The 71206-nt window shown below is 40.4% G+C and overlaps 4 protein-coding genes across 9 annotated transcripts; 2 read left to right on the top strand and 2 right to left on the bottom strand.

Moving 5' to 3' along the window:
* Positions 1 to 45492: 45492 nt before the first annotated feature.
* On the top strand, positions 45493 to 49676 carry LOC117476380 (syntaxin-2-like). 4 transcript variants are annotated; one of them, XM_034122855.1, is made up of 9 exons: positions 45493 to 45723; positions 46064 to 46123; positions 46209 to 46308; positions 46983 to 47057; positions 47490 to 47563; positions 47701 to 47809; positions 48431 to 48504; positions 48617 to 48754; positions 48838 to 49676. In XM_034122855.1, exons 2-9 carry the CDS (start codon positions 46079 to 46081, stop codon positions 49030 to 49032), a joined length of 810 nt encoding a protein of 269 aa, XP_033978746.1. In that variant the 5' UTR covers positions 45493 to 45723; positions 46064 to 46078; the 3' UTR covers positions 49033 to 49676. The 4 variants fall into 4 exon arrangements, with proteins under 4 accessions (XP_033978746.1, XP_033978747.1, XP_033978745.1 ...); XM_034122856.1 differs by having other exon boundaries at positions 45505 to 45620; positions 46061 to 46123; XM_034122854.1 differs by having other exon boundaries at positions 45505 to 45723; positions 46061 to 46123.
* On the top strand, positions 46218 to 58098 carry nefla (neurofilament, light polypeptide a). Of its 2 annotated transcripts, none has more exons than XM_034122850.1 (5): positions 46218 to 46308; positions 55069 to 56309; positions 56437 to 56561; positions 56973 to 57355; positions 57447 to 58098. In XM_034122850.1, the coding sequence occupies exons 2-5, from the start codon at positions 55263 to 55265 to the stop codon at positions 57821 to 57823; spliced, it is 1932 nt and encodes a 643-aa protein (XP_033978741.1). In that variant the 5' UTR covers positions 46218 to 46308; positions 55069 to 55262; the 3' UTR covers positions 57824 to 58098. The 2 variants fall into 2 exon arrangements, with proteins under 2 accessions (XP_033978741.1, XP_033978742.1); XM_034122851.1 differs by lacking the exon at positions 46218 to 46308 and adding an exon at positions 54608 to 54624.
* Positions 50422 to 52500, bottom strand: pgam2 (phosphoglycerate mutase 2 (muscle)). The gene is made up of 3 exons (XM_034122853.1): positions 51999 to 52500; positions 51648 to 51828; positions 50422 to 50863 (listed from the first exon to the last, which is right to left on the bottom strand). Exons 1-3 carry the CDS (start codon positions 52413 to 52415, stop codon positions 50694 to 50696), a joined length of 768 nt encoding a protein of 255 aa, XP_033978744.1. The 5' UTR covers positions 52416 to 52500; the 3' UTR covers positions 50422 to 50693.
* Positions 58099 to 62902: 4804 nt separating the features above from the next.
* On the bottom strand, positions 62903 to 67911 carry nefma (neurofilament, medium polypeptide a). 2 transcript variants are annotated; one of them, XM_034122849.1, is made up of 4 exons: positions 66767 to 67911; positions 65851 to 65975; positions 64884 to 65759; positions 62903 to 64853 (listed from the first exon to the last, which is right to left on the bottom strand). In XM_034122849.1, the coding sequence occupies exons 1-4, from the start codon at positions 67820 to 67822 to the stop codon at positions 63668 to 63670; spliced, it is 3243 nt and encodes a 1080-aa protein (XP_033978740.1). In that variant the 5' UTR covers positions 67823 to 67911; the 3' UTR covers positions 62903 to 63667. The 2 variants fall into 2 exon arrangements, with proteins under 2 accessions (XP_033978740.1, XP_033978739.1); XM_034122848.1 differs by having other exon boundaries at positions 62903 to 65759.
* Positions 67912 to 71206: the final 3295 nt, after the last annotated feature.

The raw sequence follows: 71206 nt of genomic DNA, 5'->3' as shown, positions 1-71206 counted from the left end.
GGTAACGATGAAACGCTGAATGATATGCTACACAGCTCATGATAGCAGATATGTCAGGTTGTGTGAGTGTGTTTTCTGACTGGATCTTCATATTTTGTGTTGTGGGGCTGAATAATAAAGCCAATGCGGAGTACCAAAAAATGCAGTTCTTCAGATAAGCACTTCAACCAGGTGTATCTTTTCTGACATTTTATTAACCGATCTAAGCAAACAGTATACAGTGATTGCTTTAAACAATCTGTAAATAATGCACTAATTGAAATTGCAGTATTGTAATTCACCAGTGAGAGAAAAAAAAAACGTAATCCCCAAAATGTTAAATAAAAGTAATGATAATCGACTTATTATCATTTTGAAGGTTCCCTGAGTGAAACGTTTCACCTTTTGTTTACATCCAGGTACCATTTATTGGTCTGGCTATGATAAACCGTTTAAAGCGTGAACATATGATAGAGTGCGCAAGCAGTAGAAATACTGTAATCACGACTGCCTACAGGGCGTCAATCAGTCAGCAAAAGCTGAGCCGAGCATGAGCAGCTATGGCGGAATTAATCACCTGGAATAAAGTAAGGTCTGCATTTTCCGTTTTTCATTTGTCAAAACGACACAGAGAAAACAAGACTAGAGATGATTAAGCACACAGTATTTGACACATAATAAGTCTGAGATCTGATAGATGGTCTGGAGAGAGGGCAGAAAAGGAAAATGTTTCCAACCATGTTTAGTGCTCAACAAACAGCTGCTAGTGGCAAGTAACAGCCGAATTATGCCAGAGGGCAGTGGAAGTCGTGATCTCTGCTACTGAAGTGTTAAAGCGTGACGGTACATGTGCTTCCTCTGCTGTCTTATTGCTTTTGGTACATTCTGCTCTCTGACTACATGGCAGCTGCCCTTGCCCGAGGAAGAATTTTTGTTATCCCACTGTTACTCATTTGAACGACACACCTCTTACCATCCAAGCTTGAGAGCAGACATTAAATTACTTTTGATCGCGGTGTAATCAAATCTTAAAAAGTGCAGAAGCACTGAACACCATGAGCCTCTGACTCTTCGGTAAATCTTTGTAACAACGTAGGAGGGCAAGTGATCCGCCAACAAATTACAAACCCAAAAAGTTGCAGTGCTAGCATCAGCCAAATGACAGCAGCATCTATCATAAAACTTTTATAAAAACGATCACATGTATTGCACACAAAATGATATATATTTAATGTGCAATAATCATATAAACTCAAAATATACTGTTGAAGACTATAAATGTATTTAGAAGCTAAGGAAATTAAAAGGTTGTAATATAATTGATAACAAATTTGAATAGGTTTTAATAGAATTGATAAATAAAACATTTAATAATATTTACTCTTATGCCACTAAAATATGACTCAAGGCTCTACATGCTCATAGTCCACCCATAAATATGTTTTCACTTATTTTCTGATAAGACCTTCACTCATAAACGATGTGCATGATTCATTTAGTTGTGTCTTAAAGTGCAAGCAAACCCAAAACCTCTATGATTTATCTAAGCTCTTGCAGATGGGCAATCAACCTTTTTAACATTAATTTTGAAGGAACGGATAGGAAAAGCCTAGGTATTATTAATAAGGCTGACATCGGCTCATTATGTGTAATGAGTCACTGTCAAGGTTTACAGCGATGCTAAATGGAACAGAGCATCAATATTGTTAACAGTTCCACCTGTGACTACCCTAATATAACAAGTCAAAATGTCTGCCTCAACCTGAGATGAGGTCAAATCAACAAGAAGAACTGAGAATGTAAAGTGGACACTCAATTCTAGCTCCTCCCGTCTTTTGCAACTCTGTGTTGATGAATCTCGAGACCAGCAAATGAGTCTATCTGGGGATATATATAGGCTGAGGAATTACTCTTTTAGGTTTTCCTTTTTTACCATACAGTATGTGATCTATGTCGTGTATGTATTTGCCCTGGCAAGCTATTCTGTAAGGATTCATTTCTTGGATCCTTTGGTATTCCTGTCAAATTGAGTTAGCATTGTTTATCTAAGACTTGCCTGCTCGAATGTACTATTACCTATTGTTCTCTTTTTTCTTAACCTTTAAGTTACTTGATAGTGAGCCCTGTGTAGAGGAGCTGCCACATTTTGCTGCCTCCCTTTTCTCTTCGTTTTCTCGAGTTGATCAAAAGTTAGGTGTGGGATTTTGTGTTGTTTTTGGCAGTTTAGTCAGTTACGCAGATATACAGTGCATAATTGATATAGTAAAAGGTTAATTGAGTGCACGAATTCACGAAAAGCTGATTTTAGCCAGCTATTTCTTTCCTTCCAAGTGCTGACATCTGAGGATCAATCATGAAGACCGAGTGCTGCAGCTGAGACAGGTTGAAAGCACTGACGCAACACATGTACTTGAATAGTGGAAAATGTTAGTTTATCTTGAATTTGAACTCTGCCTATCTGTCCAAGTCATCAAACATTTTAAATAATAATCAATAAAGGTGATCATTAAAGGTGAAGTACATGCAGAAAGGGAATGTGGTTGCTCTTTAAAGGAGCCAGGGTTGAATCAAGTCGACTTGAGTACCATGATTTCACCTTACATGTATACATCCATACAGTGTGTGGCCCCCACATCACTCAATCTATGTACCTACAAAGATTGCAGAAAATCCAACATGGGGGCAATTGGTTCATGTTGGTCTGATAGCATCACAGTTCCCTTAAGAAATCTCAGTGGTGCATTCATGGTGGTTCATCCTGTTGCACCATACCAAACAGGTGCTATCTGGAAATGCTTGGTGGCAGGGTGCATTATTGCTCTGAGAAAATGTCAGTAATCATTTTAGATGAACTTGCTTTTAGAAGATAATTGGCTAGAAAAAAAATAAAACATCATCCGCCAACCTTAGCCTTCAAGCCAATCGGCTCCAGGTTTCAACAATATGTGTGTCCTGAGATACCCTTTGATATATTCCTGTACTTTGAGCTATCGTAGTGAGCCTACCTTTAAATGCAAGACTCCTTCTTGTTAACAATTCTTTAATGAGAGTTTTAGGATGTGTTTTGTTGCAAGTTCTAATGGTTTCATTAGATTGTTTTGTGTCTGGCATGTGTATTGTTTTTAGCACATACATCTTGTAAAATGTGTGTCTACTAATACTTTCTCTCTCCCTCACACACTTTTTCTTGTTAGATGAGACACTTAAATGTTCTTTAAACGTCCATTAAATGTTCAATTGAATTCCCATCCCCATAAACGCCCATTCACTGATGCCAAATAGCGTCTGACCTCCATTTGATTAACCGCTGACGCACGTTCAACCCATGTCGCTGTCTGCCTGAACAATTTGATGTTGGCTCTTTTTCTCTCAACATTGTTTGCTCTCCTCACATCTTTTCATATCCCTCTGTTCTGAACATCTTAATCATGCTCGGAGTCTTTGAGATGGAAAAGTTGGACAGCGAACAGTTGAGAACAGTGTTACATATAAAACTATTTAAACGGTATAACTATAAAGTGATTTTGTAGTTACATGCTTTGAGTACATGCCACTCATGCCTCTATTTCTACATGTTAAGCTGCACGACTACCATGACATACTATTCAGAAAATGAAGTGGGACAGTCATTATTTCATAGGAGCATTTGTGAGTTTTCCAATTCCTCATTAGTCCTCTCTGGGATCCCTCAGGCAAACCACTAATGGTTTTTCTTTGATAAACATTATTAATATACAGTAGTGGCATACATAATTATTCATAGTGGCCCACTTTCTCTTTGTAGGCTTTGCCCATTTGTGTTTTTAAACTGAATTTCTCTTTACATTTTATATTTATTGTCCAACCACTCTACGGGAGACCTTCCAGAAATGTTTGTTGGTGTGACTTGTGTATAATGTTACCGTTGGGTATTGATGCAGCCAGGATCATTGCACTAGTGACTAGTGTATAATGCCATTGTTGGATTGTGGCCAAGCGACTTGCTCAGCAAAACACATCTGCTAAACTCTGAAGGCTCTTTTTCTCTCAACGTTGTTTGCATTTCTTGCTCTCCCTATGTCTTTGTATTGCTCCCTCTGTCTCTTTCTGTACTTTAAGATTATGTTCTTAAAATATTAATTAAGCTTAGAGTCTTTAAGTTTTAAAAGTTGTCTGTCTCGAGCCAATTAGTTTCACCTGTTCCTGATTGGCTCTGCAGCCACCAGACTTCTTGCTCATCTCATTGTTGGATAGTGGCCATGTGACTTTCACAGCACAACAAATACTCAACTTCTGTAACCCCAGTCTAACGTGTCCCATAACCCTAAAGGCTGGTTAGACTCTAATGCCCCTTTCACACCAACGCGGTTCCAGGGCCGGTTCGGAGCTGGAGCTTGAAAAGCACCGGTTTTTCCTATTCACACCGCAGCGGAGCCGCCTCTAAGCTCTGGAATCCGGTTCGTTTCAAGCACCAAAAAGTTGTCGGTCTAGAAAGCAAGCACCGCATACGTCACGCTTACGTCAGAGGCGGGGGCAGGGGCGGGATCAACCTCTAACAACAACAAAAAGCCAGCGTTTTATCCAGTTTGTACACAACGATGGAAAACCTAAAACTTAACAAGCAGCAGTGGTCCACTGAAGAGACCGGCTACCTACTGGGAATCTGGTCTTCTGAAGAGGTACAGAGGAAGCTGGAGGGGAGCACGCGGTCCAAAGAACTTTTGAATGTAGCATGTAACGACTGTAAAGTTGGTAGTAAAGTCGTCCCATTTCTTCCATTTTTGTTTCGACAGAGCAAAACCAAAACGAGTAGCGCTTCAATACAATCGGCCATTGTTGTTGTTGTCGATGTGAGGGGGTTCCGCGCGGTTTGGCTTTATGAAGCAGGCACGCAAACGGTTACGTCATGACGCAAACGATGACGCAGCACCAGTCGGGCTCTGAGCGGTGTGAACAGAGCGGGAGCTGAACCGAAGAACCGGTTCCGAACCAGAAAAGCTCTAGCACGGAGCTAGAACGGGAAAAGCCTTGGTGTGAAAGGGGCATTACTCTGCCCCTTTCATATTTCCAACCCAATTTAGACTCACTTCAGGACCACTTGAGGAAAGGTTTGCCTTTGAGTTAGTTGAAAGCCCTGTGCTAAAACGTATACATATTTAACTAGTGTTTTCAGTCGCAGTCACAGCTTTATCTTTAACATTTAGTTTTTAACAGTTTTTGAAGGCACTGATAAATGATTCTTGTATTCCTGCCGACACATGTGTAGGTTTTATACGTTATCCCTTGTGTCTACAGAGTGGCAGACAACCTAATTGTTGCAAAAAGGGTTCAATTACTTGCCAATTTCACAGATAAAGTGGAACTCGGGGGTAAGTTTATAAAAGGAGAGATTTTTTTTCAGGGGCTGGTGGGCAGACAGGATTATTATGATTATCCTGAGGAATGCTTAGAGCTGATAAAGTTGCTGGATAGGATTGGTTTGGCAGGACTCGGAATGACGAAGAGTGTTACGATGACAGGCAGTAAATATGAAGCTGTCTCTATCTCAGGAAGGTTTTTGGAGAAGTATAAAAAGGAGGAAACAGGCAAGCAGTTAGCGACATCATTGCCTTGACAGTAGACTTTTCGTTAAACCATTAGTCTGACAACTGCAATAAGAGTCAATTGCTTTTGAACTTTTCTAAAGAATGGTTGTTGTTTCAATTTGAGGGTGTTTCAATCTGAGTAAGATCAAATTGTTAGCAGAACATTGGAGCTGAATCCAGCTGACACGATTGAATTGTGTTGGTTTCTTAATTCTGTCTCACATGGGGTATCCCCCTTACTACGATCACATCACTAACTATGCTGCATTGTGACCAAGTAGAGGCATGAGTATTCATGACGAAACTGAAGTACAACTCCTAATCGTCACCTTCATGCTAGCCATCTGCACACACAAACTTATCTTCTGTAGAAGCAAGATTAACAGAACTTTCTAGGGACAGTTACCGTCCAGCTTTAACTCACAATAATATTTACAGTATGATAATTTTTATGACAAGATATATTCGCTCTTGGTATTGAGGAGTGTTTTTGAAAAAAAAATGATAGCTCTGTTGCCTTGCCTAGCACGGCAGAAAAAAACTCAATTAATTGGACAAATGCTTCTAAAGGTGGTTAAAAATAAGATTACTTTGTGAAAAAGTTTCAGTTATTTGGAAATACACTTTCAGTGTTCTGTTTGTTAGTTAGTAATATCTTGATCAAACACATTCATTCCAGATGGTGTGGCGTACTCCTTTTATAGTGTGCCGAACCCAGCACAGCTAATATTGTCCCCAGACATTTGTGTTCTGAGTATTTTGTCTCTGTTGTTTGTGTGTGTATCATCTTGTGTTGGTATAACTCTTTGACACATCAAACCTTGTATACAATCCAAATGCACGAGGAAAATAACTTGTGTTCCTCACAAGTTTACCTTAAAATGTAATGCAAACAAAATATATGTTGTATCCCTCGTGGAATAGTCAGTGGAGATGAGGCCTGAGTAGAGATCTCAACAACAGTAAATATCTAAAAATAAATATACTGCTCGCTCTGCTTTTGAAAATGTAATGAAAATGTAAACTGCATCTGTGGTGTGGAAGAAGTCAGTGCAAATGAAAAACAGAAACTACTGTAGGAGCACAACAGAAGAATCTTAATCTGAGCTAATGTGGGAAAAGAGATGAGACAAATTAAGACAGAGAGAGGGAAGACTGAGGAATGCAAAGATGTACGAGTGCTGCGTTTCCCAACTTTACTCAGGGGAGCAACTGAATAATTGATAAAGAAAATGATTAATGTGAGGGGGTTGTGGATGTATATTTCCTCAGTTTATAAGTATCCTGAAATTAGATTAAAGTTTAATTTGTATGCCATTATTACAGCCCTCATTAAATTATAACCCTCAGTGTGTGTAAATATTTTCCTCCACACAAAATTAGATGGAGATGTTTTCTTCACAGAGTTTTATTGAACAATTGCTCCATAATTGATTAATTAGTTTATAAACTGATGTTTACTATAGTGTTTACTGTGTTCACCATCTTTGTTGAGTGTTAGCATAATAACATTTGCTATTTAGTACAAAGTACAGCTGAGGTTGATGGAAATGTCCTTGGTTTTGCAGCTTTAAGTATTGTATTAGCAAAGATCAGTGTTCTTGTGTTGTCCAGTTTGGGCGCCCTGTCTTACATAGTGTGTTTTGAGTTCATGAAAATGAATTGTAATAGTTTGGTGTTTGGTAGAACATAACTCAAGCCCCCAGGAAGTGCACCAGACTTTAAAGCTTATTTTATAAGTGTCCTAACAGTGGCATTACAACTTCTGTGTCAGTATGTGACGTCATTGGGCCCAAAAACACCTTTTTCCCACTAACTGAAAGAGACGTCAATAATTAGTGGATAATGTTTTTTAACTGAATCAACAACTGAGCCAAGATTGGCCGTGACACTGCGGATTTGGGGCTAGAGCTCTGATGGGTACTTTTGCTTCTTTGGCTTCATGTGCCACTGAGCAACTTTTGTAGGAATGAACGAGGTCCCGCCTCCAACGCTGTATACAGTTCTCTACATCCTTGACTTAGCTCCACCCTCTTGTGTTACTTACTGTTGCCGAGAAACAACATGGTGACAGAGCAAAACAAGATGGTGAAGGCCAAATTGCCAAAGTCAATGCTTATAAACTGTCAGCCAGAAACCATTTGTTGACGTCACTATGCATAATTAAAATGTTTATATCCTGTCTGAACTAGTTGTTATGGTAATCCACCCATTCACTGTTCAGATATGCAAGTAAAAACCTTAAAAGTCGCCCTTGTGGCGCGTTACCTGGTAGCTCCAAAACTCAAGGAAACTTAAATTCAGCCTGGATAAGATCAGGGTTCATTGTGTTTTGGGTTGAACAGTCCCTTTTATACAGGAGAAGCAGTGGAGTTGAGGTGAAAACATTAAAGTGTAGAATTGGCCATTTTCTGTTGATTATGTGTCCTCATTCACAGAGTGACTGAGTGTCAGGACTGGCTGGGCACCAGTGACAGTGTGTCTGAGAAATGACTCGTAATAGGCTATTACTACACAAGAACTCATCTCCAGAAGTCTGCCTCTCGGATCCTCACTGCCACTGGAGGGAATACAAAACGAGAGGAAAGGCACAGAGGTATTGAAATTGAGATTGATTGACTGGTAGAAAGAGGTACAGATGCCAGGAATCAGAGCTGGACAAAACGTCTCCAGAGAGATGATATGAGTTGAGGGGAGTAAGAGAATCACTTCACCTTTCAAAGGGCAAAAAATAAATGCTGGGGCCAGCACATGACGATAATTCCTGGGCTTATTTACCACCATGTTCTAAGGCAAATTGGATGAATTCACAAGCTTCCATTTACTGGTTATGATTTTGTTTTTTTTATTCTCTATTTAAAAAGAAAAAGAAAGATCTTGGTAAAGAGGAAAGCTGCTTGATAGTCAGTAATATATAAGCAGAGTGGCCAAATATATCCAAATGGAAATCCATAAGGACCGAGGAAGACATCCATCGTCCATACCAATTATCTGGTAGGGCATGCTATTGAGTGGAAATTGTGTGATGTCATTGTACCCTAAGCTAAAGGAGAAGCATTAAGGTAAGAGCATTGAAACATTATTACTTCATGGTCAATTCACTCAGTTAAGAACCTTCCTAAGCAAAAAATACTTCGCCCTGTTAGATATCAGCAAGTTAGCATTGTGTGTTAGTTTTCTAGTGTGAGTATTTAGCTCATTACTCATCGATCTGCTAGCATAGCTATAGCAGTGTATTTTCTCCCAGATTAAATTTGTGTTCGATGAATACATTTCTCATTCAAGTCTGCACACTGTAGGTGTGGATGGATGGGTCAAAAAACATTGGACCACTGTACCACAAAAGGCCCGTCATTATTTAAACCTTAACAATTAACTCTTACTTAACACAAGTTGTTTTAGTTTAGGGAAAGCAATTTGTAGTTTGGTGTGCTCCCTCAAAATGCCAAAAGTGTTATGAGTAGATGAAACCCTGTAACGTGGATATGAACATATTTAGAAAAGTTGATATTAAAACTAAGTTTGCAATGGTCTCGGCTGATGTATATAGCAGTATTATTAAGTATTCTGCAATGCCACAGTTCACATGATTTAATTGAAGGGAAGTCAAATTGAATAAAACTAGTGTTAATAAAATAGGCCTACAGTATTTTGTCATTGTCCAAGGAACTGCTGTGCTTCTGTTTTTAGGAACATCAAGCACATAAAATAGAATACAACTTTTTAAACAGCAATTTACTGTATGAGTAAATGGCACCTGTTCTTCATTGAGAACTTTCTTGAAATCGTAACATAGCAGCTCAGAACTATATGTGGGCAAATTAAATTCTCTGTCCGAAAGATTGCAAACAGAGCCCCAGGTGAATAAAAGAGGGACCACAGTGTCTCCTTTGCTTAGATTGTTTGGAAATTAAGTCCCAAGCAGCACACAGAGGAAAAACAAGAAGAATGTGGTGCTTGAAGTGAGCATCCTCTGTGTGACTGCTCTGTGCAATGTAACTTTAACAGCCATCTAGAAAGTGAACGGTATTTCCCATCTGACTTCTACCTATCTAAAAAGAAAATTGTTTGTGAAGAGAGAGGTGATTTTGCCGAAACAAGTCTGTCTCTATCTGGTATACACAAAAGCGAAGCAATTCCATACTGGGAAATGAAATGGAAATGGTAACAAAAGAGCCCAAACTACAATTGGATCTGGCTTCCTGAAGGTTTTGATGAGAAGCAATTTGTTAATTTTTTTTTTTTGCCTTCCTAAATGTGTTATTTTATACCAAGTTTACTGCATTTAAATGACATTGTACACACGTTTGGTTGTGTAAATGTTTTGATAAATCTGAGACCTGTCCATCTGCATTTCACACAGAGCACTGCTGGGATCGGCTCCAGATCCTCATAGAGAAGAAATGGACAGAAGGGGACCTTTCTGAACCAAATTTGTCAATATTCTTGCTGTTTTCCACTAAAGCTAAAACCATTTCAGGACCATTCACAGTGAGCTGCATTCGCCCTGCTGACCGAGAGCCTGTCCCACAGCGCCTGTAAGAGCCAGCTGTGGTACATGTGAGATACCTAATGGCCGACCATCACAGCAGCCCAGTTTGAGTGAGCATTTGTTTTACTCACAGCATAAGCTCCTTAAAAAAAAATAGGCAAACGGGATAGTCACCACATGCAACATTTGAAAGTTTTATTGTTTTACTCAAAGTGGCAACAACTTTTTTTCAACTTTTGAAGAAATATGTTGATTGCACAATGTAATAGTTGTAGAAATATGACACCATTTGCATTTAGATTGGTTCCCTATGCAATTCTGTCAGCCTCCAGGCACACATCATCAGGGCAAATGTAAGTTTGATTTAAGGCTCACAAAGGAAGAGGATAGCGCTTTAGTTGCACTTACACTAATGAAGGTAATAAACAAATAAAACAGACATATTCATGACAAAAAGGTCTTTATTGCACCCAAATTGCAACACTTTCGGGTATATCTTTCACAATAAAAGCCCTAGACGTGTACACTGCATCACTGCTTACCAAAGAGCTTTTCGCTTAGAGGCAACACAACAAAATAACTAACAACTTAACAAATTATTGTTGTCTGTTGCCACTTGAAAGCAAAAATATAAATGTATCTGATTACATAACTGCGGTTTTAGGGTCATTTGGTATGCATGTCGGTGCTGTATAAATGAATTGTTTATCTAAATGTCATGTTAGAAACTCTTTTTGCTTTAATATACTACAAAGGTTATATCTAGCAACAGACTAGAGGAGGTCATCCTTACACACCATAAGACAGCAGTTGTTGATTAATTAAAACATATTGGCTTATGTCATATATCACCACACCAACAGAAAAAAAACTACAACCATATGGTCAGGAAATTGGCAATATATCTTCACATGTTGCCCTAGGGTAGCAATGGCAATAAATAAAATGGCACATTTTCTACAAGACATAATTACCTGACATCTGAAATGACAAAAATAATTTATGTCACACACATTGCCGTCTCAATATGAATGTGTAAAACAAATGTGTCAAATTGTTAGCAGAGAACATGGAAGCAGCTGTTTCTTTAAAGCCTCGAAGGAAGGCTTTAAGGGGCAGGGATTGATGGGGAGAAATGGCCTGAACCACCATGCATTGATGGACATCTGATGTTCGTTTTCTTTGATATTTGGGTTCATTTTGACTTTGTTTGATTATGGCTGCATACAGTATTAACTTGTTTCTAATGTTGGTGTTCAACCTCAGCTTGTTTAACAAGTTTTCAATAAACTGTATCCAAATTACAGACACTCTTTGGAAGCCAAGCCTTGCCACATATATAGATATTATAGCTAACATAATGCATTGTATTACTTTAGGCTTTTTAAAACCAGACAACAGGATTCCAACTGTAAAGCTTTTATTTTCAACTTTTCCCGTGTCTACAAAGTTTCATGGGTTTTTTTTATTAAATAAACACAAGAATGTATGTGAACAAAAATTAAAAATGTTACCTTTTATGAATATCTGGTAGTGATGATCAGGACTTCAGATGGCTGAAATATTTAAGTTGGGCACAAGGGTTAGAGGTTCGTGTACTGAATCAGTGTACAAAGGTTTATGTATGTCTCTCCTTATAAAATGTACAGTAACATCCATTTTCCATAACCTTATAAACAAAGAACAGAAAAACTGAGACATGATGTGGATCTGTGACTTAAACATGTTTCATAATAACTTTACTTTTCTGTCACAGGCACAAGTTCAGTTCCATAAATCAAGTACTAATGTATTTCCCTGGCGCATCTATCATTCAGACAAATAACACCTTAGCTGATGTTTCTCTTTTACAACCATTTCCAATCATGAAGACACTGTATCTGGTGGGAAGCCTCAAACTCTAGGCTGAGTAGTAAATAAATGCTACAATACTCATCTGACATTTTGCATTGGAGAAACTTATTCAGTTGTGAAAGACTAACTGTGACAAAGCTTGTTATATCGCATCATCTTTCTTCAAGATCATGAGGACAGAGTAGTGACAAGGATGTGTGTGGGAGATAAATGGCAGAGGAATTAGCACTACTCATTGAACTGCCCGGACTAATTGTGATGAATTGTGTGCATGAGGTCTTTAAATAATCCATTTGGAAAGAAAATTCACAGCTGGTTTATAGCAAGCATGACTCCTGAACTTCCTCATCAGTTACTGAGATTGACACCGGTTATGAATTCAGTGGTATTATCATAGTTTGGATACTACATGTTAATTAAAGTGGCAACAGAAGTGTTTGGTTTACCTCATCATTGTGACGTAAAAATTGTGTAGTTGCAAGTCCCTCAGAAAAAGGAAAATATGGTTGTCTTTCTGACAGCTGATGATCACAGCACTTATGCTAAGGGGAGAATTTGACTATTTTCCGTTTTAAGTCCAGTTTGAGCACCACACAAAATGCAAATGATTGCATTTTGCATTTGCCTCTCCCCCCTGCCCCCACTGGACTTTAACACCCCACACACACAGACACTCAAATCCAGCACCAGACACTTTTTTCTACGCTGCTATGGACAGTCTTGCACTAATGTAAATGTTCAAAGATATTGAAGTGACTGTTATTTTTGTATATATTGATTGTTGTGCTTTTATTTAGGTCTTAATGTGTGCATGTGTCTTTGATTGTGTATATATAGGTATATACATATTTGCATACATATTTTTATAAATATATTTGTTTTTGTACTCGGGATTGTGGAAACGGTATTTCGATCTCTCTCTGTACACACAAGTTGAAAGATTGACGATAAAGTTTACTTTGACTTTGTTGCCATGCTCATTGTATCCACTTCAACTGCACGTTTCAACTTGAGCGCTAAATTCTAATTTCTGGTGCTGTATGACTCCGCTTTATTAATGCACATACACACACACGGTTCTGATGCATTAAGATCATATTTTTTTTAAGTTGTTATCATAAACTGACACAAGGAGCCCAATCATACAGCAGCAAAGTTGTAGCTATCATTAATCATAAAATCTGTGAACACATGTATTTTTCTTTCCCCATGCGCATTTCCTTACACTCTGTTAACACCACTTTTAGCAATAGGAAGCGTTACTGCACACGTGATGTTGCTCGCCTCTTTTATTTTCATAATTCCAAGAAAAGAGCTCAACCACATGTTGGTCGTTTATGTTTTCCCCTCTTTCTTGTTACTCTAGTCATGATCTTTCTCCAACCTTAACCAAGTGTTTCAAATGCATAACCTTGAAGTTGTAATCCCTGATTCTATAGCATTTCATGAAAAGCCATTGAATGTATTTGCATTCAGTCATAATATTTCCATCCAACAAGGAGGTAGTGTATTCAGTTCAGTTTGTTTGTTTGGAGCATAGTCCAATGGGAACACATTCAATGTTGGATCTGATCTGAATTACTGATCATCTGACTTGGAGAAGGCGTTGGTGAAGCGATGTGCTCTCCTAAAGCCCTTCTTCTTATTATTATCATCACTGTTGTGGCTAGGAAAGCGTGCTGGCTTGAACGCTGCAAAATGTGACAAACTGCAGTAGGACATCCTTGTATGTCTTTTGACTACTGTATTAAAATTCCTATGATTGGGACACACTAATTATTTATCTGGCATAGTATGGCTATTGGCAGGGACTATCTCAGTATACACAGTGTTTCAGCTAATGCATACTGAACATCCTACTCCTAATGCATCACAATAAAAACATTCAACTGGCAACTGTTTGTTTTTGTATTTGATTCAGCTACAGGGAAGGCAATTTTCACTAAAACCGTGTGTACCAAATGGTCATTTCTGGCATTTTTTTTGTTGAGTGGATCATTTTTTTCTGTTGCCAGAGAGTAAAGGAGCCATGTTGAGTTGTTAGATGAAGAGCTGCAGGCGACAGGCTGTACACCTCAGAAAGGGATAGCTTCTACTGTGCTCTGTTGTGTTTCTCACGCCTTGTGCAGTATGAAATCAGATCTCAGTTGCAATTATTTTTGACTGACTTCTTTTTCTAAACATAAGATTGGTTGGTTGTGCTGTAAACACACACAGCACCTTCTCTTCTGTTGTATTGCTGGCAAAGAAGCTACTGCCGAGTGTTTGCAAGAGTATTAAACCTGACTTACTGTTGCCAAAAGCTATCATCCCGTAATTAATAATTTACTTCTGCTAGATTTGTTGCGTTTACTGTATGTGGTAAGACTATGAAAAACTATTCACTTAATGTCCTTTAAATTACAGTGGATGTTAACTATGGATATAAACGTTAGAAGAGTGAATCAGGCATGCGTAGGGAAAGAGAAACTCTTTACACTGGTATAAAAAGAAACAAAGAAAACCACTGATGCACAAAAGCTGAAATTATGTTCAGCTTCTTGGTACACTATGTCTATGTGAGGGTTCTACTTTAAACTACCTCTTATTAAGACATTATGTGGGCATTAGCTGCATAGCGTAGCACATATGTTGGGTTCATCACACAATTCAAACCACTCCTGTCATTGTCAGTGGGATTGTATTGGAAATATAACAGAAGCTCAAGTATGTAATTTCCAGCCTCATACATTGATTTCCATCTGATTATGTATGGCACTGTGGGGGATGCTGCCATTCTACTGAAAAGAATATGTATTGTGACAGCTTGTCCACCAACTTTTACTTCTTGTAAACAGGTGGTTAAAGAAGGACTCACATGTTTCTGTATTTAACTTTATTACTTGCAAGGCAGTTTCCAAAAGATGCCATATGGAGTCTTTAAAGGGATTGCAGCAGAGGTGGGAGTAAGTCCTACATGTGCAAGTCATGAGCAAGTCTCAAGTCTTGACCTACAAGTATCAAGCAAGTCCCAAGTCACTGTGGTGAGAGTCAAGCAAGTCAAGTCAAGTCATTGCTCAGGTCAAGTCAAGTCAAGTCAAGTCATTGCTCAGGTCAAGTCAAGTCAAGTCAAGTCATTGCTCAGGTCAAGTCAAGTCAAGTCATACGAAATTCTGATGAATAAGCCCAGTTTCCGCATTTAAATCAGTTAAAAAACAGTGGTTATGAAAATGGATTTAACCCACACTATGATCTTCTTTACATACACAGTTAATCATTTGAAATCTAATTTAGACCGATGACAATCATATTAGATTCATATTAACCCTAGAACTGCAGACAATATAGCTAGGATTTAAAACTCAGTTAATTGGGTTAATTTTGAAATGGCTTCAGTTTATCATCAAAACAGATCAAAAAGTTCAGATTCATTTTACAATAAATCAAGGAATGATGCACTTCTACAAACAAAAACAACATAATTAAAACATTTAAACAAACTACTAAAAGTAGATGAACTACATTATTCAACAGTTTACAGTAACTTCTGATAATAACACAGGGGAAATAAACGAGGCATCTCTTTTCCTCTCTCTCTCTCTCCCTCTCCTGACAGCCCGTCAGTATCGGGGTTCTAGTATTCATTTACCGTTTTGTCTTCTCTTTGTAATGCTTAATCGATTTGAAACCAAGTCTAACGTAGCTTAAACTTAACGTTAGCTTTCTAGCTAACACAACACATTCACGCACCTTTCTCTGTGTTTTTTTTTGTAGTGACGAATGAAGTTGGATGTTTTGGTGGTCGTGTCACTGATCTTTATGCTGCCAGACCCTGCATACCGCTGTTCTCTTCTTATTAGCGTCATCGACAACATAATCCTTGAATCCAAACTTCACTATTTTTGGAGTAACGCTAGCCGCTGCCATGTTAACTGACACTCCTGCCGGCGTCTAGTGGGTTGCCAGGTTTGCGCGCATGGCGCTATAATCACCCAATCACGTTTTTCGAAAAAACTATACGCAATATCTCACTACAAAAACAAACGCAAATATTTAATTTTAAACAGTCAAGTCCTTTCAAGTCATCTGTCTCAAGCTTAAGTCAAGTCTCAAGTCATGAATACCAAGTCAAAGTCAAGTCTTTTATCAATGTTAGTCAAGCAAGTCTCAAGTCAAAAAATATGCGACTCGAGTCTGACTCGAGTCAAGTCATGTGACTCGAGTCCCCACCTCTGGATTGCAGTAACCCATGAATCTCAACTCCACAGCACACAAATAGCAAACTGAAGTAACAAAACATTCAGCAAACGGTCCATGTTAGGGAGAAAGTAGAGAAACAAAATAACGCCAGCGCCCTGTCAATTCACGTAATGATGATAAACAAACAAAAAATGGCAGCCAGTCTTCCATCAGAGTATGGAAATCAGACAGCCATCTGTGTGAGTAGTGATGCAGTCAGCCTGGTGTCTGTCTACCTGATATTTACTTCTCTGCACGGTTATTTATATTCTCAATAATGATGAGGGATGTGTTTGTGTGCGCTGGCATGTCTGTGTTTCAACAAGGACTGTTAGAGTAGATTAGATTGAAACTGGACATGATCTTGTGAAATACTGTTAGATGTTTTCTCAAAACATTTTAAAAGGCCTTGATGGTTGTCAATATAAGCTTTATCATTATGATGTTTTTCCTTGTATTTATTATTTAGAGGTCTGTGATAGAGGCAGAAAAAATCTGCATTTCACATTAACTTATTCCCTAGCAAAGTAATTACATTTACCCTTTTGATTGTATGCCATGCCATATGCATTTGATTATATTAAAGTCACTGAGGGTTGCTATTTTTTCCACATACTGTAGATATTTAAAGCTAATTCAAGTCTTTCCTTCAATTACCTCACTCAAAGGCATGTTTTTGGAAAGTTCTCTTTTAAATATTAGTCCGTTCCAATTTCTAGATTTGTTATATAACCGGCAAGTTTCCATCCAGGAGAAGTGCCTATTTAGAAAAAATGTTTTGCAAACAGCCTTGTTCAGTATAGTCATCCGGGTTCAAATAGCATAGTACACCCAGGGTTTAAATAGCCAATGTACCCATATGCACCCTGGCCTGGATACATTTTTTACCCCATTGCAGGAAAATCAATCAAAGAAAATTCTCAACTACTTGCGCTAACTCTCCGATTAGGTGTCATTATGCCAATGCAGAATGCTTAACCAGGTGACATCATCAAAATAAAATAGCACATGTTGACTCCCTTAATAATAGGAACGTTTTAAAAACACCTAAAGGAGTATATTACTTTTTTTCATACATTCATTTGAGGAACATTAAAGTGTACACATTTTACGTTTTTTGTATCTGCATTGTGTTTTTTCAGTGAAGCTTCATGTGTGTGATGACTAATTCTAAACAACTCAGCCAAGAACAAAATAAAATGTTGTGAGTTTTTCGCATCTTCGTTCTATTCCACTTTTATGCATTTCAATTTAAAATATGCATTTAAAGGAGAGGTGTCATGGCCATTTCCACTGATCATAATTCCATTGTTGAGGTCCTACTTAAAGGACAGAAAAAACTTTGTTTCTATAGGTAAATACACATCTGAGTTGACAAATATGACATGTGGGGTACCTCAAGGCTCCATCTTGGGGCCTCTTCTCTTTAACATCTACATGCTACCACTGGCTCAGATAATGAAAAACAACAAAATAAGTTACCATAGCTATGCGGATGACACACAAATTTACGTAACAATTTCACCAGGAGATTATGCTCCAATTCAAACACTGAGTAAGTGCATTGAACAAATCAATGACTGGATGTGTCAGAACTTTCTCCAATTAAACAAAGATAAAACTGAGGTAATGGGTTTTTGGAGCCAAGGCAGAACGTATAAAAGTTAGCGCTGAGCTTCAGTCTGCAATGTTCAAAACAACAGATAAAGCCAGAAATCTAGGTGTAGTCATGGACTCTGACCTGAGTTTCAACAGTCACATTAAAACAGTTACTAAATCAGCCTACTATCACCTAAAGAACATATCTAGGATTAAAAGACTAATGTCACAGCAGGATTTGGAAAAACTTGTCCATGCTTTTATCTTCAGTAGACTCGACTACTGCAATGGTGTCTTTACAGGCCTCACTAAAAAATCTATTAGAAAGCTGCAGCTAATTCAGAACGCCGCTGCTCGAGTCCTCACTAACACTAAGAAAGTGGATCACATCACTCCTGTTCTGAAGTCCTTACACTGGCTTCCTGTGTGTCAAAGAATAGATTTCAAAATATTGTTGCTGGTTTATAAAGCTTTGAATGGTTTAGGCCCAAAATACATGTCTGACCTACTGCTAAATTATGAACCATCCAGAACTCTCAGGTCTTCAGGGACTGGTCAGCTTTCTGTCCCCAGTCAGAACTAAACATGGTAAAGCAGCATTCAGTTATTATGCTCCAAATATCTGGAACAAACTCCCAGAAACCTGCAGGTCCGCTGCAACTCTTACTACTTTTAAATCCAGGCTGAAGACTTTTCTTTTTGCCGCTGCTTTTAATTGAACTATTCACATCTTAAACTGCACTGTAACTTTTAACTTTTATCCATGTATTTTTTTCTTTTAATGTTTATTTTATTATCTTTTCTTTTTAATGACTGATTTTAAATGCCATTTTCATAATGTCTTCCATTTTTGTAAAGCACTTTGAATTGCCTTGTGTTGAAAGGTGCTATATAAATAAACTTGCCTTGCCTTACTAGAATAGATTTATATTGTGCATTTTTCCAAACTCACATTGGTTTCTCATACAGCATCTCTGTAAACGACGTGTATTCATTGAATTTCACTCTCTGCCTTTAACGGCTCGTTGTAGCTCCAAAAGCTCCAGCCCCCACCCTCCCTGTGAGCACAGTGTGCTCTGATTGGTCGGGACGTTGTGAATCGCGCTGAGCTCCATGGAGGTGTTGTTTCCTTGTTTAGGATACATAGCGAAACACAGCCAAACTCATCCTGAGCACACACAAAGTCACAGCCGAAGTAAAAACAATAAGAGTGGCTTGATATTGAGTAAGAAAAAGGTTGATAAACGCTGTGAGAATGGGTCTGCAGAGAGAATTTCGCCGCGATCCCAACTGTCTGTTATCAGCCTGCAGCCAGGGAGGAGAAATCAGCTGAGCTGCCTGCTCCCTGCACACAGATGTGTGTGTGAGGAAGTCCGTGGATTGGACAATTTGGACCAATCAGCGGGGGCGTAACGTAACGGCTCCGCGGACGTAACGTAACGGCTCCACGGATTGGTCCATTTCGTTCCGGGTACGGGTTGACATCATGCCGTACCCGGAACGAAATGGAAGAATCAAATGGACAATGACTATCTCCAATGAGGCGTTTTGGGGAGGTATTTTCTGTGTTAGAGTTTTACTCGCTACAGGGTGTACTTTGAGGGTTTTGACTCTGCACACCGTTTACATGCATAAAAACCTTCATAACACACAAGGGGACGGGTAATAACCGGAAAAGCATGACACCTCTCCTTTAAGACAGGTGAACAAAAGTTATTTATCCTGCAGGTTTCTGTTATTTCACGCAACAGCCAATTTCACGCATCCTTTTTGTCATTCTGTGCTTTAGTTTCACACCATCCAGATCTGTGTGGTGAAATAACAGAGGCAGACTGACAGCTATTGAGAGGAAGAGGGAAGACTCAAGGAGGCAGAAGCAGACCCAGAGAGCGAGAAACCATGCGATAGAGTGCACACACTATTCGTTATTCTCACCTAGAATTTGAACGTTGTGTTTTAGATCACTGTTGTCGATGCTTATAGCCTGCGGGTTTGTGCTGAGCAGATGGAGGTGGGCATTCAGCAACCACCAGCGAGCTGGCCAGGAACATCACAGGGTTTGAAGAGAAGCCTGAATCACCATCAATAAAAGCAGCAACAATAATATGTAAGGAACCGTTCGTCTCTATTGTATGGTTCATGTTTTTTTTAGATCCATATGTTTTTTTTGCCTCTCTTGTTTTAGTATCTCTTGCCAGCTTTTTGGAAAAGCAATGCTTAAATGCTGGAGATCCACTAAAGCAGCGGTTACAAACCTTTTTCAAGTCAGGGCCCACTTAAGAATCTAAAAATGTTTCGCGGCCCACATTCAACCATAAACAATATGGAGGCTAAATAAAGTTCTGATTGGTCAAAGTGACACATTGTTAATCCAGTATACTTCAAACCGCTGTCAAGGACTGCAATGACCGTTGAAATGTTTCCACACATGAAAATGTTTCCACACAAATCATAATATTTTGCGAATTATTTGGCGGCACACTTGCAATGCCCTCACGGCCCACTAGGGCACCGCGGCCCACAGGTTGGGAACCGCTGCCCTAAAGTAATTCCTTTTTTGTTACATCCTAAATATATTTTTATAATTATAAATATATAAGTATAAGAGGGTACAACTATTTGATCATGTTTTGTAACTGTCAATTATTTCTGATAATCAGCCAATTTTCTTTCTCCCATGTGTTGTATTGTATTGTATTCTGTTTTTATTTTATATATAGGTGTATTGATCTCCAGGACACTCATTTTGAAAGTTTGAACAAATAGTTCCCAGCTGATTTTGGTAGCCCTTACAATATCTCGTTGTCCAAATGTCCATCCACTGCCCTAGTTTCAGTTTTTACCAAAAAATTACTGCATTTATACGGAAAATATCTCCGCCATGGAGATTGGTTTGGTCTGTCAGTTTGTCTGGTTTTCAGGAGCATTTCAGAATCCGAATTAGCTCTGATGTTTGTGAAACTTGGTGGGAGGGTGTGTCATGGATCAAGGAAGAACCGATATAATGGTCGATTCGATTTAAAACACAGAAATGATGTGTCACTTTTGTTAACATAGCAAGATTCTTTTGCTCTGAAAACCCTGTTGAGTGGCGAAAAAAAGTCAGCTTAAATAATGTACATATACCTCTCAGGTTGATGTCATATTATGTAGAAGCATAGCGGACAAAAGGCATGAATGTGGGGGTTGATGGCTCTGATTGTGAATATAGCATATTGCCTTTGTAGCAAGTCGGAATTTTTTTTTTTTTAAAACGAGGTTATCTGAGGAAGAGCATGTGAATGCACTTTTGCCCTCATCGAAGTCTAGTTAGGCTACTTATTATTTTTAGGAGACAGGGTTGTTTAAACAAACTGTTCATACTGGGGGACTTTTGTATACAGTAGAGAAACAGAGAGGAGAATTATTTTTGGACTGTTTTACTGCTTTCCGCCCTTAGCAATGGAGCTGTGCTGCAATTTATCTCCATGTGTCTTTTAAGTCCTCCTTTCTTCTTCCCTCTCACTACTAATCGTGATGTTTGCTGTTTATCTGCTTATTTTTTCCCTCAGCACATCCTTGTATAACACATAGGGTGATACAGTATGTCTTCATCCACTGCCCTTTCCTGTTCAATTATTGTAATGGTTGTTATGTTTGTGTATTCTCTTTGTCTCTTTCCTGCTTAGTCTTTCTTCCTGGTGTGTCCCCCCCCCCCCCCCCCCCCCCCCCCCCCCCCAACCCCCCAACCCTTATTCATATCCCATCCTTCCCAATGCCCCAGCTGCACTATTGACAAAAAGAGTAGATAATGAGACATGTTGTGCCAAGGTTGCACACCGTCACTGTCCCCTTCCTGTCTACTCAGCGTTTGGGATTATGTTAATTGCTATTCCGCCCTCCATGTCCGCTACAAATGTAAGACACGAATAAACACACGGTATCCTCTTGTCATTGTGCACATATCGACATGACGTAAAGCATCAGTTGTGACATTTCTACAAAGAAACCGTATTGATTTAGCTTTAGTGAGCAACAACAAACGTGTCTCTCCTGAAAATAAAATACCGAGAGTGGACAGGTGACCTTGCCGGAGTTGGAGTGTTTGTTTGCTGAAAGTACAATCTGTGTGTGTCACAGTCACACTCGTGGGGTCACTAATGCAACAGTTGGAGCTGCTTTCTGCTTTCCATTTCACACAAGGCAAGGGTTTACTCAGTGTTTACAACCCCTTTTCACCTTCACTCTCTGTCTCACTCTCATTTTTTCTCGTCCTTTATTTTTTCGCTCCGTCTCACTTTTCGGCAATCATGTATCAGCTGTCAGCCCTGGCTCAGTGTGTGGGAGGTGAGCGTTTAGTGTCGCCTATCATTGTATCTGTCAGCTTTCCTCGGACTCGCAGCACTCCATATTCAGGACTGGAAATTCCTGTCAACACACATTAGCATTCCCTCATACAGGAAGTAGATGATAAATGATTTGAAAAGCACCTATAGACCGCTTCAACTCATACCGTTCGGTTTACGTGCCCCGTCAAATAAAGCTAGATGAGAATTTCCCCGTCTCCTGGGGACCTCCCTGATTTTCTTTATCTCGGTCTCACTCGCTCTTTCTCTATTTATTTTATTTCTATGCATCAATTTTTAACTTCTCCCTTTTCTGCTCACTTATCACAAGGGAACTGGGGAAATTGTTTCGTGTCCGGGCCAAGTGTGTTGAGTACACAAGCAGTCTATCTCCACTCCTGCAGATAGCAATGGGATACGGAGGCTTTCCAAAGGTATTATCATACATTAGCACATGGACTGCTAGGCTGTGAAGATTACACTGTTTCACCCCAATGGGCCAGCATGAAGGGATGGGTGAGCAGGGAGATGTATATCTTATTCTTCAAGTCCTTTTAGCTATTTGTTTGAGAGTTGTGTTCAACGTCTTCCTGTTTGACTTCAATCAATACTTTGAAATGAATAACTGTTCAGGGGATCGGCGGGTGTTTTACTTTTGAATTGCCTAAAATATGTGCGGTATTAAAGTGTTCCCTATCGATTAAAGCAATAAGAGCCACTCTATTGATCCCCTCAATGGCCCTTCTGTTTGCTGTTAACCATGTCAGGCTGAATTGAAATCAATGAGATCATATTGCATAACCAAATTATTTGTCTCTCTAATACAATCACAAAGATTGAGCACAATTCTCAGGAGAGTATCAAATACAGGTTTGAAAGCTTGCCGCAGCTTGTATTGCTTGTTTAGCCTTGAGCTTTTCATGATATGCTGCACAGTTATTAAATATGAAGTATTACCTATACATAATTTAAAATGTTGTCATGGTTCAATCCAGATGAAATACTTGTTCTTCACTAGATCCCGATCTAAAGACATTTTGATAGATAAACCAAAATATCCAGATTGAGGATATTCAGGTATCACTAAACTCAGTAGGAATCATCCTTTTTGAACTATGAATGCCCATGCAAGATTTCCTGAAAATCCATCCATATTACAGTCTTATTGAAAGTGAGGGACTGACAGACAGATTATGCCATTCCTATGAGCCAGGTAGCTGTCAGTATGACTTAAATACTACTGTATATTGGTCTTGGAGCTCGAGTGGTTTGCATCCAATTTGAAGTACAGGGACAACTGTCGATCTGCACTAACTAACATGTCATCAAACAAGAAAAACAAAATAGGTTGTTGCCAATGACTAATAAAATAACATGAATGACCATTAGAGACCAGCAAATGTTGTCATGAATCACGTCTTAATATCAACAGCTACATTAAGACAATTCCCAAATCGCCTTATTAACCCATACTTCCTCGCAGGCAATGACTTCCAATATGATAAACATGGCAGTTGGATGGTACCCAGTGACAGGTGCACATTGCGAAACGGTAGCTGTTTTAAACACATGGTTAAACGTTGTAAATTGAATCAACTATCTAATGTTTCATCAACAAAGCGACAGGGCTAAGTTTAGGAAAACATAATTGGATAAAATGACTTGACTTTTGCTTTCACATGGGAATTAAACAGTGGTCTCCTGGGAAAGAAACCCTATCAACTATTGGTCTCGACCTTTTTGCCCCACTCCCACCTGTCATAATTTCTAAAACCTGAGTGGTTGCCCATCAACGCCCAACATTAGCCGTAGATATGGGTCTTAATGAGCACTTGGGGGCTTTTTTGCACGGGGAGGATGGTTTAGGCCCAACTAATGTAATGCTTTTTTCCTGTGGGTCAAACATTTATTTCAAAATGCTCCTGCTGGATCCATATGCACTGAAAGATTGTACAAACTAAATGTCTGATATTATCTTTTAAATATTTTTCCTAAACAGAAAATACTGCCACCCTCACAACCAAGAGGGTACACAGGAATCCCATAAATCCACCCAAGAAGTGGTCTTGAAATTAAAGTGTGTTATCTGCACACCTGAACACACACACACACACACATGCACGCACACGCACATGCAGAGCACTTCACAGACCTACATCATTGAGAAGCAAATGCACTGAGGCAGAAAATTGCCAGGAATGTGAGGGGTTTGTTCCGATATGATCTATGAGATGAAGCAGTGAAGCTTGTCACTCCATATAATCTAACATGACAGCACCGTCTCTAACTGCCTTTAATCCATTAATCACACAAATCCACTGTCACACAAACACACATTGTTTTAGACCTCAGCTTGCACTTCCACGAAAAACAAAGAGACACACATAAAGTTGCTCAAGTGAGACATCATATCAACTCAACTTTTGTAATTAACTGATATGATTGTACCTAAAGGAGAATCTGATCCTATAATTAATCACGATTAGAGTATGATTTATCTGACCTCTTACTAGTTAATAATTGTCATGATCAACAATCTGTTTTATCCAAAGCCCATTGCTCTTCATTCTGTAAGTTGTCCCACAATTTAGTTCGTAGGCAATTATTGCATATTTAACCCACATCCTTCTTCCAACACAACCCTACATGTATTCTAAGAAATGCAAGTATCTTATTGCCAATTCTCAATCGGCATTTTTATGCAAAAATGAAACAGAGGTGTAATGTGACTGCATACAAACTCACACAGATTAACTCGTGGCAATCCTCTCTACTGTATAAACCCTGTCTGGAGCCAGTGCACTATGGACATCACAACCACAGCTTAAAAGATAGAGTACTGTCGTCTAAGTTTCTTCTCTCAGCTTCAGGAGTGAGAGGTGTTGACCCTTGGATTTTTACATTCTGCTGAGAAGGTGGGACTGTTACGGACCGTCCACACAGCAGCGTTAAAAAATCTTGAAACGCTTCTGCCCATTCACTTTGAATGGGGTGACGTCATTTGCCTCACTTTTCGCCGAACTGCATTGTGGGCAGGCGAGCGGAGATTTTCAGGATTTTCAGGATTCAAAGATGAGCAATGTTCAATTTTTGAAGCTGAGGTGGAAGCGTCAGCCAATCAAATCCTGTGTATGCAAATCTGACAGTTCAAGTGCTAGCCAATCAAACCGCGTGTATGCTGGGAGAGACATACCGCAGGTCATTTCCTCATATTCCAAAAAATGGAGGAGAAATTAGCGGTAGGGAATCACCCGGTGCTTTATGACCAGTCCCTATTTACCTACCGGGATATAAACCGGAAGAGCCAGGCATGGAGGGAGGTGGCAGAGACAGTGGTATGTTTTCGCCTGTTTGGGGAGTTTATATCCAGTTTACTTCAAACTTTTTTGCTTCGTATGTCGCGGGCGGGAGATTCATGTGATTGGTTGTTGGTGCCTTGCTCGCAAAAAATCCCCAAGCTTCAGATACGCCCACCTCCAAGATTTTTTTAACGCTGCTGTGTGGACGGTCCGTTACTCAGACTTTGTCTCTCAAACTGATCTACAGGAGGGAAGTGAAGGGAAGGTAGAGAGGTTACATTTTCTGCTGCAACGGAAGAACTGAAACTTGCTGAGTGAAGAGTTTACACAGCTTTTCAAATATAGATTATGTCAAACATTTCTGGACCTAATTTACCTGAATCAGGACTCAGACTTGAAGTTTGACTTAACATTTTACCACAAACAAATATTTACAAAAAAGAGCTGGCAGTCAAGTGGGAGATGGGGAAGGAGGTGAACAGAGGGAATAGTTTCTCCTCCGTTCTGAAGTATTTTTCTAGCACCAGCTCAAAGAAATGAAGCTTTTAGGGGGGTAAGGATGCTGCATTTTTGTGGAGCCACTTCCTTTTTCTATTACTGTGTGGTCCGGCAACTCCACTGCTCAAAGAAGGAAGCAGCTGGATAAAAATGTGCATTCAACCTCAAAAAACTCATGGGCTGTGAGCTCACTATCATTTCTGGCTTCTATGAAACCTGCACTGAGCGTAGAGGACATTCAAATGTACCAGCAGGAGTATGGCAAGTGGGTTGGCCAGACACTCTACAGCTCACCCTGAGGGAAAATGCTAAACACAATCAAAACAAAAACTACTCACTTTTACTATTGTCGTGCTGTTCTTACAAAATGTAGAGTATATTGTGTCTCACATCCAGTTAACTTCACTGATCTACATAAAGTAAAACCAGTGGTCACAAACGGCAAAATAGCTAGTCTTAGGAAAGTAATCATTGTCAGAAGCGACTGACCAACAGTGCCTACATGTACCATGATGCATTGCTCATTAGCTTCTGAAGCCAAGCCAGGTGGGCCTAGACGTATACACATTCAAAACATGCATGCTCCAAAGGCCAAACCAGCATGAAACAAGAAGGCATCAACTCATAACCATTGTCCACATTGTCAACAGCAGCTCATTACAGCTTCACTCTCTCCATTTTTACCTTTCACAGTAAAAGCTAAGCTTACATTTACTCAGCATCTTTGCTTAATGGCAACTCAACAGTATGGCTTAGTTGGTAAAACACTCACTTAATGGTCATCTGCACTATGGGGCCTGCTGATATTGTATGTCTTTTCCATTTTGTCTGCAGCATCTTGGGAAAGAACTACACCTCTCTCAACTGCACTTTTAGCCAAATGCATGGGCTCTAATACATATGGTTGAATATATCGGAGTCAGCGGAAAAAGTGTAAAATGTATCATAGTCTATGAAATCCTATGCACTTGTGTTTTTGAATACTTTTTTCCACTGTGGGAGACGTAGCTAAAAGCAGCAGGATGCAGACTAAACAACAAATGTTGCGGCAGGAAAACTTCCTTGATCAATATAGCACGCTGAGAAATTATGAATTAAGTTAGACTACAGTTTCAGCTCATAATCTTTGGTGTTAAATCTGGTTATCCCACCTCTAATAAACCACCTACGTGCAGGAAGCTTGCCTTCTTAACTCCAAACAGAAACAACTTAATTCAAATGTGCTAGCACTGAACTGGCAGAATGAGCCCTCGTGGGCTATGGATTAATTTTTGTTATATTCTGATGTTGACTGGGTTGCTCAGAATGTCTCTGTGAGTTCATAAGGGGGTAAGTCTGAATACAAATAAGATTAATGTGACAGCCTTGCCAACACAATTATTCCATTGGCAACAGAAACCAACAATATGAGACAGAGGGAAGTGAGCAAACAGGTGCACAGTCACCATAAAAACATTACCATTCCTTATAATGCATTGGATAATCACACACAATCATGCAAGAGAGGAAGTAGGGAGAAATATATAATACCTGTTATGTTGATTTATGAGTAAGACATCACTATAGAAAAAATATTTTTCCTGCAGGGCTGTGAAATTGAAAATCAGCTGATGACGGCGATTTTGTTTTTTCTCAACATGGGAGAACAGCAGAGTTGCATTCTGAGTTGGAGTATGTGACTTGAACTTTTCAAACTAACTTATACAATATGATTGGTATAGGCTTATCACTATTTATGGTGTGTCCTGTAAAATGTGGCCACACGCAGATAAAGCCCTGTCTACCATCCTTATCTCAGTGGAGCCCTGGAAGTGTATCTGCCCGTCTGTCTGTCAGCAAGCTCCAGCCTCCATTCTCAGCACGGCTTTTTTCTGGACTAGTGGAGGCTTTTCAAGAAACTGTGCAGTCAGTAACTGGAAATACCCATAAATCTGCTCTCAGAAGTCACATAATTCCCAATCTGCTACTTGTCTGTGTAGTTTAGTTTATTTATTTTTAGTTTATTTATTTTTTTCGAGCATGTAAAACCAAAGAAAATACAAATGAAACAAAAGGTGATACAGACATGATACAGTACTATACAAATGAATGCAATAACAAAACGAAACATTTAATTAATAATTGAATAATCTGTAGTATGATATCAATAAACAACAAAGCTTTAGCTAATTACACGTCCGAAAAGGGGTCGGAAGAAGTTTACACTTATTTAATCCGACCCCTTCTCCCTTTTCTTTTTTTTTTTTTTTTTTTTTACATCTTAATATATGTTAACATACAATATAAATGTATACTTATAATCTTGAATAATTTATATAATCATTCATATAATATATACTGTACAGGCAAGTTAGTGAAATGTGGGAAAGTGTGAGAGAGAGTGTACTGGCTTAGAGTTGCTACAGTTACTCTCATAATTAACAACTGTTCAGAAGTTACAGCCAGCACCAGAAGTACTGACCCTGTGTGTGTTAGCTCTCAGAACTTTTCGAGAACTGCTGTCATTTTTTTTTTTTTTTTCCTGTTCCTCTCTACTTTTGAAGTATGCAATAAAAGATTTTGCCCTTTTCTTTTATGGAAACACAGCAAGTAGTTTGTCAACTCTAAGCATGTGCGGATTGTAAGACAATAAGGGGTTCTGAGCCCAGACTTCCAAAAGGACCAACCAATTCTACATAGGAGCAAGACACACAGCTACTGTCTATCAAATTGTAATGATTGTAATTATTGTATGTATTACTTCATGAATTTGACTTAACAGACTGTACGTGGTTTGTCTGTTATTTTGTTCATGTATGTAAGACGTTGCTTTTGTCGTGACCCCCTTGAAAACGAGATGGTGCATCTCAAGGGGTTTATCCTAATAAATACATTTCTATATTCACAGACTTTGCCTCTTTTGTCATTGTCTTGTGTAATTGTATGTGTGTGTGTTCCCCCTTTTTGTAGTCGTGTTGCGTCGTTTTGAAGTCGTATTGTGTCTATTTGTCATCATCAGTCTTTTTGTTGTCTCTTTGCAGGTGATTAGCATGTATTATAGTTGATTTGGTCATTTTGTGTGTCTTTGTGGTGTTTTCCTGTTTGTAAAGCCCTGACACTTTGATCTTCTGGGTTTTTGAACAGTAGGCCCGTTGAGTAATCCATTAGTGACTCTTTGTGGAATCATATCATATTATGATATTGATTTAAAACATATTTCCCAGCCCAAATGACATGCTACATTATCATGATCAGGATCAGTCAACTCATCGAGGCTCAACTGTTTTATAATCAGCCGATTATCAGAGCAGTATATGGAGTGAGCCCATAGTTTGCATCGCTCGGCAGTCTTTCAGCCCCAACACACATTCAACACACATCATTGTTTTTTCATGTCTGGAGATGTTAGCTATGCATAGTGGGTGTATTCAGTTTCCCACCTCCATTGAGACCATTCATCCTCTGTTCCACATGATTGATCTTCTTGGTGAAGTAAGTGGGGTTGAGTAAGTAGGTTGGGTACAAAAAGTTCAAGATGTCCTAAGAGAAAACTATGCAAATGTTGTGAGATTTCTAAATGAGAGGAATTATTTGGACATGGAACACACAACATGTTGTCAAATTGTATGTCGAAATTGAAGATGACACCCAGACTTATAACTAGTAGTGCATTAGTAAGTTACGAGCTAGATGAGGGCTGTTTTTATATTGATTTCTCTTCAGTCCTTCCCTTACGAACTTCAGGCCTCATGCCTCCATTGGCCAGAGTTCAATGTGAGGCCATTACAAAAAGAACATTCTTGTTGTATTTACACCAGTGTTCAGAAGGCTGTGAATTTTCCGAAGCATCCTACACTGACCTTAAAAGAAAAAGGTTAAAACGGAGGAGGATCGTGCAGGTTCTGAAGGTTGCCCCACATTAAACACAACAACAATATAGTGCTTGCTCTGTGTTCTCTGCTCAGACTAGTGTTACCTCCAGGATTGCCTGACTATCAGCAGAGATATTGAAAAACGAATGGCCTATTTTCTTGTATGAAAGTTAGTGGGAGAGTGTTGCACAGGCCAAGGTAGAACCCATCTTTATTTCGATTTTAAACACAGGTTAACTTGTGGAAACGGCTTGGAAAGGTTCCGTGCACTCTGAATACCCTTTAAGTTGTGACTATGACCTTTCCTAAAACATATTTACTTAAGTGCATGTCGAGGGAGATTATCTAAGTGACTGGTTGAAGGAAAATATTTGAAAAGAGCAGAATTATGATCAAGGATGAGAATTGCTATCAGAATTTTTTAAGAAAAGTATTAAAAAAGATATGGGTAGCACTTTACAATAAGACTACCCTAATAAATGATTAATAAAGGGTTTATAATTAGGTTATGAATTAGTTTGTAAACACTTTATTAATCATTAAGAACCATTTATAAACCAGTTCTAACATAGTTTTCATGCATCAACACAGGCTCACTATTTGGCAAGATGACTAAGCCTTATATTGGCTACCTAGCGTACTTCGTCTTCAGCCAGCATCGTTGGTATCTGTTGTTCACTGAGTTGATTCCCCCCCTCCCATCTTGATGTTTCTTGGCATCTCTTTATGACCATTTATTTACGAGTTACTAACATTTATAACTTCCAAAAGGGAGCCTTATTGTAAAGTGTTAAACACATTCCCATTTATTAATGAGTTACTTCCATTTCTAATAAGGCTTAGCAGTACAGATAAATGTGGGCTCACTATTTGGCAAGCAACCGGTCACAGTTGCCCTGTTTATTTTATGTCTTATAAAAGCTTATTAAGGATTTATAAAGTGTTCACAACCTAATTAATAAATGAATTACAAACTATTCGTAAACCCTTTATACTGTAAGGGTAGTCTTATTGTAAAGTGGTACCAAGATATGTGTTACTATATGAGATACTATAATTAACGTTCATTAATTTTTACTAAGCAATTATTAGAACCTGATTACCGTCAAAAAGTAGAGAAACATGCCAATCATAATTTCCCACGGCCCCGAAAAACTCTTGTTTAGGCAGAAGAACTGTCAAAGGTTTCAAGATATGTTTTAAATACAATCGAGAAAAGCAGCAAATTGTCTCATTTGTCTGTATGTATGTATATGTATGAATATTCAAACCTACTGTGTGTAGGTCCTGTGCATGTGCGTGTATTGTACTGAGTGAACACCTGAATTTCCCCTTGCAAATAAAATAAAGGTTCATCTTCATCTTCCTCTTTATTTTTACAGGCCTGTCTCGCCCCCAGGGCATCACTGACTCATGTGATGTTACGTTCATGGGTTATTTAACACAAACCATGATATTATTTCTAAACCAAACCAAGTAGTCTTGATGTCTGGCAATCTCCCAGCAAAGTATGACGTGTAGGAATGAGATCATCATGAATATGATAATTTGGATCCAGCACATGCTTGACATTTAAGACTCTGGATAGTGGCTAAGTCTTAAAAGAGCATGTTGGAAAACTCTGCGGCAGCATGACTGCACCATCAGTACTCAACACCTTCTGGTGGCACCCCGAGGGGCTTTTTAAAATCAAGAAGGAGACCCTCTGAGCCAGACTTGGACAGGGCACACTTGACTCAACAGAGAGGTACTGGCAAGCTGTACAGGCTGCCACTGCAGAGCTCGCAGCTATGTGGTTACATAACATCGAATAAAACTCCAGTTCCCAAGCCACAGGAAATGTCTCATTCTTTCTTTTCACATCTCAAGTATGTCATGCAATTTGAAGAAGTTTGGGTTAGTTATTTTCTAATCAAGCCTTCATTTCCACCCATTAGCAGATTTCTGGAGAGTTAAGAGGCTAAAGATATGCTTGTCAGGATCTATCCTCCTGAGTGATACGCTTTGTGAATATGTGTGTGTGCGGGCGCCTTGACTGTACAAGTGCATGTGGGTTCCCAGGCATACTGTATAATCCTTCAATGAGTGTTTGTGCAGCTGAATGATGTCTCCCTTCTGTGCTCCCATAATAGCCTCGGCGTGTTTCTCCTTGTGTGACCTCCTTCGCCCGTCTCGCTCCGTTCAGAAGCCGTCGGTTATGGGCAACCGTGTGGGTGCCCATTTTTGATTTACTTGGGAAGAAATGCAGAACCACCTCTGGGCTAGCAGCACCGCATTGGCACAAAGCGTTGCAACCATCCGTATGGTTATAAAAAGTATTTGTGTCTCAGGGCAAAAATATCCCGTGGCATTTTGGTAGATATAGTAGAGATTGAATAAGTGGGACTTTTACCAAATCCATCATTGATTCTGCTTATCAAATCCCTTCCATGCATGAAGTATACAGTTCAGTTGTTAGTAATTGATGTTTGTCATAGTATAAACTGGCACCCAGGCGCTAAACACAGTCACAGTTACGTTCATCTGTGGGCGTTATACCACATGTATAATTTCTGGCTGTGCAAACACAACCTTTCCTTTACTTTATTTGAATTCTGCTGACACTCTCTCTGACTCAGAAACAGGAGGCTACAGGCAAATGAGATTGTAAACATGTTCAAAGCCGCATCACTCCGCAAAGCTGGTTAGCTCTGATGTCTCGCTGGCTTTAATTCTACTTTACTCCAACTCACACCCTGAATATCATTGGTTTGATGTTCAGCCTCGCTCTATAAAAGACAAAGATTATTCTTCCATCTGAAATCAAGTGCTTCTACTCCCTATAGCCCCCTACTGTATATGCTACGAGAACACAAACAAAGCTACATTTGCATGGGAGCATTAGAATAAACATCACTTCTTATGTTGAACGGTGGGCCACAATTTGCTGTGCTTGAAAAAGTTTGGGGGTCAAGTACAAACGGATTGAAAAGAGAAAATACTGGATAATATAAACAAAAACATTCAGGTAGCTTTTTTCAACATAACACTTTTCTTACTGCATATATACAGTTTATGTGTCTGTTTTTTATGCAAATCCAAATATAGTTGGTGTCAATCAAAGGTTGAGATCTGTCAGTTTCAAATCTGATGAAATTTGAACGAAAATAACGGGAAAAAAAGCTCCTGTCAACGCTGTCATTCACCGGTGAGGTTTCTTTAACATTGAATGGCTTTTCGGATGCTTTGAGCTTCAATTTGTGTCTGACTCAGTTATTTTTAACCTCTTATAGACAATTTGGATATGCAGATTTATCTTAGGTCAGTCTAAAACACTCTTCTGGGTAAAAAAAGATGATTAAACCAGATGTCTTTAAGTGGATAAACCTTTTGAACATACTATCACCACATTCATGTATCAAAGCATGTGAAGTTCAGATGTTTAGAGAAGATAAGCCTTCCCAGGGGCGGACTGGCCATCTGTAGAATCTGGAGAACCACAGAACGGCCGGTCGTCAAGGGCCGTTGACGGCCGGCCGGCCCTTTAAAAATAAATTGTTTAACGTCATCATTTAAGTTGCGCTGACGGCCGACAGAGGCCGACAGCGGCCGCTAATGCAGTTGTGTGGTTCTTATCTGTCAAATAATCACACACGAAGAAGAAAAAAGACCGGCCACACGAAGAGAAGGGATTAGACGCCGCGGCAGACCATGGATGTATAATAAGAACTGGATACAGCGTGGGAGGCGGGGCCTCATTCATTCCTATGAGAGTTGCTCATTCGCGCATGATGATAAAATGGCCCAACTTTTGAGAGAGCGAAACGTCACAGATTACCCGGCATGCCTGAGAAGTACCCGTATGTGCGCTCATAGCGCATGCGCAACTTTAACCATGCCCCCCAAAATGCTCGTTCACATCAAGCACGTCAATTTGCGTACACGTAACAGCACCGCACGTTCATGACAGCATGGTAATGTTTGTTATGATAGATTTGATATTAACGAGGCGGCAGTTAGCAGCTAGCGGTTAGCTAGTAATTATGCTAATTTACACATCAATCGTTATGTACTTTTATATTACGCTGTAACAGGATCTAGTGATATCCAAGCAACAGAGCTTCATTTAGCATGAAAGAATTATTGCACTGTATATATATATATATATATATATATATATATATATATATACACACAGTGCAATAAGCTTCTTAGTGCAATAAGAAGCTACAGGGACGTTAATCTACGTCGGTAATATTAACTTTATTTAATACAACATTTACGGTACAAGATTTAATCATACAGCCCATGTAGTATAATATGTTATAAATGATGAATTACAGCAAACATGTGCAATATATCCATTATTACAGCTCCGTGGGCTGGCAGTAAGGCGATATGGGTCCGTTCTTATTGTGCATCCATGGGTAAAGATAAACGCATGTAGTGCTGAACACGTAACATGAACGTGCCGGGCGGCGCGGTCCCGTGGGTTAGATGCGCGTTCATAATGCAGAGGGAAATAACTCTCAGAATAACGTTATTAGCACATTTTACAACTTGAGGAACGAATGTTTTTAATAAGGGCTATACAAGTGTTCATACTGGGTAGTTTATTTAGTTTAAAAAAAATTATCCAACGATTTACAGACCACTCTTTCCCCATGTAAGTCAATGGGAAAAAGTGTTTCCGGGCCTGGCAACCAAAAGGAAGTGTAGTACCGCCGTTTGGCCAGCACGAATATTTTCATCAGAGTCCGGCGCACTTCCTGGGGGCTTGCGGCAGACAGGGAGAATGAAAAAACATGGATACAAATCAAAGAAAACGAAAATAAAAAGGTAGGCCTGAGAAGGCAAGAGAAAAATAGGTGAAGTCACTCGCAGGTGAAGCATATAAATGTCGCAAATTGACAGATCTTTTTGGCAGCAGTGCTGCCACAAGCACTATCATCAGCAGTTTAGAACAAGTGCAAGATGATGAAGAGAATGATGAGGGCGCGAGTTCAGATATAAAGCCAGCCTCCTGCGTTCATGATGAGGGACAGAGAGTTGAGCTGGTGGAAGAACCAGCTCAACTGGCACATACAAGTGCAGGGCAAGAGCAAGAGGTGGGTGAGAATTATCCCTTGAACTGCATAAATGCAGCCTAATAAACAGCTGATTTCTAATAACTAATAACAAATAGTACTGTATGTTTGTGTGTTTACTGTTTTACGCTGTCCCATGTGTTTAAGACATCTGAGGAGTGTCCTCCGTCTTTAGGTGAGAATTATCCCTTGAACTGCATAAATGCAGCCTAATAAACAGCTGATTTCTAATAACTAATAGTACTGTATTTCTTTTTTCGATGTCACCACGTTGACATTTCATGTGGACGGTCCCAGTCCGCCCCTGGCCTTAGCCGACTCACTTTAAGTATGATTTCCCCTTGTTTTGATATAGTTTTGCCTTAAGGCACATTATAAATACAACAGTCCCTAAAAACAGACAGGAAACCACATTAGCATGCTGATCTAGAACATCAATTATTACAATAAAGCTTCTCTGTACTGCATACTGAGGTTATTAGGGAGATGCCATAGTTATGGATTGGAATGTGGTCAGCAGCCAAGGAGTCGTCAGTGAAATTGTGTTTACTCTGTTTTAATTTAAAGTATGCAACATTACTTAATTTGCATCCCCTATGCATTTGGGTCTGCTCTGAGGCTGGTAAACAGCTCCAGGCCATTAGACATGGACAGTGGTATTGCTCTTTCTGTAAAGTGAGATAGACTGTCCAAGTTAGTCCACAGTTATCGATTCTTACAGTAGTTTAAAAGTAAAGTTCAAGCTCTCATAAATACAAATAGACTCACAGTGCCTAATATTGGTATCCCTGTGTTTGCCTCTTAAGCCTTTTGTCCTGTTCCAAAGGGCTAAAAGGATCATATTTTTTGAATAATATTAAGGCACGGTCAAAAAAATGCTAATTATCATAAGCCTACCGTTGAGTTCCAGTGTGGGTGAGCAAAAGGGGCCAAAAAACATTCTCTTCATGTGGAGTTCAAAGATAGTCTGCATTTGTAAATGTGTGATTGAGCTCTTATTCTTCAAATCTTGACAAACCTATTTCTATAATGTCAAAAGAAATTGTCTCCATTGTGTTTCTTTACATGTTTGGGTGAATAGAATACAAATGTATGTAAGTCTGCTTTAACCTCACTTACCTTCCTTCCCATCCTTAACACTGATCTAGGGATATGTGTGTTGAAGAAAGACAAAAGCACTTTCGTATCTGCACAAGACCTCGGAGGTGCCACAAGTGGGTGGGAAAACAATGACAGATTTCAGCAAGATTTTTCAACATGCCCTTAGATGTGTTGTTTAGAGACGATTCAGTGAAATGTGTCATCCTCTGACGTCCTTTCTCTTTCTCACCTAAATTAATTCCCTTTGTCCATTTTGTTGTTCAGTCCGCCATCGCCTCTGTTATTTTGCTACAGGCAAAAATGAATAAAAGATGGGAAACGGGTTATGGATGAGCAGCAGTGATTAAACAGACAGGGGATAATGGTGCAGGAGTAACGGGTGATATATGAACAGAAAAAAGATGTGTTTAACAGCGTCACTTGGGGATCAAGAGCTAAAGATTTTATGTTTTTTTCAATTAATTTGAAATATATCACACCGAGGGCAGATATAACGGATAGTTTGTTGCAGATGTATCTGTCTTGGAGTATGTATCGGCAGACGAGTAACAAGGAAATGCAGTACAAAAATGTAAATGTAGTTTTATAGAGAACGTTATGACACAGTATCGCCATTATGTTTTATTAAGTTCATATCTAGCCATGTCTGTAGTCCATTTTGCTCCCGGCGGAAATATTTCAACTTCTATATTACCTTCTCGATTGGTAAAGCTTTTTATGGTTCCCAAAAAATGTACAAACTATTGTTGTAAATATAAATGTTTTCAATATGTTTTGACAGTATATCATGTCAAAATGTTAATGTTTTGTTAATGAACACACTATTAGCAAAGCCTTTTTTTTTATTAAGTAATGCTCACTATGTAATGTAACATGCTAATGTGCTAAATTGAAATGGTCAACATGGTGTACAGAGGTTAATGTTTTTCATGTATTTGAAATAATGTAAAAATATTAGATTGCTTTTTTCAAAATATCAAATATCCATTTTAAAATCAATCAATGTCAAACAAATGTCTCTATGATAAACATTGTTTATTGTAGTGCTGGCATCTGACACAAGCAGACAAAAAACCTAGGTCCTAGGTCAACCAGAGAGTGATAGGATTTATTTAAAAAAAGGACTAGGAGCTAGAAATGGATTAGAATCCTGAAGCAACCTCCCAGCATAATCCTCGCCATGTGGTGAAAGCTGAGAGATGGATGGAAAACCAAAGTCTGTCCTCCTTGCCCCCGGGTCATCAGAGTATCAGTGTGTGTGTGTGTACGTGTGTGTGACACCCTACCAGACTGCACTGACACTGCACTGATCCAGCCTCTTTAACATTCTGCAGAACACTCAGGGAGAGATTTGAGACAATTAAAGCCTGATGGGGTTTCAGAGGGAGGCAAACTCACTTTCAATCAGCATCACGTCACGAAAGTAAACAATTGCAATTGCAGTAATTAGTATTTGTTTAACTTCAGCTTTGCTACACTTGACAGAAAAGAAATCAAAGGAGACTCGTCACACATGACTGCCATCTAGAGTTCGATCTGGTCCTTGTTATGCCTCTGAAACACTGGTCAATAACGAAAACACAGTCTCTTTCATTTAAAGCTGCATTTGTGTTCTTTGACTTACAAATAGTCGTTTCTCACCCTTTTCACTGCTGCCATGGGTGGGATGAGTGATGCTTCAAGGAGTCAATGAGGTTAAGCTGCTGCAAGCATACCTTGTCAATGTCAATCAGTCTTGCAGAGGAGCCTTGAGCTGCAGTTCATGGCTTAGTGTAATCATGGCCTCAGCTAAAAACGAAAAATGGTACCAGTTTCACCTAGAGCGACACAAAAAAAAAGAGCAGTCTTGCTTTATGACCGATCCTTCACAGATTGGAGGCTCCATTTGGTGGACACACTGCAGCACCGGTTTGCAGGTGTCAGTTTTTACAGAATGCGACACTATATCTCCCTTTTTAACTGGGAATGGATAGTTTATATGTCATTGTAGCAAGGCAGCCTGTATATACTAGCTTTATACTATCTAATTGTAGATAAAGTAGCAACCGCACGAAAGAGGTGCCCATTTTGACGTTTGCAGACTTGTTTGTAGATTAATTTAGGCTTGGTCCTTGCTCCTCTTTCACTTATTAATCCTCCTTCAGTGGTTTTTGTGCCGCTATTCATCATTTGAGGCCTTAAACTATACAATCCATCCCGATAAATTAAATGATCTATTGATGGTGAGGGTGAAATGGAAGAAAAATCCCCTTCATCGTCCCTCTGAAACTAAAATGAAAGCCCAAGAATGTCTGCATGTTTTGCTAAAGATGAAATCATGATCCATTTACATAAATGGTGCGGGCAGATTGTTATAAAAGGTAATGAAACTGGGGTAGCCATGATTGCCGGAGAGAACACGGCATGCATTTCTCTACCGAAATGTGCAACTTCTACAGTAGCAGCCACAAACTCTGATGAAATGAGTATTAGCAGTGCTGTGTGTCTCAATATATGGCATCAGACATATACAAATGAATATTAAAGTTGGGCTGCAACTAACAATGATTTGAAATGTCTATCCTTGTTGATACTGTTTTGGATTGCGTATTTATTTAGAGTAAGAAATGACATACAATTGGTGAAATTGGCCATTGCAACCATCAAAAACCATTACTATGAAAAGCACAGAGCCAATATCAGCCTCCATTTTTTTTCTGACAGGGAACACTTCAAGGCTTTTGATATTTGCCTGTGTCCTAGAGCATGGCTAAATAACATTTATGTATTTGTTTATTCATGTATTTAGTTGTCAGTTCACACTTAAATAGTGTATATGTGATCATTTAACCTAAAGCTGGATTCATCTAACATTCACATCACATCATCCTGATAGATTTACTACAAGAACCTTGAGAGATGGCCTTGCTTTTATAAAACCGACTGCATATCCAACAGGAAGTGAGTAATGGCTGCTCACTGTCGAGCGTGAGGTGATGATGGAGCCGGCCTAAAGGAAAGAAAGAGTGAGGATAAACTAAACCCTTTTCTCTCAACTTTTTTCATGTCACGTCAAGCTTGCACGTGTGTCCATGCGCCCTCCATTTCCCGCGCCTCAGTGGCTTTGTGCCCAGCCGTGCTCACAATTTAATCCACAAAACACACAATTACAAGAGTGACAGAGAAGTTAATGAACGGTGTTGAGCTCCACTGAAGGACTCCCAAGGGTAGATTTATTTTAAGCTTTAATGGCAATCATAGAGTTTTGTTTATTATATTTTGTCAAGTGATAATGACATGCGGTGAAATGTAGCATGCTTATGATTGTGCAGATAGCATAAAGTGGAGAATGGAATTTCAATCAAATTTGGGGTAATATTCAGTTTGATGACTAGAGAGTGGTTTTGGGAGTTGTTTAAATGCTCTTTTGACAGAGCTTAACTGTATTAAAATACAATCTAGTAGGTAGCTCATCATTGAACTCCTGATGTACTTTTGGCTGTTGATTTAAAACGGTGAACAATGTGCAATGGATATATTTTTTAATAAAGTCAAAGCCTAACGAGCATGTGAAAGAAGAAAAATGTTCCTTTGTTGGTTCTGTTAAGTGGAAACTGCCTCAAAACACTTAACATGACTGGGCTGAATAGAGAATATATTTTAATGAGGCCAAGATAAAGCCGTCAATGTGATGACTATTAAAGTTATTAATTAATACTGTTCATTTTAGATTAACCATTAATTAACTCAGTGGAAACAGATTGCTTTAACTAATCATCATGTGCTTAAAACATTGAATTGATTGCACAAGATAATGGCTGTAGATCAATGTCACCATTGGCATTAAGGGGGTGAAAAGTTAGGATGATTCTAAGGGCCCGTGACTGACAGGGGCCCAAACAGTTGTAGAACATTAAGAAAAAAATGTTTAAGTAACCAATGTGATTACCTTTTCATGGGGCCCAAAATCCCTGGCGGCGCCCCCTGACTATAGGCCTCGCTTACAGGATGCAACTCTGACTGCCTCGGGGTTGCAATTTCCCTTTCAAAATAAAAGCCCTAGACATATAAACTGCATCACTGAGCGCAATTCCCAACAAATTATCTTACAACCAAACGAAATCACACACAGTAGCTATCCCCAGGTAGCGGAACATCAGGAATAACATATGGAAAGTGTGAAAACCCGGCAAAAGAGCCCCATTGCTCAGGTTGTCTGAGCTCAGCCATAATGATAGGGAGCTCAGACATCTGCAGTTAGCTCGGAGTGTTTCCTCTGTGCTGCTGATTGGCGTTGAAAGGGGCCAGTTGAGGTGCTTTGGGCATCTGATCGCGATGCCTCAGGGCCTTCTATTAGAGGTTTTCCAGCACAGCCAACAGTTGAAGCCCCAAAGTTAACCCAGAACAGGTCGGAGAGGTTTTATATCTTGTCTGGCCTGAAACACCTCTAGGTTTTCCCAGGGAGAGTTGAAGAAGTTGCTGAGGAGAGCCGGGAATACCTTGTTTAGCCACCTGCCCCCACCATCTGTCTCTAGATAAACAGATGGATGGATGAAGTGTCTTGTGGTTTCCTGTTGAGAAGATCAAACAGCAACAGTATTCCTTGGATTATTGTTTCTTCACTGACATTTAAAGATCACACTGAGATGAATCCATAATAAAATAAACAGATTTCTGCATCCATAATGCATTGCAGTCGTAAAAGGTCATGTTGAATAGCTTGACATGTTTTATCTCGTATTGATACTGTCGCCCCTTGATCTAGGCGAGTTCTCTGTGAAACGCTTGAGGTCGTTTTGGGAAAAGAGGAAGTCAATAACTGAGTGCAAGAGATAAAGGGTATCAAACATGAACATATTACAACAACCTTATCGCAAGCAACTCTGGACACCACTGATTTATGATATTTTGATGGGCTTCCTATTTATAGTCAAGCCTCAGTGGAGGTCATGCTGTTGGATTGGCCCACTGTGATCACCCTGTTAAGCCAGCAGGTACTCCACCCGCTGAGCTTTAGACCATTATATCAGATCCAGCTTTTAATCATGAATGCGAAAACACAATTAAGCCGGATTGCGCTGAGCGTAAACCTCTGCCCCTGCCTGCCGGGTTAATTGGGTGTTCCATGTGCAAAGGATCACATTCACCCCACAGTTAACTCCTGCCATGGCTGAAATCACCACATATGTCTTGTGATGGCATTTAAATAGATAATGACATTTCTCATTTAAAAATAGTTAAAAGGAGACAGGAGGTGGCAGGTGCCGGGAGGGGCAGCAAAGGTGTACAGGATATTAAAGCATGTGTGTGCTTGTGCATTTGTGTGTTTGGTACAGAAAGGGAAACTCAACAGGACAACCTTGTCACTGTAAAAATATTGAAATCCTTATGGGGCTGTGGTGTAATCCCTTTGTATTTTAGATGTTAACAGACCCCTACCTTGACTGCCTCATTTATTATCCCATAAATATTTCACTGTTATCACCTACAATATTGTAATGATATGATAGTCCTCATCCACGTTCTTTAGTCATCTCTGAGGATTACACAGAGAGGTGGTTCGACACATATCACAGCTGGACGTTTCCCCTCCTGCTGCTAAACCAGGGACTCATCACCAGCGATGCAGACTTGCTCCCCAGCTGCCTGCCTGCCTGCCTTCTCCTGGGTGTACCAGTCCGCGAAATCACAGCTAAGCACTGCTGAGCCTGCCAGCTAGCATGCATTATTGATTTACATTGAACACTGTTAACAAGAAAGAGTGTGGGCTTGTAGCTCCACCGTTGGATCATGGCATCAGAATTGCCAGGTAAGGTTAGATTCCTTTTGGGGCTGTAAATATGGTTTTTCTTCTATTATTTAATTCATAACACTTTGTTTTAAGCTCCCTATCTTTACTTCATTACCACTTAATACATGGTTACTACTACACCATAAAAGTTTATAACCTACTTGTTAGTGTGTTTGAAGCATCCGTCACTGATGCATGACTATAATGTGCTTAATATCACACTATAACATAGCTGTATCCATACATACTTAGACATAAACTAATCTTACGTTGTTTTATAAAGCATTTGTTAATTGATTATTTAAAAAATCAGTTATAGAGGCTTCATATAAGCAAAAAAAATAGTTTTATTGCAATGACAAGCACTGAAAATGCCCATAAACGTACATACTGCATGCAGTATAACGATATAGATTTAGATTTAGACGTGTTGAAATGTGTTATACTGCTTGTGTGCATGCAATCATCATTTCATGTATCCATTGTGCCACATGATGAAAGGTATCATAGTTTTAGAGTGTAATTGCTTTTTTGTTGAACTTCAAAGTGATACTTATTTTTTCTTTATTGTGGAGATCCAAAGGGCCTTGGATTAGTTAATTATTATTCCATAAGAAGTAAATAAGACTTTGAAATTAAGCTTTATTCTTCTTGTTGAGAACTTTATCTGCCTTTTTCAGCGGTACCCACTCTGCTGACTGAGATCATTCAGAGTGACATTCCCAGAGATTGTCTCCGCCAAGGAGTCCCTCCAAGCCCCCCCCCCCCCCCTCCCTGCATAACAATAGCAATGTTACAACGTTTTCAGCTTTGTCACTGTTGTTCCAATGGGGCATTGTGTCTTGGCTGTAGGGGCTTGGACAAGAATGCTGGCAGAAAAAAAGTACCTGGCTGGCTCATCTGTTTTAGCTTTGGTATGAACTGGACTGTCTACTAATTAGTAATTAACACCTCATTGTTGCCTGAACTCAGAAGACTAGCCAAAAACAACATAATTAACTAAACTGGGCAATGGTATCGTCTGTCCAGGGACTGTAGGAGAATAGTGGACAAGCATGTAAAAACCCTTATGAGACTCACTTCAAGGTTCAAGGTTCAAGGTTCTTTATTGTCAAACTAACATAGCTACAGAGTAATTATGTCGTTGAAAATCTTAGGTCACAGGCTTCTCCAACAATGCAACATAATAATACAGATAGTAAAGTAATACAAAAAGAAAAATAGTTCTAAAATAAGTGAGAGAGAAAAAAAAAGTGGAATAGTGCAGTACGAGTCTCTATACAAGTTATTGGAATGATATATATTAGATAGTAGATATATATTACTAAGTAAACTTTGGACTCCTTTTATCTTAAAGGGTAAAAGACGCTTGTAATGTGTGTTGTTATACAGCACAGCATTCCCATTGCTATAAAAGCTAAAAGCCATATCTATATGATCTCCTTTGCTGACTCAGAAACCATAAAGTGAACCAGCTCTTGATTTACTGCCAGTCGACTCTGTAATCTACCTTCTTTGATCTGTTGAAATAGCGCGAAATATTTATGTTGCCAAATAAATATCGGTTATTCATTATTAAATGTGGATTCCTGAGAAAACCTGGGTCAAACTACATTATACACTAGTCTGCTAAAGTGCTGAAACAGGTATTGATTATCATATTGCAGTACAGATTTAGGGCAAAGAGAGATAGCATTTTCTGTCTTCACATTATAATGTTAAAGCTACCTCTAGTGGTGGAAAAAAGAAATGCATCAAATAATTAAGTTAGGGGATTTAATGATCAAAAGAATATTAAATCCAAGATAAATAATTTCAGCATTTGATACAATAAGCTTGATCTAGAGATGCATAGGTACAATATTCGATTGGGGATTTGCATAATATTTAGAACAATTACAATTATTTTAGAAGCTTTCGAATGGCAAATGAACATTAAATACAAAAAATGAAATATAATTCAGGGTACTCCATGTTTCCAGGCATGTTTCGCTGTTTATTGAAGACTTTTTACATCTGGTTAAGTTAAGGAACAATCCTATATTTTATAAAATATAAAAAGTAATACAAAATTATTAAAGGACTGGCTCTGAACAGGTGTTGGGCGGCACGATATTTTATGTCAGTTAGTGAGCAAACATCCTGCCACACCTTGATAACAGTTACCATCTGCCTTCAGGAGATACACCGTTCCATATTTGTAGCATTTATTGAGTTAAAAACAAGATTGTGGCTTCGTTTTAAAAGTTGAACTTGTTTAATGTCTCTTGAGAAACTACTTTCTAGCCGAGGCCTACTTTGCTTATGGCCCCTGGTAAAATGGATGATAGTATTAAGTGTTGCATTATACCCACAACAAGAAACCAAAGAAGCTGCTAAGTGCCCACAAGCATTGTTTGCATTATTTATGAAACCCAGCACTTGAGATTGGAGAAAGGAGCTTCTCTGTGTGTGTTACTCATGTGAAAAGGCCAGGCTGTAGGTCTCTGTAGAATCTGTTATTTATTTCTTGGCAGATTCTTAGTCTGAGGTTGCAGGTGCACCTTTGTGGAGAGACAGAGGAAGACCCTCACAACTGACAATGTTGCAAGTCAATCATACAAAAAGGTTAAGACACAGCTCTGCATATCAAAACTAAAATAATGGGATCATAAACATTGTGATACAACAATTGATTAGTCTTTATTAAAGGTTATATTGTTCGATTGAATTATCCAATGTGTTATAGGCCAAGCATTTCAAAGTAGTCAATGATATTGGCATTATGAGTCAATTTTATTGTCTGCAGTTTCCACTCTGCTGTACTCAAGGGGTCTGTCGAATTTGTAATGCGCATGTTGCAATGTATTTTGAATGGGCCAGGAATTCCTCGAGCAATTTATTTCTCAACTGCAGCTTGGATTTGTTGAGACTGTAGTGTGTCGGTCTCTCCATGTGCTTCATAAAAATAAGAATGTATCTCCAACAAGCACCCCTTCCCATAAATTCGAAGTACATCATTTTTAAAGGCAGGCGACCGTAGTGGCATTAAGCTGCACCTGTGCAAACAGCGCTATAGTAGGCCTGAGGGTTTTCAGTTACAGGTCAGGCAACAGCAGGTAAGTCAGGAACGTTGACTTGGATTTTGACCAAAACAGGACTAATGAGGGCTGGCAGGAACCTGCAGATTGGGTTGGCACTGGTGTAGACAGCCATGTACTGTACTTAAGGGAAAGGCCATTATTGTTGGAAGTTTTTATATTTTAAAACTAAAACTATGTGAATATTGTTAAGAAAAATCAAAAAAATACATTGGACCCTTGGGAGCACACTACTAGCCCACAACTCTTTGAGATTTCCAATAATATCTATTTATTATGGCTGCAATCATTATACATGTCCTAACCCTGACAGTTATCACAAAAGGACTTTGAAAACAAATGGTAATGTTGCACAGCAGTTTGCCAAAAAATAGGAGCAGTTTGGGTATTTTTAACATAGACAAATTACTTTTCAGCAACTTAATTTTTGCCAGATAGAAAATAAGAAAAGGGACACAATCAATGATGTAAAAATGAATTAGTGTACAATTCAAAATGATAGTTATACTTACAAGCCAACACTAGTAAACAGGATTAAATATTGAAATAAACAGAAAACATACAAAAGTAAACTATTATTATTATCATAGTGGCCAGAATAAATTATATTCAGACGTAAGTAGGCTACATGAAGTTTAATGGGATGGAGATGTTTTAACATTATTAAAACATGTTCGAATATACTTTTATGTATACAGTGTCAGTATCCTATTCTGTCATTACGATGGTGATATTGACAATTTTTTGCAGTGTGAATGTAGGTGTGTTAGCTCCACCCTCAGGTAGGTCACTCCCTGGTTATGCCTTATGTTTCTCATCATACTCGACCAACTTTACATCTAACAGTAACATTTAAAACACAGAAAACCGGAACGCGTCGACTCTTTATCTTTATTCACCTGTAGCTTTAGCTTAAACACACAGGTGAGGGAGCTTCTTTGTTTGCTAGTTCGGTCGTTCACGCGCATGCGTAACTCGCGCTCATTGTTACACAGGTGAAGTCAGCCCACAGGAGGACACACTGCAGGTAAAGGACGAGCCTTATCGTAAATAGCGAAAATGAAAGAAATATCGATAGTATCTCACCGCAGTCGGACCATATAAAAATGCCCGCGCGTGGAAGCAGTTGTAAGCTTTTTACAGCAAGTATTTACCAACAGTTTTGGGGAGTTAAAAGACTTAACTTCATCTGAGAATGCTACAAAACGAGTACATCAAGCTAGTGATGCTTATGACAGCAGCGTATTAAAGCGGATTCTAGATTTCAAGTAGTCCGTATAAATGTAGCATATGCTAACTTGACTGGAGCAACAGGTGTCCATTTTTAAGTCGCATAATGATATCATATTCTCCTTTTTGAACAGCAGCTGCAGCAGGATGAAATGACATCAGAGAGCACATTCAACATGGAGGATTTCTTCCAAACGGTAAACTTCACACAGGTTGGGTCTTGTTTTTGTTTTTTTATATCCAGTTGCACAATGTTAACTGTTGGTCTGTGTGTGTGTGTAGGTGGGGGAGGTGAAAAGCCTCATTGAAAAAATCTCCTGTCAAGCAGAAGAGGTGGAGAAGAGGCATGGCGTCATCCTCTCAACTCCAAACCAAGACAAGGGTAAGCACAAAGCTTCATTATCATACTCAGATGTGCATATCCGGTTGGAAAAGCCCCCATTAGCTGAAGAGCTTTTCTAAAAATATAAAAGTATAAATGTGATGCCTTCATTGTTGTGCGGAGGCTCTCAGAGATCCATCTCCTCCTTCAGGGCACACAACATAGAAACAAATAGAGCAAGAGAAACAAAAAGGTCGAAAGCCTTAACAAACAAGCACACTGTTAGTAGAGGGGGTAGCCCACTAAATGTTATGAAACTGAAATAGATAACATAGGTTAGATAAATAAAGCAGTTTAGGGCTTAAATTGAATGTTTAAAACAACTCATACTGTAGATGTACATTTAGAAAACGGTACACACAAATGCTGATAATACAATTTTTACATAAACAAAAAGCCTGACAGTAAGTGTAAACAAAACCATATTCGACTTGCGGCTTCAGGTGCTATCCACACTCATCTTAAATGTTGAGAAATGACAAATATTGATGGGTTTGTTGACCTTAATTCAACTTAAATTATGAGGTATATTTTTGAAGTATAATTATACAGTGGGTATTGAAATAGCTGCCAATATATTTTAAAGTGAAGGGATCACAAAGTCACTGTATGTAATATGTCACTTTAAATACCATAATTATTCCTTCTATGAAGTGAACTAATGATGTTCTTAGGAAAAAAGGACGAGTTGGCGCTGCTGAACAATGAGACCAAGAAGAATGCCAATTTGGTCCGGGCCAAGTTAAAAAGTAGGTGGATATCCGTTTTTTTTAATTCTTGCAATATGTGCTTCTGTACAATGGATATTGATTTGATTCCTGCTGTAGTTAAAGAGTAACGCAGAGAGTGCAGTTTTTCAGCGTGTACAATTGTTATCGATTTGTGGCTGTGTACCATCATTCTTTGAAACGATGAGAAGTGACTGTGCAGCACATCGAGCTTCCTCAAACTCTGGAACTGCATCGTTCATAACGCAGCATTTGACTTGCAAATGGTTATAAACTGAAGGCCACTGTACTTTACTCTACTGCTCTCAGTAAATACACTGCCTCAGATTAACTGTTTACAGAAAGATAAGGAAGTTAAATACATATTAATCAGACAATCTGCAATTCAACCAGATGCATCAACAAAGTTGTGGGTTTTGTGCTTGTAGTTAAATGACATCTGTGTTCTTTCAGCAATGCAGGAGAACTTGCCTGTGGATGAGAACAGTGAAGGGGTCTCAGTAATTCAGCGTATTTATAAGAACCAGGTATGGCTCTACTTTCATTTCCTGTTAGGCCAGGTGCATAAAGATCTGAATTTATTTACAAAAAAGCCTCTATGATTTGTGTGCAATTTTTTTGTTTAGCTTTAATAATCTGTTTTGTGTTTCTGCCCTTTCTTCAGCACTCACACCTGACTCGGTGCTTTGCTGATGTCATGAGGGGACACCATAACGCACAGATCTCCTTCAGAGAGAAATGCAAAGCACAGATTCAGAGACATCTGGAGATTGGTGAGTTGCAAAACACAAATAAAACCAAAACATAAACATTTAAACTTCCCCCCACTTGGCTCAGTGTTGTGTAAATAGACTTTAAATGATAACCTTATCATGCTAGTATAGCTATTAAAGCTGTTTATATAAGAATAAAAGGTTGCCTAAACTAGATTGAGTACTTAAAGGTGGGGTAGGTAAGTTTGAGAAACCGGCTCGAGATACACTTTTTGTTATATTCCATGGAATGCTCTTAACATCCCGATAGCAATGAATATCTTAAGTGCTTTGACAAAAAAATCCATAAAAAAATGTCATCTGTGGAAGCCGTAATACTGTAAAAAGTACGGCTAAAATAACTGGATGGCCTACCTGCCTGTCAGCCTTCCATCTGTGCACAAACTTATCTCGTGCCCTCATTGGTCATGTGCACGTTCGTGTGTGTTGGAGGAGGGGCTCTGTAAGGAAGTGGCAGATTTTTTCCGGTTATGTATTTTCAAATTCTAGCGCACTCGAGCAGGTTTCTCCAAAATTACCTACCCCACCTTTAATATACAAAGCTCATTTTGTGGGTGAAGTATCCCTTTAAACTAGATTGCTTGAAAATCTCTTTAATTCATATTTTTGTCTCTATTTCAGTGGATAAAGTGACTACAGATGAAGAGTTGGAGGATATGCTGCACAGTGACAATCTTTTCATCTTCATTTCTGATGTAAGTGCTATTCCCTTCAGTTCCTGGCCACAAAAATGCTTATTCAATTCTTGGAAATATCCACTATAGTTTTTTTTTTAGTTGGATCGACTAGTGTACTTTTCTTTTACAGGTCAACTCTAATGCTCGGATTTCCAGCCAAGCTTTGAGTGAGATTGAATCCCGTCATCAGGACATCATCTGCCTCGAGTCCAGCATCAAAGAGCTGCACGAGATATTTTCAGACACTGCCATGCTGTTGGAGATTCAGGTTACTTGCTTTTTTGGAATTGTTTAATGACCACTGATATAAAGAAATATACTAATGTGAAAATGATGTTCTTCCTCTATCAGGGGGAGTTGATCAACAACATTGAAAAAAACGTGACGAGCGCTGGAGAGTATGTAGACGCGTCCAAAACTGAAACGTATGAAGCAGTCATGTACAAGAAAGACAGACACAAGATTGGATTGCTCCCAAACTTCTTCAAGTCTTTCAGGAGGAAAAAGGCTGCTAGAACTGCTAAAGATCAAAACACCTCAGACTGAGCTCCTGAAACTGTTTGAACATCCAAAAACCATCAGATCAACATCAACGCCTGCTCGATGGTACACACTTTTCATCTTGATGGTACGCTGCCTGTCTGCCCCCTCAAAGGAAAATGAGGAAGCTGTTATCTTAAAGTCAAATATTTTGCTATCACAAGGATCGGAAATGAAACTGGTGCAGTGGACAAGCCTCGCAAGCTTTATTTGTATGTTACCTGTTGTATATAATGAAGGCACAAGGCAGCATACAATCTAAAAAAATAAGAATGTAACTTGTCAATATGTGTTTACAGACTCCCAGTGCCGGGACTGTAAAGGTCTTCAGTTATGTGGAACGCTCTATACCCATCTCAATAATACAAAAATATTTTAACTGTAGCTACATTCTTTAATTCACCACAGCCGGTGTTCCCCTTAGTCGCCAGTAGGTGGCATAACAACATTAGGTAGGGCTTTGGATCATTTACCTTCCCTTCTCTCTGCAGTCCTGCTCAACTCTTGTGTTTTTGTGTGATTCTGTGTGTTTTACTAATGCTATTTAATGTCATGTTGTCTAATACTCAGAAAAATCTATGTGATGTCATAGGATAAACTATGAGACCAATAGTTAAATAAACCTATGTGGTAAATGCTACTTTACATAATTTGTATCTGGTGTTTTTTTTGTAACATGTAGATGAAACGGGGAACAGGAGTCCAACATTAGGTTTGATGCACAAAATAAATATAGGTAAAGGTCTACAATTACCCCTTATACCATACCATACAAAAGCCCTAATTCAAGCACAATAAAAGCTAGTTTCATGTTCTTTGGCCACCACAAGCAAATGCAAAGCTTAAAATATCTGCCAGGCACATTCAGTATTTTGATAGAGATAGTAGAGAGTGGGGTGGGAAATCTTATATTGTTGTTCAGACCAGTGACTGCGGAGGTCATGGCACATCTAGTTTATATGTGTTTAAACATTCAGTGCCTTTTTGTGTCCTGTAAATGGAGGCATTGTCATTATGAAAGACACTAAAAAATGGTTCTTCATAGAGTTCTGGTCACCATCAATGTATCGTTACCTATTCCTTTAATTGGTCTGTCTTTATGATAGTGGTTTGCTTGGGACTATTTGTCGCTCATGTGCTTCTCAGTGTTATCTGACCGTAGGAGAGGACAGGCAACAACTTTTAGACAAGCTGCATCATGGGAATCCTGCCAGGATGCACCCATTGACTTCTCTCTCTCCCGCTTCTCTCTCAGATTAGATTTCACTGCACTTTGCTCAAACCACTGATTTCCAAGTAGGAAACTAAAGAGGAATAATAGAAAAGGATGACCATGTAATACTAAGAAAGGAAAGGTTAAATAAGATAAGGTCAAAAAATAAACATACACATGCCTACATAAAAACATAGTTTCTTTATTGGTTGGGTGGTGAGGCCCTCAACATAGGGCTTGAGCACAATTTTGAAAGGGCTGAGTGATAAAACAGGGGGCCCAGGCTGTCTGCTTTGATTGACAGATCATCCCTCTGTCATTTAAACAAACAGGCTCGTCTTCAAAATAACCATTAAATATTTCCCCAGTTGGAATGGATTACAAGGCTTGACATAAGAGGAAAGGTTGAAGAACAAAAAGGGGGATCAGTCTCTGTTTCCTGCCTCCTCACGGCTTACTTCTTGGCTTTGCCCTGAGCGGCTACGGCCTCCATGGCCTTCTTCACGGTTTCCTCATCACCGAGGAACGCCATGGGCTTCGTAGGCTTCAGGTTTGCGTCCAGCTCGTACACGATTGGGATTCCTGTGGGCAGGTTCAGCTCCATGATGGCTGCATCGGACATACCTGGGAACACAGGCAGACAGATAGACGCGCAGATCAGCAAACAGAGAGAGGGAATGTAATCGATACCGAAAAAGGCTGCCTGGGGCCAGCTAGGCAGACAGGAAGGATGATTTTACATAATAAATGTTATTAGCAATACAGGTTTTCTTTGTATCTGATAGTATTAGAAGTTTTTTTGAATCAACGTGTAACTAATCTAACAAACTTGATCTACTTGTTTCTCTGATCCATGCCACCTACTTTCCCTTTCTGACATATACTATTGCCTTAGACTCTTATCAATGTCTGGCCACTCCTTGAAAAAGTACAACCTTTCTACATAAAGGTCGTGACTGTAATGGGAGCCAAGCTCATGACCCTGTCCCTGAGCTGAGTCCCGGCATGCTATTTTTATAACTGTAATCTGTGTGTGTGTGTGTGTGTGTGTGTGTGTGTGTGTGTGTGTGTGTGTGTGTGTGTGTGTGTGTGTGTGGTGTGTGGTGTGTGTGTGTGTGTGTGTGTGTGTGTGTGTGTGTGTGTGTGTGTGGTGTGTGTGTGTGTGTGTGTGTGTTGTGTTGAGAGAGAGAGAGAGTGATAGCAAATACACATAAGTGTCTGTGATTATTTAGGCTCTGGCCTTGTATGCAAATGCATTGAAAGCTGATTTCAAACCGAATTATTTGATTAATTCTCTATTGCCATTTTGCTGGGGTAGTGTCAAAATGTCAACATTGACCTTTACTACTCCCTGCAGTACTGTCTTCTTTTCTTTAAGCTTTGTCTCTCTGCAAACTGCAATGCTCACCCTCAAGATGCTTGACGATGCCACGAAGGCTGTTTCCGTGAGCAGCGATGATGACGTTCTTTCCGGCCTTGATTTCAGGAACAATGACGTCATTCCAGAAAGGCAGGGCGCGGGCGATGGTGTCCTTCAGGGACTCACATGTAGGGAGCTCACCGGGCTTCAGATTCTTGTAGCGCCGGGACTGGAGGAACAATAGTGGAAGGTTGTTTATTCCCATAACAATTGACAGAAGTTAGCTGACTGATACAACTGTTGAAAAATCATTGAGTGCTTCCTCCCATTCTTGAGAAAATCATGAATTTATTGCTTATTCTACACTAGCCAATACTTCTTCCCCCCTAGTTGTCTCACCTCACTGATGATTTTGTTGTAAGCGTGCTCCTTGTCCATGGGTGGAGGTGGGGTATCAAAGGAGCGGCGCCAGATCTTCACCTGCTCCTCTCCGTGCTTTTCCGCCGTCTCTGCCTTGTTCAGCCCGGTGAGGCCTCCGTAGTGACGCTCGTTCAGGCGCCAGGTACGATGCACAGGCAGCCACATCTGGTCCGTGCCTTCCATGATGGTCCACAGGGTCTTGACTGCACGTTTCAGCACGGAGGTGTAGCACACATCGAACTTCATGCCTGCATCCTTGATAGCCTGGGCTCCACGCTTGGCCTCCTCCATGCCCTTCTCACTGAGGTCAGCATCGAACCAGCCGCAGAAACGGTTCTCCTGGTTCCAGGCGCTCTCACCGTGGCGCACAATAACCAAACGATGTACGGCAGCCATGTTTACAGTGTGTCTCCTGAGTTTAACTTCCCTCAGCCCTTTTAAGTTGTGCACACACACACACTGTCTGACCAACAGTGAGCCCAAGCCAGCATACCACACTCTTTTTATAGCTGCCTGGATAGTGACAGAGAATAGCAGACAGGCCTCTTGAACTTCCCACCTGTGAGAGGCATTCATGCTCTGATGGACACATGAGCCCTGCCAATGGAAGCAGGCCTCTGCTATGCTGGAGAGACATGTGGTGGCTGGAAGGCCAGAGGTCAGATATAAAGCCAAAATAGCAACATGACTTTTAAACTGAGATCTGTTGAACAAAAGTGTAAAGATCAGAGTTGGCTGCAGAGTTCATTGAGAGTTTGATCCCTGAGAGAGAAACTGCAGCTCATTACACTGTGAAGGGCTCATATGTTCAGTATATAATATGTGTTCACAGTGCATTTGTTGTGTGCATAACAATGGCAAAGAAGCCTTACACAGATCAACCCAGTTACAACACTGTGGTAGAAAAAAAAACAATCATGTTGCCAAAACATACACACACACAACTCACAGACTACCACCACTTTTGCTACTACTATTACCGCTATGAATAATAGTCATTGTTTATTAAAAGAATGCAAACACCAAAATACATGAATGTGAACTGACAAAAGAAAAACGTTATAAAGCATCCCTTACGATCTCAAACTACATACTGACTTATCTTAAAGGATTGACCTGGTTAAACCTTAACATATACATCAGCAATATCAAACTAAAACATGCATTGGAGTTTATAAAGTGTCATTACTGTCCATCCCCTCTAGGAGTTGCTGTTGTATCATTCCTACATGCAACAAGTCTCACTGTATTAAAGAAATACTAAGAAATCCTTGCAGTTTATCTAAACATTTCAGTAAGACACGGCTAGATGCACATTAACACATCATTAATGCTTGTAGCAGCATGAGGTTGTCAATATCAATACAGAATACTGATTCAAGTTATTGTTATCCTGGAGTTGAGGATGGTAGTGTTCCATATTCATGGTAATATTATACGGCAAATAATCAAAGCCAATTATTCCGCAGTATCCTCCATGAAATGTAATGTTGGGAAGCACTTAAACTTTCAGGAAGGAGACGAAAGTGCTGATAAAGAGTGGAAAATAAGCCACAGAGCCAAAGCTGTCAGGCAATGTCAATGTCTCCTGCCACCCCCAATCCAATTATGATCCATATATAGTCAAAAAGAGGAATACAATAATCCAAAAATATGATATTAATGGAATTTCAGGCTAAATGCCAGCCTTAGTGATAACAAAGATGATGCTGCAGGAAAAACACTAGTTTGAAAACCGTATTCATGTCTAATTCAGGAAAATTAATAACTAGTTTGCTGGTTTTGTATCATCGACATATTTACTTTTTCTACGTTCCCTGTTTCCTGTAAAATCACTTTTGTTTTTAGCTGCATTTATATGACAGCAAGATAACAATTGTTGATTGCATAATGAAATGGGAGGGCTTTGAATACGGATGTCGCTGCATTACAATGTTAACGTTTCACCAGTCATGTGACGCTGTCATTAGTTTGTCCTTGATGCCTGGGAATTTAATATGTAATCATTTGAATGTTAGACTAAGGCTGAACTTTTATGTTAATCAGCTTCACAGGGAGGGAGGACAGGCATCAAGCTCGAAATTAGCACATTAAGTGAGTTAATTTGTCCGGGGAAGAGAAGTTAATGGTCTACTTTCTCTCTCTCTCATTCCCCCAGGTGCTGTGGGCATCTTGTCTGCCAAAAATGGCAGCGGTGCAGATTGTCAGACTGCTGTTAGTGTGGGAGGCGGTGTACACAGGGGAGCTTGTGTGATCACAACTGTTACGATGACTCAGGCTGCAGCAGAGTCCATGCTGCCCCCACTTGCTATATCTCTTGTCAAATCATTATAAACCTTATTTATTCATATACTGTGCACAGGCATTGCAATTCTCCCTTTACACTAAGGGTACCTGTTTTACTGAACTTGGATAATTTATGCTGTGAGTCTTTCATATGATAATTTCTTTGTATCAAAACAAATTATTGTCAACATTATCAATCAAAATATGCACTACTAATTATTTTCTACCTTATAGAAAGACAAAGAAGACGGAAGAGAAAGAAACACCATATATTTAACCATATTTCTTCTTCTGTATAGTGTCTACACAGCATGTTTAGGTGAGATTTTATCACTGCAGGTGTTTTAAGGTTGTGGATGTAGTTCTGCTCTCCACCAGAGGGAAAGATGATGTGTCATGTTAGTAAAATCAGGACACCCCCTCCCCCTTCTCTCTCTCTCCTGCAGTGTGTATAGCACAATAAGTATGTTTTTGCCATGTTCTTTCTCGCTATATAATTGATGTAACTCGTAACTAAATGTATCAAAGTACTATTCACTATTGTTGGGGTCAAAGTCCAGTTGACTACTCTTGTTGAGTCAAATCTGTATTACAGTTGATTTAATTAAGAAACTTGGAGGCATGTTACTGTTATGACAAGAAGTATGGAATCTTATAACATTTCATTTAAAATAAATCTACCCTCCTGTCTTTTCGCTTCTTCTCTACATCTTCTTCTCACTTCCCTCATTGATCCTCTCTATCTCTTTTCTCTCTGTTGCAGTGTAAGCCTATCGAGCCTGCATTGTCAGAGCTTGGGGAAAGCGCTTGCGTCAGATCTCACCGTCCTGCTATAAAAGCACGGACCGCCGCAGCAGAGAGCAGTGGAGCTTAAACCTGAGCCCTACAAACACCTCCACACACACTCACACACACAGAAAGGAGAGGGAGAGCAGCCTGTCCTCCCACAACCCCACAATGAGTAGCATCGGATATGACCCCTACTACACCGCCTCGCCGTACAGGCGCTGGTGTGCCGAGGCTCCCCCTCGTGTGGCGGTGACCAGAGGGAGGACGCACTCCGTCTACTCCTCCCATGCTTCCCCTCTGTCCTCCTCCCGGGTGCAGTACTCCTCTCCCGGACGGAAGCTGCTCTCCTCCTCCTCCTCCAGAGCCTCCTCTGTGGAGCTGGAGCTCAGCCAGGCCACCCAGATCAGCTCTGAGTTCCGCACCGTACGCACCAAAGAGCGCGGCCAGCTGCAGGACCTCAACGACCGCTTCGCCGGCTTCATTGAGAGGGTGCGTGAGTTGGAGCAGCAGAACCGTGCTCTGGAGTCAGAGCTGCTGCTGCTGAGGCAGAAGCACAACGAGCCGTCCCGCTTGAGAGCGCTGTACGAGCAGGAGGCCCGGTCCCTGAGGGCCGCCGTGGACGAGGCCAGGGCAGAACAACAGTCCGTCCTGGGACAGAGGGAGCGGCTGGAGCAAACCCTGAGCACCTTGCAGAGTCAATATGAGGAGGAGATGATGGGTCGAGAAGAGGCCGAGGGCAGGATGATGGACGCCCGCCGTGAAGCCGACCAGGCCGCCTTGACTAAGGCCGAAATGGAAAAGAGAGTCGAAAGTCTGCTGGGAGAGCTGGCCTTCCTCAAGAGGATTAATGAAGGGGAGGTGGTGGAGCTCCAGGCCCAGGTCCAGATGAGTGTCCAGGTGGCGGTAGAGTCTGAGACCGCCACTCCAGACCTCTCTGGGGCTCTCAGGGACATCCGGTCCCAGTATGAAAAGCTGGCATCGAGGAACGTGCAGACAGCAGAGGAGTGGTTCAGAGGCAAGGTGGGCTCCATGACCGAAACCGTGGCCCAGCACAGCGACGCCATGAGGAGCTCCAAAGACGAAGCAGGAGAGTACCGCCGCCAGCTCCAGGCCCGCCTGCTCGATATCGATGCCTGCAGAGGCATCAACGAATCCCTGGAGAAGCAGCTCCACGAGACGCAGGAGAAGCAGAGCGCTGAGATAGACACCATGCACGTCAGTAGTGGTTACAGATATCGTGATGTGTTATTCATTATATACAGCTTCTGATTTTGGGGGTTCTGTATAACTTAAGTGTTCAATATCATGTTATATACAGTATGTGTGTTTGTCTTTTATTTAGGAGACCATTGCAGAGTTGGAGAGTGAGCAGAGGGGCACCAAACAGCAGATGGCACGCTACATGAAGGATTACCAGGACCTGCTGAATGTCAAGATGGCTCTGGACATTGAGATTGCTGCATACAGGTGAGAGTCATTCTGGGAAATAAAGCTTTACATTGTGAAAGTGGTGCATAAATACCTGATTATGGGGAGACAGAAGGTTTTCATAGATGCGTAGTTCATTCAAAAAGTAATTTAAGGTCAAAGTATTTGTTAACTCTCCGATAAAAGTAACCTGCATAAACATCTGGATAAAGTCTCATTCAAACAGAGCTAAGCTAAAGCATTTCTCATGCTTGTTTTTATTTGGCTAGATTAGTTGTCATTAAGTGAATGGCAAAACTAAATGTAAAATTGATTACATTTTTTTTTCGAAAATACTTTTATTTTGTTACACATTCTGCAAAAAGGCACTACTCTGATATCACACACTGTACTGTTGCATTTCTATGAATGGCCACTATGACTTTTCTGTCTATTTCCCAACCTCTACAGGAAGCTTCTGGAAGGGGAGGAGTCTCGCTTCAGTGGGGGCGTGTCCTCTCTGTACAGCCACAGTTTCTCAGCACCCTCCTACGCCCGGCCCCTCCTCTCCAGCATGAGCTCCGGCACCTCCTACATGATGACATCACGCCTGCTCAGCTCCAGCCTCAGCACCACCGAGGGAATCATCTCCGCCAGCCACGCCCAGCAAGCAGAGGCCAGCCCACCTGGGGAGGAAGAGGAGGTGAAGGAGGAAGAGGGAGGAGAAGTGACAGAGGAGACCAAGGAGGAAGAAGAGAAGGAGGATGAAGAGGGAGGAGAGGAGGAGGGAGATAAGGAGAAAGAAGATGAAGAAGAGGCTAAGGGAGATGAAAAGGCAGGGGAAGCAGCAGAGGGTTAGTGCATTGTTTTATTTTTAAATGTTTTAATTGTTCAATTAAACCTCAATGTGTTAAATAATAATACAATTATCCTCTTTTAATACAGGTGGTGATGAGGAAGAGCAAAAGGAAGAGGTGACAGAGGCAGCTGAAGATGACGGGGAAAAAGAGGACAAGGAAGAAGGACATGAAGCTGAGGTCAAGGAGGAAGCACAAGAGGAGGTAAAAACAGAAGCAGAGGACAAAGATGGGGACGCAAAAGAAGAAGAGAAAGACAAGAAGGAAGAGGTGAAGAAAAGTGAACAGAAGGAAGATAAAGCGGACGCCAAGAAAGACGACAAGAAAGACGACAAGAAAGACGACAAAGCCGACGACAAAGATGACAAAGCTGCTCCAAAAATAGATGACAAACCTGACGCCAAAAAGGAGAAAGAGGCCAAATCCGAAGCTGCAGAAGAAAAAGGCACAAAGGGTAAAAAGTAAGCCAGTAGCCTCAGCAAACTTCAATCAAGACCTTCCTTTAGCTTGACAACCAGTAGAGGCATCTATGCTATGCTCTTCAGTCTGCTTTTGGTGTCCAATAAAAAAGTCTGATAGCCATTTACAGCATTAAATCAAGGTAAACTGCTTGCCAAAATCCAGAGTATTCCATAATGGCCTGTGTCGCACACTTCCTGATAAGTGTAATATGTGTAATTGCTGAATGCCAAAGTGAGCGTGTACGTTTTTGGTGGTTAAATAAACACCTCTTAAAGCCATGTGTGTCATCGATTTGAGTGAATCATAAAGAAGTCCTGTTTAAGTACTTGAGTACATATTGATAATGTGTCACTAATTAGATGTTTCCCAGTCATTCAGCAGATTAGAAACATTGACAGTGAATCAATATACTAATACATATATAGGCCAAACATTTTCCAAGACTGAAATGACCCCCCCCCCCCCTCCCCGGGCTAAAGCAAGACAAATGTCGATGAACAACATTATTTGACAATAAAATAGTATAACCCCAAAACATTATATTGATAATATAACACATACAACTATATTGATATTTCCTACCCCCACTTTTAGTATTTGTTTTCCCCTTTACAAGGCCATAAAAAAGCCTGTTAATTTACATTCCCATAATGCGTTGGTGGTTGTAAACACAGGAAGTTTTGCCTTACTGTTAGATTTGGGGTAAACAACTTGAGCCCCGTTACGTTAACTGACATTATGGCAAATTGTCACCATTACAAATATAAAGTATTAGCAGAGCAAGTATCCATAGTTTAGCAGATACATCACTGGACTCCTACCTGACGCTCAGGACACATATAAAGACGTAAGGAACTCCAGGTGAGTTCTTCTGCGGTTTAAAGGAACGCCTTGTTTCTTTGTTTTTTCACGGTTTGTGTAACGTTCAAAGGCAATGAAAATAGGAATAATGCAAAGCGTCTATGTGTGAATGATTTACTTTAATATAACTCCGAAAAGCTTTTTAAGTAGCCTACCTCCATGAGATGTGCGTCCTGAGCTGCTGTGCCAACTGCTTTCTCTTTTGGTATGCAGGTAAAATCTCCGTTTTTTCTTTAAACATGTAGGGATTCACTGGCAATACAACCTGAATGTATCACAATAAGGGTTTAGCTGCTACAGTATAACTGCAGTACTTTGATAGCCTATGTCATGAACTGTAGCTCATGTTAGCTAATTAGCTAATGTTAAGCTGAAGTTAGTGAGAGGTTGGATATTCGACACACATTCACTGGCCCTCTGTCTTTACCAGTTGTTTATCTTTGGGATCAAACTCCCTGCTAATGAGAGTTATTCAAGAAATATATGATATGTGTCTTAAAGGTCCCATGTCATGCTTTTCTGGTTACTACCCGTCCCCTTGTGTGTTATGTAGCTTTTTATGCATGTAAACGGTCTGCAGAGTCACAAACCCTCAAAGTACACCTGTAGCGAGTAAAACTCTAACACAGAAAAGACCTGTCTATGCTGCCCCAGAACACCTCGTTGGGGATTTCTCTTTTTCCATTCTTTACTTCTTGGGTATAGTGACGTATTTCGGGTATAGTGACGTAACGTAACTGGACCAATCTGCGGAGCCGTTACGTTACGTCCGCGGAGCCGTTACGTTTGGACCAATCCGCGGACTTCCTCACACACACACACTCGGCGGGACGTTGCGAGGCTCGCTGCTGCGAGGAGCGGGACACTGTGAGCTGGCTCACTGGTGTGGGGTCGGCGAGACAGCGAGACACCGCGGAACTCAGCCTGGGCACACACACAAACTCCCAGCCAGGCTGCGGATGTGTGTGTGTTTCGGGCTGGGTTTCGCTGTGTCTCGCTGTCTCGCAGACGGCCACTGGGCTCAGAGCAGGGGCGGACTGGCCATCTGTAGAATCTGGAGAACCACAGAACGGCCGGTCGTCAAGGGCCGCTAATGCAGTTGTGTGGTTCTTATCTGTCAAATAATCACACACGAAGAAGAAAAAAGACCGGCCACACGAAGAGAAGGATTAGGCGCCGCGGCAGACAGGGAGAATGAAAAAACATGGATTCAAATCAAAGAAAACGAAAAGAAAAAGGTGAGGCCGCGAAGGCAAGAGAAAAAATTGTGAAGTCACTCGAAGGTGAAGCATATAAATGTCGCAAATTGACAGATCTCTTTGGCAGCAGCGGTGCCACAAGCACTATCATCAGCAGCTTAGAACAAGTGCAAGATGATGAAGAGAATGATGAGGGTGCGAGTTCAGATATAAAGCCAGCCTCCTGCGTTCATGATGAGGGACAGAGAGTTGAGCTGGTGGAAGAACCAGCTCAACTGGCACATACAAGTGCAGGGCAAGAGCAAGAGGTGGGTGAGAATTATCCCTTGAACTGCATAAATGCAGCCTAATAAACATCTGATTTCTAATAACTAATAACAAATAGTAGCCTACTGTATGTTTGTGTGTTTACTGTTTTACGATGTCCCATGTGTTTAAGACATCTGAGGAGTGTCCTCCCTCTTTAGGTGAGAATTATCCCTTGAACTGCATAAATGCAGCCTAATAAACAGCTGATTTCTAATAACTAATAGTAGGCTATACTGTATTTTTTTTCTGATACTTCTGCTGTTCATTAAAAGGTCTTGCTTTTCTCCCAGTGGCTCTAAATTAATGCAATTGTAATACATTGGATGAGAAGGACATACTTATGTTAATGCATATTGATTTTTTTTAATAGCTGCCATGTCATTTTACCTAATGACTCCAAATCAATTCATCAGAGTGGTGCAGGGATGACGTATTTACCCGGAAGTAAGCTGCGCATGGGTTCCCTCGACAAAAAAGCAATGGGATTTCTCCACAGGATTTTGGAAAATAGCTCGAAATAAGGTCTGTGGAAAACGAACCTGTTTGATAAATGCACGTTTTGTTCAGCCGGATAATTTCCACATGTCTACCCTACTTTTATAATTTTCGAATCATAAATCTAATCGCCAGAAGCTAAATGCTAACGTTATGCTATAAACGAACTACAGCCGAGTACAGCAGGGTCGCACGACTTCAACGTCACGCCAACTTAAGATCCATATTCAAAAATACAGATTCAAAATTGTACAAGTTGAAGCGTTTGTTTTAACAGTTTGCAGGAGGCAGGTACTTGCTTTCAAGCAGAACAGGGGCAAACAAACTTAGCGGGAGTGTTTACGTGTTCGGTGTAATGACGTACAGCGTCCTCCACAACTTCTGTAGTCCTATACAGCCACTTGTTAACAACCATCGTTTTTCAGACACGTAAACTCTTCAAAAATCACCAGTGGGGTCACTGCTGATGTATTTAATGTCGTAGAACAAAACGTGATCCGTCTCTTAAACTTGTGTCAACCACAGACCTTATTTCCAGCTATTTTCCAAAATCCTATGGAGAAATCCCATTGACTCTGAGACGAGGGAACCCGTAGTGGTAAAATGTTAACTCACTTCCGGGTATTAGGACTCGTCACTGCACCACTCTATTGTATTACTACAGTGGGCAAAGAGGACACATCTGTTTTTATTGGATTTTAGGGCTTTTTCTATTACATATGGATGTTTTGCTTCTGGACATTCTGCAGTGTATTCATTTAAAACTCTTGTATGTTTTCATATCAGGTGACACTTGACAAGTAGGACAGACCTCTTTTATTAGATTGTATTCCTCTATCTTCTTTTACATGAATATTCTTATGAAAATGCAGCTGTTCTGTATTCAAAAGTTGTATTTATTTTCAATAACTTCCATGTAATGTGAATGAATGACTCCGAATCCATGCATCATTGTATAGCTAACTTGGACAAGTAATAGGACACACCTCTTGTATTGAATTTATATTGCTATACCATATTTCCATGCCATTTTTCTGGATGGACAGATGCTCTTTTCTTTTTCTCCCTTTGGTAAATGTAGATTGTCTTCAGCAGCAGGCTCAGCATGGTATAAAGCACTGTTGGTGGGTTTAAAAAAAATAATTACACTTTAGACACTTATTAATTGTTATTTCACTGCACCCAGCCTATCAGTGATAACATTTGCTATGAATAACAGCAGTCCAACTTCAAGCTGAAAAAAACCATAAGCCATAAGAAATGAATATGCAGTCAAACATTATCACACTATCAAATCAAGTATCCCCTAAAAATGTCATGATGATAAATGACATATAATATAAAGCAATATCCTGGAACGGCTATAGATCAGATGTGTTAAATCCTCGATTGATAACCTTTTTTAATCAAATAACATTATTGGTAAATGTGTTGCAAATAATCAGAACAAAATTGTTTTATGATCAAAAGCAGCACTTACATTTCAATAATATGTTATTATGAATATATGAACATTATAATGTTATTTGTTAAGTTATCTACCAAGGATGTTACTTATATAATTTAATTTAATTATTTAGTGAATTTCCTTTTAAGTTATTGCCGTTGAGCATTTTCAAGAAATGTAGGTGTGTATATAATTTTTGGAATGTTTGATGAGGTTTGAGTGACCATGCTATAAAGATTGGATTAGTCTAGTTACTGTCTTTTGGGTTAAAGGTAGATATTTTTTCAGGTTTTCCATGGAAAGATGACGTTAACGTTGAGGTTTCAAATGTTGTATGTAGTTGGCTTGGTCTTGTGGTCAGCTTGTTTTTTTTTAGGGGGGGGGTTATATAACCTTTTAGTATTCAATAATCGTAATTTCCACAGTTTGCTATCATTCATATTCTGTCATTGAGTTTTATTTTAATTACACAAATTGACCACATTGGATCACATTGGAATATATATATTTTTTAACTTACTGTAAAGCCATTAATTAAATAATCAAACATTTATTTTAAAGTTGTTTTAAAGTTGTTATACTTTCAACTAATGTAACTCCTCTTGTGTAATGTGAGAACATAAAACTGCTAAACATACACAGATACATAAAATGAACAGACACACCCTTTTTCGTTTTTTCTTCATTATGACATTTATTAAGCAAATGCTGAAATCGTTCATGATGAGTAAAGTCATGGGATTGCAAACAGTAGCACCTCATTTATTTCTGTATTTAAATTCAAGTCCATCCTATGCATACAAGAACGCATGAAAATGCACATTTACAGTTATATCTTTTTCAGTTGCACTCAGTGAAACATAACAGACACTGATAGAAAGCGTGTTTAAGGCTAAGGAGTTTCTTCATGTTTGTTCAACTGCTTCAGTTACTGGATGTTTATGGTCATGTGTTTATCATACCGCTGCCTGTCTCTCTCTTCTCTGTACGTTGTGTTGTTCGTTTCTTTTTGGCTCAGTTTGTGTCTTCACGTGTCAAGTAAGGCGTCGTCAGTAGAGCACTTGGGGACCCTCCCACCTACTTGCCCGCTCAACTTCAATTATATATCTCACTCTCCCACCCACGTTACATTTATTCCTTTTACATATTTACTCTTTTTACAGTGTATTTACCATACATACAGATAAGGAAGTGAAGTACTCCCCCCTCTCCTGAGCTATTGCATGCAGAGACCCCCCTCCCTCCCTCCCGTGAGCTCGCCCGTGAACTGCAGAAAGAAAGAAAAAGAGGATAAAATTCTCAGTCGCTTGCTACTGACTGCAGCAAAGCCCGTTTAAAGCTGTCACTCAACATGCATTTTTGAAATTCGTAGCATTTAACGTTTGGCTTCTCTCTATGATTTGTTTTGTATGTTTGAGAGTTGTTATCTTTATTACATCGCTCTAGCTGTATGGTTTTCTTTGTTATGTTAGTTTGGGTTGATTGCTTGTCTTCTCCACTTGCCCATCTCCGCAAGATCGCCGGTCAGGAATCCGCTTATTCGCCCTCTGTCACCTGCGTGACGGACAGGGAGGAGTGCTTCTCTGTCTTCTTGGTGGAGACCAGCACTTCCTCTTTCACCTCATCCACCTCTTCCTTCACTGTCTCGGTCACAGTGACAGATTTGGTGACGCGCTTGGATCCATCCTCTCCAGTGGTGATCGTCTCCACGGTTTTGGTGATCACTACTTTTTGGCTACCGTCGTCTTTGACCGTACTCTCGTCAACGCCGTTAGAGACCACGTCGGTTTCTTTCTCCTCGTCCTTCTTCTCCTCTGGGCTGCTCTTGTCTTCATCGCCGTTCATGGCTACATCCTTCTTTTCAACATTCTTCTCCTCTGTTAAGTCGCTCTTTTTCTCTGATTTCTCTTCGGCGGCTTTAGGGGTCTCGGGCAGGGGGGTCTTTGGGGATTTCGCTTTAGGAGATTCAGGTTTTGGAGATTCCGACTTGGGAGACTCTGCTTTTGGGGAGCTTGGTTTTGGGGATCCAGCCTTTGGTGAGCCTTCTTTGGGGGATTCAGGCTTCAGAGATGTAGGCTTGGGAATTTCAGATTTAAGGGACTCAGGTTTAGGGGTCTCAGACTTTGGGGATCCAAGTTTAGGGGTCTCAGACTTTGGGGATTCAAGTTTAGGTGTCTCAGACTTTGGGGATGCAAGTTTAGGTGTTTCAGACTTTGGGGATCCAAGTTTAGGGGTCTCAGACTTTGGGGATCCAAGTTTAGGGGTCTCAGACTTTGGGGATCCAAGTTTAGGTGTTTCAGACTTTGGGGATCCAAGTTTAGGGGTCTCAGACTTTGGGGATCCAAGTTTAGGGGTCTCAGACTTTGGGGATCCAAGTTTAGGGGACTCAGACTTTGGGGATCCAAGTTTAGGAGATTCAGACTTTGGGGATCCAAGTTTAGGGGTCTCAGACTTTGGGGATCCAAGTTTAGGAGATTCAGACTTTGGGGATCCAAGTTTAGGGGTCTCAGACTTTGGGGATCCAAGTTTAGGAGATTCAGACTTTGGGGATCCAAGTTTAGGGGATTCAGACTTTGGGGATCCAAGTTTAGGGGATTCAGACTTTGGGGATCCAAGTTTAGGGGATTCAGACTTTGGGGATCCAAGTTTAGGGGTCTCAGACTTTGGGGATCCAAGTTTAGGAGATTCAGACTTTGGGGATCCAAGTTTAGGGGTCTCAGACTTTGGGGATCCAAGTTTAGGAGATTCAGACTTTGGGGAATCAGGTTTTGATGCATCAGGTTTGGCTGCCTCTTCTTTCTTGGACTCAGGCTTTGCAGATTCTGTTTTTGAAGCGTCTGTCTTGGCTACAACTTCTTCTGATTTGTCTTCCTCTTTCTTCTCGTCTTTTTTGCTATCTTCCTTTGTGGTTTTCTCAGCATCCTCTTTATCCTCTTTCTCATCTACGCTCTTGGAGGCTTTGTCACTGCCGGCATCTTCGTCCTGTTCTCCATCTTTCTCATCGGCACCAGCTTCCTCTTCTCCTGCGCTGCCTTCTTTGTCTCCGGCCTTCTCTTGGTCAGGAGAGGCTTTAGACTCGGGCGCTTTGGAGCAGAGCACTGTCTCCTCGATTTCCTCCTCATCCTCTCCTCCATCGTCTCCTTCTACTTCATCACCTCCCTCTGCATCATCCCCCTTTACTCCTTCATCTTCCCCCTCACCATCTTCTTCCTTCTCTTCTTCTTCACCTCCCTCTCCTTCCTCATCCTCATCTTTTCCATCATCCTCTTCTTCTTCCTCCTTAGCAGGTGCGCTAGAGCTAACTTTGGCTTCGGTGGCGGCTACAACTTCCTCCTCAACGCCTTCCCCCTCCCCCTCTTCTTCCTCTCCCTCACCTCCCTCTTCCCCCTCCTCTTCGTCTCCTCCACCTCCGAGTGTAGCGGACAGCTCTTGAGCTATCTCTGCCAGGGCTTCGTCAAGGTCAGTCTTCTCATCTTCCACCCTTGTCTCCTCGATGATCTCTTCCACAAATTTGTGTTGCACCCTAAGCTTGGGAGCGTCGGATTTAGACTTAAAGACTTTTGTGGGGGTGACTGCCTGGCGATAGGGGAAAGTGCTGAAGTGAGTCTCCTCGCCTTCTAGGAGTTTCCTGGGAAGAAACAGATTTGTACAAAATTATGTAAAATGACATTAAATTGTATTTCTACTACTTTTGACATGTTAAATGCATGTCCGTATACCTGTATGCAGCAATCTCAATGTCCAATGCCATCTTGACATTGAGCAGGTCCTGGTACTCGCGCAGGTGACGTGCCATCTCCCATTTGGTGCTCTTGAGCTCATTATCCAGCTGGTGAATTGTCTCCTGAGGACAAACAGAGCAGACACAACCCAAGGTTGATGAAGTACAAACAATGACTTGCAGAGCGTCCATTTTGTAGATTCATTAATGCAGCTTTAAATATCATAATTAATGATTAATGGCAACTTTTCGATTTTTTTTCTAAATCACCTTTTATCAAAACTGTTAATTTAGCCCTAATTGTTATCTGTGCACATTTTGTGTAAACTGTGCACCAAAAACGGTTGCTTTGATATATTATGCCGCAATACAGTATTCTAGAGATGTTAAATGCCTATTTTTCAAGGACATCCTCCATACTTATTGTTAATACACCCCCACCCCTGCCCCTAAAGGGGGTGATGTAAGGACAGAGCCAATGAAAGCATCGATCCATGCCTCTGCCCTGACTCAGCATTTTACAGAGAGAGAGCGGCGAGAGAGGGGGGGGCTTGTCTGCTGCAGTGTCTCCCCTTAACCATTTCCTGGCACTAGACGGATTTTGTTAGAAAGTATGAGCTCATAGCAATCATTACGCAGCAGAAAAATGTGACACACAAGCACCTACACACGATATAGAAAATGATCAAATACGATCCTTTTTATCCAGTTTGCTACTCTTAAATCCCTTGAATAAAAACTGCGTCAATAAGCTATACACAATATTAAATATGAATAAAAATCCATCATAGATTGCAACCATACTTTTTAAGTTTATCGCACATAAATAAACAAAATAAGTTGCATATGTGCAGAAAAGCATATTTCAACGGTGTGTTCCGCTCTTTACGCACGGCTCTGTGGCTGTTTCCTACCTGAAGGCTGGACAGATCGCTGCTGTGGCGGTCCTCGATGTCATTCAGCTGCCTCTCCAGAGACTCTCTTGTCCTGCGGATGGCTTCTAACTCCACCGTCTTGGACTGGAGCTGGCGGCGGTAGTCGGATATCTCATCACGGGCGGACTTTATGGCGTCCTTGTTCTGATCTGCAGCCTCGGTGAGCTTGGAGTAGCGGCACATGAACAAGTTCTCCACCTGCTGCAGGTTCTGGTTGGAGTGACCCTCCAGCTCGCAGCGGATCTCCCGCAGAGCCTCGGTGATGTCCGTCTTCTGCAGATCCTTCCTCTCCACGGTCACCTGAGACTCCTCGATCTGGGCGATCAGCTCGCTCACCTCTTCCTCGTGGTTGTTGCGGATGAAGGCGATCTCATCCTGCAGAGATTGAACTTTCTTATCCAACTCAGACTTCACCAACTCCGACTCGCTCATGTCCTTCCTCAGGACGCGGATAATGGCTTCGGTCTCCTCCCGGATGTGAGCCTCTTCGTCATAGCGGTCCCTCAGCCGCTGGATGTCCTCCTCGACGTGGTCGGTGTCGAGCTGGATCTGCGTCTTGTCGTGGTGGATCTGCTCCAGCATGGACCGCAGATCCTGCAGCTCCTGGTCGTAGTGATCGCCCAGCTGGGAGCGGGACACCTGCTTCTGGCGCAGCGCCTGGATCTCATCCTCGATCTGCTTGTTCTGCTGCTCCAGGTAGTGCACCTTGTCGATGTAAACAACGAAGCGGTCGTTGAGCCCTTGAAGTTGCTCCTTCTCATTGGATCGCTTGAAGTCTCCGTTCATCATGGAGGTCTGGTAGTCACCGCTATCTGCGGAGCTGAGCACCGTGGAGCTGTAGGCTCGGGACACCGGCATATTCACGCTCCTCTTGTAGGACGTGGTCATGGTGGAGCCGGGGCTTGCCCGGGACCAGGACTGGGAGCGGAACCCGCTGGAGGGGGAGCTGCCGGAGCGGCTGTAGCCGTAGCCGGTCGTCCTAGTATCCATAATTCTCCTGAAGGGGCTCCCTGAAGTGTCCACCGTGTAACTCATCCAGTGATGTGCGGCGGGGATGAAGAGTGCAGGAGGTGAAGGCGTGTGTATGTGGGTGTATGTGTGTTATGTGTGTGTGTGCAGGTGAGGGGTGTATGGCTCTCAGCGTCTTTCACAACCTTCGCCGGCTCCTTATATATCTGAGGCTCTGTCATTAACAAGGCAGGTCCAAGCTGTTTTGTTTCGTCCATTGATGGAAGGGAGGGGAGGGGCCATCCCCCTCAGGCGGTCTGCGAATGGTCCTGGGCCCCGTTCATTCTGAACCACGTGGGCTGTGGGACCTGTGTGGGAGTCCGATTTAAAGACAAACAGTATCGTTAAGTTAACAATGCACCCAATGCTTCAAAGGTAAAACATTCAGAAATCTCCCCCAAAAAATCAGTTTCATTATTTAATGAATCAAGATATGCATTTTAACAAGTCTTTGCTTTTATTTCAGCACCATGGACAGCGAACAGCCACTTATTTTCTATATAAAAAAGACTTTCTCTGTTGAAATGACAGCAATATTGAAGTGAACAATGAATGCATGAATTTTAACAGACAGTTTTTCTGTGTATCTGCTGAATATTGCTGACTAAGGACTGTTGAGCCATGCTCGCCTTGTCACTTAAACTTGAGTATACACCAGCTCGATCATGTGAGTCTGTCTTTTCCATTAGAAGTGTGTTGTAGTTGTGGTTGCAGGACTTGTGTAGCCTAACATTATTTTAATAAAATAAGTGTGTAATGGTGCACACATGTTCTATACAGCATTCAAAAGTGATGAAAGAGACATAACAACAAAAAAGTTATTTCTGACTGGTATACAAATCATTTACAACTTACACATTTATTTATTTTCAATTCAAAATAACTTAAATCCATTTATTGATTCTTGAATTGACCCTTTCATGTCTAGAAACTAATTTAAATAGCAATAATTTATTCATTTTCTTGCCACATCAAAGGTCAAACATTTGTCCGACAGCCTTACGAGAGGACATTGCACATGTGGGTGTTTTAATGTGAAGATCCTTGTAATACATTGGATATGTTCTAATATATTCATATGGGAGGGGCAGTTATTGTACAGTGGATATAGCTTTACTGGTAAGTGTTAACATTTCTACTTGCACAAGCTTTCGTTGTAGAATCCTGACTCTTGTAGTTGCAAAGCCACATGGGAATTGTGGTTTTTCCGTTCATTTGCTGAGACGTAGTGAAGCGTCGGTGTGGGCCGCCCGTCTGGTGGCCAGGGTATTGATCTCCCATCAATCTCTGTGCTTCACTCTAATCTCCGGTCACTCGGTTCAATGCGAAAAACGATTACCGATTGTTGGAGGTAATGCAGCAAAAACAGCTTCATTGGTGCTTTGTGTGTGTTTTAAATTCTATAAAAATTATTAAAGCTCTCTTTAGGTGCAGCTGCACTGTATAGCTGCACCTATTGCAGTTCGTGTGATTAGTTAAGTGGCCATTATTCCACTCTGCACTTATTTCCTGGCAAAAAATAGATGAGATATAGTAAATATCAAGGTGTCACCTTCGCTAGTCGTGCTTTATCTTGTTGTAGCATTATCACATTTTGTATTAACTCTATTTCAAGTAAATGTGCTGCATTTCAAATCTGACTCAGTAAAAGTACAAAGATATACTTAAAGTGAAACATTTTAAAGTATCCATAAGCAGAAGACTATAACATATATTATTAGATTCTTATTATTGATGCATCAATGTGTTCAGCCCTATTTTGTTGCAGCTGGTAAAGTCTGAGCGTATTTTAAATACTTTTATGCTGCAAGGAGGCGTAATCTATTGCCATACATTGTTATTTATTATAGAAGTATACGCAAAAATACATAATGTAAAAGTACCTCAAAATGTAACTGAAGTACAGTGCTTGAGTAAAAGTACTTAGTTACTTCCCACCACTTGTTATGGAAAGTTACTAAGCATGTGAGTAGAGCATTTATTCTGCTTTTAAATTTGATTTAGACATCTGTGATTGATCAACTGTCTACATTTTCTTTTCCACATCATTGGCTTTCCACTGTGAGCTTTAGTCTAACAGAGCTAATGCATCAAGCGCGGCCAATTTTAGATCTTAGCTCCAGAGACAGAGAGAGAGACACAGAGAGAGAGAGAGAGAGAGAGAGAGAGAGAGAGAGAGAGAGAGAGAGAGAGACGGTCCCAATGACTTTCTCCTGTGTGTGCGTGTCTGCCTATTTTAAGAATTAATATATTTTGTAAACGCTTATACTCCAGCAGCCGCACCCACCATCTCCTCGCCTGCTGACGTTACACTATCCTTGACCGCTGCTCGCTGACTTCCTCTGGGCAGGCCTCTCTTCTTTTTTTTAGACGCATATATTTAATTGTTGGCCTGTTAACTCGAGGTGCTTTTGGATGCCCCTACAGTACGAGGGTGGCGGTGGTGTGATGTGCACGTCGGAGTGATGTGTGGGTTGGGCAAAAACTGGGGAGTCATTCAAATCAGTTCTGGGCCCCGGCACACTGCAGAAGGGTTGGAGCGTTTTCAAATGGCACTGCAGCAGAAAGAGGCTCTAGAAGAAGCAGACGAGCCCATCCCAATCACTGCCACCCAGCTTCAGACCCACAGAGAGTGCATTCCTAGTCCAATGAGGTCACGCCGGGGCATCTTTAGGTGACATAGTGCAGGGCTGCAAGGGCAGTTTGATATACTGTTGACTGGCACTTAATAGCATCATTGCAATGTTAGCTGGATCATGAAGCATACATATGACAGATCAAGCACATATTCTATAAGCAGACATCGATAATCAACAGTCAGTACTCTCAAAAAGGCTACATAGAATTTCAGTAATGCTGAGGGCATGGGTTCCCCCAGAAGTGTTCTAAATAATTTTGGAATATTCTAATTTTCAAAACATTCTGGTGGACAAATATTTAAATTCTTATCTGTTGATTTGGCTAGACTAAAAAATAAATAAAATCTAATATAATGCCTCTTCCTATTAGCTGAATAAATACCCATAATGTACATTTCCACAGGTTTTCTAAACATGACCTCAGTGTCACAGGTGGCAATGGACGTAAATAGCATTTCCTCCTATTTAAAGTGAGACTACATCACTTTTTCTAACCAGCAACCTCTGTGACCTTAAGTGACCCCTAGAGGACAACAGTAAATACTCCAACAAAGGTCGAAAATAATCACAAACTGACTTAGTAATGTATCGGTGGTATACACAGGTGTAAGTGCAATTTGTTTTTGTTTGAATAACTACCTATGTTAGAGAATTAGGGTGCGTGTCAAACAACTAACATGGCTGCCATCTGCACAGCTGGCCCTTTTAATATTCATGATGAAGACCAGAGATTGTCATGCATCAGTGAAGAGGAGAAATAGACATAGAGAAA

This window comes from Trematomus bernacchii, unplaced genomic scaffold (assembly GCF_902827165.1).
Source record: "Trematomus bernacchii unplaced genomic scaffold, fTreBer1.1, whole genome shotgun sequence".
In the NCBI taxonomy this organism is placed as follows: Eukaryota; Metazoa; Chordata; class Actinopteri; order Perciformes; family Nototheniidae; genus Trematomus; species Trematomus bernacchii.
The sequence above is the reverse complement of the archived record's forward strand: the minus strand, read 5'-3'. Positions and strand labels throughout refer to the sequence as shown.

Bases quoted from the DNA above. Each gene is read 5' to 3' on its own strand.
- LOC117476380 (XM_034122855.1), top strand. From the start codon at position 46,079: ATGACATCAGAGAGCACATTCAACATGGAGGATTTCTTCCAAACG. The intron at 47,810-48,430 runs GTGAGTTGCAAA...TCTCTATTTCAG, and splicing joins TCAGAGACATCTGGAGATTG to TGGATAAAGTGACTACAGAT. The intron at 48,755-48,837 runs GTTACTTGCTTT...TTCCTCTATCAG, and splicing joins CCATGCTGTTGGAGATTCAG to GGGGAGTTGATCAACAACAT.
- nefla (XM_034122850.1), top strand. From the start codon at position 55,263: ATGAGTAGCATCGGATATGACCCCTACTACACCGCCTCGCCGTACAGG. The intron at 56,310-56,436 runs GTCAGTAGTGGT...TCTTTTATTTAG, and splicing joins CTGAGATAGACACCATGCAC to GAGACCATTGCAGAGTTGGA. The intron at 57,356-57,446 runs GTTAGTGCATTG...CTTTTAATACAG, and splicing joins GGCAGGGGAAGCAGCAGAGG to GTGGTGATGAGGAAGAGCAA.
- pgam2 (XM_034122853.1), bottom strand. From the start codon at position 52,415: ATGGCTGCCGTACATCGTTTGGTTATTGTGCGCCACGGTGAGAGCGCC. The intron at 51,829-51,998 runs GTGAGACAACTA...TTGTTCCTCCAG, and splicing joins ACAACAAAATCATCAGTGAG to TCCCGGCGCTACAAGAATCT. The intron at 50,864-51,647 runs GTGAGCATTGCA...CTGTGTTCCCAG, and splicing joins CATCGTCAAGCATCTTGAGG to GTATGTCCGATGCAGCCATC.
- nefma (XM_034122848.1), bottom strand. From the start codon at position 67,822: ATGAGTTACACGGTGGACACTTCAGGGAGCCCCTTCAGGAGAATTATG. The intron at 65,976-66,766 runs GTAGGAAACAGC...GTTTGTCCTCAG, and splicing joins GCGATCTGTCCAGCCTTCAG to GAGACAATTCACCAGCTGGA. The intron at 65,760-65,850 runs GTATACGGACAT...GTTTCTTCCCAG, and splicing joins ATTGAGATTGCTGCATACAG to GAAACTCCTAGAAGGCGAGG.